The sequence below is a fragment of the Oryza brachyantha genome, chromosome 5 (assembly GCF_000231095.2).
Source record: "Oryza brachyantha chromosome 5, ObraRS2, whole genome shotgun sequence".
Lineage (NCBI taxonomy): Eukaryota > Viridiplantae > Streptophyta > Magnoliopsida > Poales > Poaceae > Oryza > Oryza brachyantha.
Window position 1 is genome coordinate 15,169,638 of NC_023167.2, and position 69,146 is coordinate 15,238,783.

General features: G+C 44.3%; 9 protein-coding genes and 1 long non-coding RNA gene across 11 annotated transcripts in view; 4 read left to right on the plus strand and 6 right to left on the minus strand.

Moving 5' to 3' along the window:
• The first annotated feature begins 2,852 nt into the window (after window positions 1–2,852).
• On the plus strand, window positions 2,853–7,261 carry LOC102719113 (ammonium transporter 2 member 1). Its single transcript, XM_006654465.3, has 3 exons — window positions 2,853–3,614; window positions 5,703–5,988; window positions 6,474–7,261. Exons 1-3 carry the CDS (start codon window positions 2,988–2,990, stop codon window positions 7,019–7,021), a joined length of 1,461 nt encoding a protein of 486 aa, XP_006654528.2. The 5' UTR covers window positions 2,853–2,987; the 3' UTR covers window positions 7,022–7,261.
• Window positions 7,262–7,315: 54 nt separating this feature from the next.
• LOC102719388 (UPF0098 protein CPn_0877/CP_0992/CPj0877/CpB0906) lies at window positions 7,316–8,162 on the minus strand. Its single transcript, XM_040524677.1, has 2 exons — window positions 7,620–8,162; window positions 7,316–7,510 (listed from the first exon to the last, which is right to left on the minus strand). Exons 1-2 carry the CDS (start codon window positions 8,046–8,048, stop codon window positions 7,436–7,438), a joined length of 504 nt encoding a protein of 167 aa, XP_040380611.1. The 5' UTR covers window positions 8,049–8,162; the 3' UTR covers window positions 7,316–7,435.
• A 7,294-nt stretch (window positions 8,163–15,456) lies between these two features.
• On the plus strand, window positions 15,457–17,019 carry LOC121054500 (RING-H2 finger protein ATL66-like). The gene has a single exon (XM_040524425.1). It carries the CDS (start codon window positions 15,807–15,809, stop codon window positions 16,362–16,364), a length of 558 nt encoding a protein of 185 aa, XP_040380359.1. The 5' UTR covers window positions 15,457–15,806; the 3' UTR covers window positions 16,365–17,019.
• An 8,705-nt stretch (window positions 17,020–25,724) lies between these two features.
• Window positions 25,725–28,424, plus strand: LOC102719675 (pyruvate decarboxylase 1). Of its 2 annotated transcripts, none has more exons than XM_015837143.2 (6): window positions 25,725–26,381; window positions 26,469–26,632; window positions 26,726–27,376; window positions 27,480–27,597; window positions 27,696–27,884; window positions 27,995–28,424. In XM_015837143.2, exons 1-6 carry the CDS (start codon window positions 25,857–25,859, stop codon window positions 28,163–28,165), a joined length of 1,818 nt encoding a protein of 605 aa, XP_015692629.2. In that variant the 5' UTR covers window positions 25,725–25,856; the 3' UTR covers window positions 28,166–28,424. The 2 variants fall into 2 exon arrangements, with proteins under 2 accessions (XP_015692629.2, XP_040380158.1); XM_040524224.1 differs by having other exon boundaries at window positions 25,732–26,381; window positions 27,462–27,597.
• A 2,484-nt stretch (window positions 28,425–30,908) lies between these two features.
• Window positions 30,909–33,898, minus strand: LOC102719958 (protein trichome birefringence-like 28). Its single transcript, XM_006654467.3, has 3 exons — window positions 32,765–33,898; window positions 32,520–32,675; window positions 30,909–31,708 (listed from the first exon to the last, which is right to left on the minus strand). Exons 1-3 carry the CDS (start codon window positions 33,715–33,717, stop codon window positions 31,318–31,320), a joined length of 1,500 nt encoding a protein of 499 aa, XP_006654530.2. The 5' UTR covers window positions 33,718–33,898; the 3' UTR covers window positions 30,909–31,317.
• A 4,234-nt stretch (window positions 33,899–38,132) lies between these two features.
• On the plus strand, window positions 38,133–40,374 carry LOC102717994. Its single transcript, XM_040524517.1, has one exon. The coding sequence runs from the start codon at window positions 38,382–38,384 to the stop codon at window positions 40,053–40,055; it is 1,674 nt and encodes a 557-aa protein (XP_040380451.1). The 5' UTR covers window positions 38,133–38,381; the 3' UTR covers window positions 40,056–40,374.
• Window positions 40,375–42,009: 1,635 nt separating this feature from the next.
• Window positions 42,010–46,128, minus strand: LOC102720238 (sorting and assembly machinery component 50 homolog A-like). The gene is made up of 4 exons (XM_040524688.1): window positions 45,609–46,128; window positions 43,248–43,730; window positions 42,563–43,075; window positions 42,010–42,477 (listed from the first exon to the last, which is right to left on the minus strand). Exons 1-4 carry the CDS (start codon window positions 46,092–46,094, stop codon window positions 42,394–42,396), a joined length of 1,566 nt encoding a protein of 521 aa, XP_040380622.1. The 5' UTR covers window positions 46,095–46,128; the 3' UTR covers window positions 42,010–42,393.
• A 6,864-nt stretch (window positions 46,129–52,992) lies between these two features.
• Window positions 52,993–57,919, minus strand: LOC102720522 (protein MALE DISCOVERER 2-like). The gene is made up of 9 exons (XM_006654469.3): window positions 57,240–57,919; window positions 57,005–57,140; window positions 56,308–56,379; window positions 55,559–55,702; window positions 55,371–55,475; window positions 54,297–54,724; window positions 53,926–54,116; window positions 53,703–53,835; window positions 52,993–53,575 (listed from the first exon to the last, which is right to left on the minus strand). The coding sequence occupies exons 1-9, from the start codon at window positions 57,325–57,327 to the stop codon at window positions 53,013–53,015; spliced, it is 1,860 nt and encodes a 619-aa protein (XP_006654532.1). The 5' UTR covers window positions 57,328–57,919; the 3' UTR covers window positions 52,993–53,012.
• A 4,797-nt stretch (window positions 57,920–62,716) lies between these two features.
• Window positions 62,717–64,092, minus strand: LOC121054470 (uncharacterized protein At5g39865-like). The gene has a single exon (XM_040524314.1). It carries the CDS (start codon window positions 63,917–63,919, stop codon window positions 63,158–63,160), a length of 762 nt encoding a protein of 253 aa, XP_040380248.1. The 5' UTR covers window positions 63,920–64,092; the 3' UTR covers window positions 62,717–63,157.
• A 4,273-nt stretch (window positions 64,093–68,365) lies between these two features.
• LOC107304216 overlaps window positions 68,366–69,146 on the minus strand; it is a 3,033-nt gene continuing 2,252 nt past the window's right edge. The window contains exons 2-3 of the long non-coding RNA XR_001550245.2: window positions 68,887–68,944; window positions 68,366–68,808 (exon numbers count right to left, since the gene is read on the minus strand). This is a non-coding gene — a long non-coding RNA (uncharacterized LOC107304216). The remainder of the gene's footprint in view (window positions 68,809–68,886; window positions 68,945–69,146) is intronic.

A 69,146-nucleotide genomic window follows, 5' to 3' on the forward strand; every position in this document is an offset into this window, starting at 1 on the left:
GTCTCTTGATCGGTACAAGGCTCGTTGGGTTCTTCGGGGTTTCACTCAACGCCCTGGCCTCGATTATGATGAGACATTCAGTCCAGTTGTCAAGCCAGCGACAGTTCGAGTTATCCTCTCTCTGGCTCTCTCTCAGGACTGGCCCATCCATCAGTTAGATGTGAAGAATGCATTCTTACATGGCACCCTCACCGAGACAGTGTACTGTGTGCAGCCCTCTGGTTTTGTGGACTCCTCTCGCCCAGATCTTGTTTGTCGGCTCAACAAATCTTTGTATGGACTGAAGCAGGCACCTCGTGCATGGCACCACAGGTTCGCTTCATATCTCTCCTCCATTGGTTTTGTTGAAACCAAGTCAGACAGCTCCTTATTCATTTGTCGTCGCGGGTCCAACACTGCCTACTTGCTGCTCTATGTGGATGACATCGTCCTCACTGCCTCCTCTACTGAGTTCCTTCGTCATATTATTGGGGCTCTTCAGCATGAGTTTGCTATGACAGACATGGGTCAGCTTCATCATTTTTTGGGCATTTCTGTTACACGCTCTGCAAATGGACTGTTTCTTTCCCAGCGGCAGTACACTCAGGACATTTTGGAGCGCGCCGGGATGAGTGCGTGCAAGCCTTGCAGCACGCCTGTTGATCTCCACTCCAAACTATCTGCAGATGGACCCCCTGTTGGTGATGCCACTCAGTACCGCAGTCTAGCAGGAGCTCTTCAGTACCTGACGTTTACACGTCCGGACATTGCCTTTGCAGTTCAGCAGATTTGTCTCTATATGCATGATCCCAGGGAGCCCCACCTCGCTGCTCTGAAGCGCATCCTGAGGTATCTGCAAGGCACCACGGATTTTGGCTTAACCATGCGCCGTTCCCCCCCTTCGGAGTTAGTTGTCTACACGGATGCCGACTGGGCTGGTTGTCCCGATACTCGACGGTCGACTTCTGGCTATGCAGTATTCCTTGGAGATAACCTGGTGTCATGGTCCTCCAAGCGACAGCACACGGTCTCACGGTCCAGCGCAGAGGCCGAGTATCGTGCTGTAGCAAATGGTGTCGCTGAAGCTACTTGGCTACGACAGTTGCTTCTTGAGCTCCAGCACCCTCCTCGCCGTGCCACTTTGGTCTATTGTGATAACATCAGTGCTGTATATCTCTCCAGTAATCCTGTGCAGCATCAGCGTACAAAGCATGTTGAGATTGATCTCCACTTCGTTCGAGAGAAGGTCGCCCTCGGTCACGTTCGAGTTCTTCATGTCCCTACGACATCACAGTACGCCGACGTCTTCACCAAGGGCCTCCCTACTTCTTTGTTCCAGGAGTTTCGGTCCAGTCTATGTATTAGTGATGCTTCAGATTAGACTGAGGGGGAGTGTTAGCATGATGTAATTAGGCCTTGATCTGTGGATGTGATTGCGCTATTTGCGGTAGGCTTGCATGCCACCCATGCGCGTATATATGTACTCCTGTACCCACACTTGGAATACGATCAATCATTCACACACTTTCAAAATAGTCTGATGAATATGTAATTTTTTAGGCTACGGCTAATGAGCCACAGAAATATAAACGAAGCATCCAAAATAGGTTATGGGTAAATTTTAATTTAAGAAACAATCATTTAAAGATAGTGCTATAAAATAGAGATACCTCAAAAATTAACTCCAACATTAAATTTTAAATTATACAACGAGAGGCTAAGCTATAAAAAGAACTGGGCTAGATGAGGTTCTAGTATAAAATTGCACTATCTCACCCCATATTTCCACTTCTTCGTATGCTTATAAGCTAAAATTTTAAATTTTTAACCTTAAATTTAGAATAAATTTTAGATTTTTTCATCAAAGTGGCATTGGCTTTTAGATCACTAAGAATATATATAAAAAATTTTTATTCACAAATTATTTTTTGTTTGGAAATATGTCTTTTGGCTTTTTTCACGAAAAAACCAAACAATCGCCCCATTTGACATCTTAAATCTAGCTATGAATTGTTTTACATAAATGAGTAAAATTTCTTGTAGTCCGCACATATAGTTCGTTTGAAAATAGAATTTGCATGTATTTTACAACTATATTTTCTATTTCTTAAAAAATAATTATATTATGTATATATTTCTGACCGCCATATCTATACTGAATTACTGATCTAGACCACTGCGATGAATGGCATAAATATTTTTGTTTTCTAGAGAACAAACATAGACACATATTGGCCTATTGTAGGGTAGCCCACTCCCATGAAAAAAAATGGATTCCTCTAATGAACCTCCCTATTTTAAACATGTCATCTGCCTCTATCTTTTAATATCTGCTCTATGAGTTTGTTTCGTGCGCATCATTTACACTGTACTTTTATAACACAAGAGGAAATTAATTTTTTCAGAATAACTAGAGCTCAAAATCAAATTGCAAGTAGTATGATACCCAAAGTCTGATACAGGTAGGGTGGTGATACTACTGAATCTACACACATCTATTCTCCACAAAGAAGCCAATCAGGGGTTGGACTTAGGAATCTCTTCAACGACCATCATTAAAAAGACAAAGCGGGCATAATAAACAAAAACCGAACTCAAGTCACGCAACATCACTACCACCGCTCCCCCTTCCCATGGGCCATCCCATCATCTCATTCTCGCGAGAAATGGCCGCCGCCGGCGTTGACTCGGGCGGGGATTGGGCTCCCCCTCCCCTCGCCATCTCATTGGCCGTTTCGTGGCCATCATGAACTCGAGCGCCCGTACCAATTATTAGCCGGTTTAACCTGTACGATGATTGAATCACGCAAAAAAAAAAATGTAGCGCTTCAAGTACGCGATGTTGTGAAGCCGGTGGTGGTGGCAACCGATATAAATGGCGGCTCGAATCGTCTCGCTCTCAAACGCGCGGGCGCGCCACTTGTAGTTGTTGTTCGCGTCTCCTCTCGTGCGGCACCGTGAGTAGTGATTCGTCCGTGCGGGCGCGGGAAGGGGAGGGGAGGGAGGGGATGGCGACGGCGGCGGGCGCGTACTCGGCGAGCCTGCCGGCGGTGCCGGAGTGGCTGAACAAGGGGGACAACGCGTGGCAGCTGACGGCAGCGACGCTGGTGGGGATCCAGTCCATGCCGGGGCTGGTGGTGCTGTACGGCAGCATCGTGAAGAAGAAGTGGGCGGTGAACTCGGCGTTCATGGCGCTGTACGCCTACGCGTCGTCGCTGCTGGTGTGGGTGCTGGTCGGGTTCCGCATGGCGTTCGGCGACCAGCTGCTGCCGTTCTGGGGGAAGGCCGGGGTGGCGCTGACCCAGAGCTACCTCGTCGGCCAGGCCACGCTGCCGGCCACCGCGCACGGCACCATCCCGCGCACCGAGCCCCTCTACCCGGAGGCGACGCTGGTGCTGTTCCAGTTCGAGTTCGCCGCCATCACGCTGGTGCTCCTCGCCGGCTCCGTCCTCGGCCGCATGAACATCAAGGCCTGGATGGCCTTCACCCCGCTCTGGCTCCTCCTCTCCTACACCGTCGGCGCCTTCAGCCTCTGGGGCGGCGGCTTCCTCTACCGCTGGGGCGTCATCGACTACTCCGGCGGCTACGTCATCCACCTCTCCTCCGGCATCGCCGGCTTCACCGCCGCCTACTGGGTACGTACGTCCTCCCTACCTTCATCCTCCTGTCCCTCAATTGGATCACATGTCCTTGTCGGAATCGTGACGTCACCCACCCCCGGCTGTGATCCGGCGACTTCACTGTTTTTTTCCGGCGTCTCGGGTTTGGCCAACGCGGGTTAGGTACGAGTACTAACCCTGTACCATTTGTTTGACCCATCATTCCATCAATCTCATGGGAATGCAACCCACTACGCATGACTCCATGACAGAACCCTCGATAGAATTTAGGCTGCGTTTAGTTGCCAATAAATTTTGGGAAACATGTCACATCGACGTTTATGGTCATATATTTAAAGTATTAAATGTAGTCTAATTATAAAACAAATTTTAGATTCTGTTTGAAAACTGCGAGACGAATTTTTTGAGTCTAATTAATCTGTCATTAGCAAATATTGAATATTGTAGCACTTATGGCTAATCATGTACTAATTAGGCTTATGATTTCCTTCTTAACTATGTAATTAATTTTAATGTTCATGTATATTTAATAATTTATTTAGGTGTCTAAAAATTTGATGTGATGTTTTTAAGAAAAGTTTTTGGGAACTAAACGGGACCTTAGTACCACCACAATGTCTCCACCTGACCTGAAATTACTGCACATTTTCAAAGTCCCCTCGGAAGAAAAAGCGAATCAATGCATCGGTAAAGTATTTTCATTGCTTGATAGATATCCAATTCTCTCTTATATGTCATCTTATTAAAAAAAACCATGATAGAATAATATGTGATATAACACTTCACAAACATATATATTCAAATTCGATTTCAACGAATTATAACAAATTTATTATGAATGTTCATATACTAGTTTTAGTTTAATTTTTTACAGCTTATCGAAGTTGAATTTAGACTTGTACGTCTCTGAAGTGATATATCTCATATTAATCGATCTTATTATTTTTTAAAAAAATAAAGACTATTTATTTCGCATGCAAGAAATGAGTGAACTGCCAAGCAAAGGATAAAATCCCATCTCCCAATACATCAGCCAGTTGTAGTAGATATTTTTCTGGTACCCTCTGAGAAGACGCTCACATGATCTTCTCCGGTTTTTTTAAGTTGGCGTCCTTAACTTTTTAACTTTTTAACTTTTGGATCCAAAAGTCAATTGTGTCAGTTAAAAACAAAGGATGTATTATGGTTCTTTCATCATAATGGTCAATAAAATATTTTATGCTTTTTATAGCATTTGCAAAGGATAAAATCAATCACTGTAAAGTTAAAAATATGTTCTAGGAAGGTAAGATAATAAAACATCTATATATTTTTCTAAAAAATACATCATTTAGCCGTTTGAAAGCATGTGCGTAAAAACCGAGAAAAAAATATAAGAAAAAGCTAAGAACACAGCCATAGCTTATCGCTGATAGGCAGATAGCTGCACCAATAAAAGGGCAACAACACCTTTAACCACATGGAATGTGTGAACATTGGACCGTGTCCATTTTGCTTCGGCTTGTGGGCGGCGTGCTGAATGGTGATGGCTGCCGCTGCCAGCGGCGCCCGGAAGAAGACTTCGCGCGCGCGCGCTCCGTTTTTTCTTTCTTTCTTGCGGTTGCTGTGGCGTTTGAGGTCGCAATCGTCTGTGCCACTTTGCAACAGCAAGAAGATACACGCGAGTTTTAAGAGACGATGTGGTTCCACACCGGGAAATTCAGACGAGCATTGGCGGGAAATTTAATATCACGTCGTCGATAGTAACTGCACGCTAAAATATCTGGCGATATTGCTTCTTGTGTTATCCAACCTGTGTGGCTCATGGTTTTGGTCAAAAATAGAGAGAACGGCAAGCTAAATGGGATTGTTTATAATTTTCATTTTGTGAATCGTAGCTGAATTTTTCAAGGACTGTAGTGCGAGAAATTTTCACGAGTTTTTTTTAGTAAACAAAATTTTGGTATATTTAAAATGTTTTTCTAATAATAAATGATACAAGCCTTGTGTACAAAATCGAATAGAATCTGGAAAAGGAATCAACGAGTTTCATGTGTAAGATGGTGGGATAGATTAGATGCATGCACGCGAAAGGCTGATCACCAATCGACGTGTGGCTGGCAGGTGGGGCCAAGGCTGAAGAGCGACCGTGAGCGATTCTCGCCGAACAACATCCTGCTGATGATCGCCGGCGGCGGGCTGCTGTGGATGGGGTGGGCCGGGTTCAACGGCGGGGCGCCGTACGCCGCCAACATCGCGGCGTCGGTGGCCGTGCTCAACACCAACGTCTGCGCCGCCACCAGCCTCCTCATGTGGACCTGCCTCGACGTCATCTTCTTCCGCAAGCCGTCCGTTATCGGCGCTGTGCAGGGCATGATGACCGGCCTCGTCTGCATCACCCCTGGCGCAGGTACACCACGAAAATCACCTCATAGCCCTAATCCCCGTACGTTGCAATTACTCCGCTGACAAACGAACGATATCATTCATCTTTTCAAATCATATTTTAACTTTAAATTTAAATATTTTTAAGTTGTTTTATTATAGTTTATTTTTTACATCGCTAAGTTTTTTTCTCATTTGAAAATATATCGTTTGGTCAATTCTTGCCAAAAGATGACCTTGAAAGTGTGGCATAAAATGCATAAAATGCTATGTCCGTTTTGAGAAAAACGGATGATTCGATAATTCGCCAATATTAGAATCGATGCTCATTTTTGCCTGTTCAGGTAATGTCTTATTTTGCCAATTTTGCACGTAGTAATTTGCAGGTTACGATTTTTCTTACTTTTATCATTTCGCATGTGGCAATTTGGTAAGTTTCATTTCCAAGTTGAATTTTGCTTATTTTTGCCAATTAGTATGCAAGTCACATTTGCAATTTTGCATGCACAGGGCTGGTGCAAACCTGGGCAGCCGTCGTCATGGGCGTGTTCGCCGGCAGCGTGCCGTGGTTCACCATGATGATCCTGCACAAGAAGTCGGAGCTGCTGATGAAGGTGGACGACACGCTCGCCGTGTTCCACACCCACGCCGTGGCGGGGCTCCTCGGCGGCATCCTGACGGGCCTCCTGGCCACCCCGGAGCTCTTCTCCCTCGAGTCCTCGGTGCAGGGCCTCCGCGGCACGTTCTACGGCGGCGGCATCGGGCAGATCGGCAAGCAGCTGGGCGGCGCGGCGTTCGTCATCGCGTGGAACCTCGTGGTCACCACGGCCATCCTGCTCGGCATCGGCGTGTTCATCCCGCTGCGGATGCCCGACGAGCAGCTCATGATCGGCGACGACGCGGCGCACGGCGAGGAGGCCTACGCGCTGTGGGGCGACGGCGAGAAGTTCGACGCGACGCGGCACGACCTCTCGAGGGGCGGCGCCGGGGAGAGGGACGGCCCCGCCGGCGAGCGGCTCGCCGGCCTAGGGGCCAGGGGCGTCACCATCCAGCTCTAGGCAACGTTGCCATGTTTGGACGTGTTGGGTGTTGTAGGAGTAGTGTCATACTTTGGTTGACCCCAAAGGTGCCATCTTTGAGAGCCCGTGAGAGACCACTGTAGTATACTAATACATGGATGCTGTAATGGTGTGATCCGATCGAGATCGAGTTCGTTTTTCCAACACAGATAAAGGCCGACGTGCCCATTTTCGATCGAATCTGCCAGGCCGTGCTTGCTGCGTGCAACCATTCTTTGATTATAATTAGTACGCGACGTGTCCATGTTACAACCACCACAGAGATGCATGCTGAATACAACAAGAACCCATGTGACTCGGTTTTATTGGATCAAACTTACAAGTTTTCAGATGGTACTAGCTCTGCAAAACACACGCTTGTCACGGGGGTGTCAGAATGCAGAGAGCTCGCGTCTAGAAGACGGCCGTGAGCTCGGCTTCTCCAAGGACGTGCCCCTGGATGGCATCCATGAGCTTGTCCTTGGTCACCTGCAAGCGATCAAGAAAAGCACAGTTAGTAAAAATTACTAATCATTATTAATCAGCACCGGTAATCGCGAGAAGGTGACCGACTCTGCTCTGATGTGGAATCACTTGCCTTGTTGCCGAGGCGCACCTCGTCGTCGAGGGCGTAGAGCTTGAACTGGATGCGGTGGCCGCGGGAGGGCGGGATGGGGCCGCGCCAGCCGGGCTGCTTCCAGTCGTTGACGCCCTCCTGGATGCCGCCGAACTCGCGGCCGGAGGCGCCCTCCTTGCCGGAGAAACCCTCGGGAAGGCCCTTGACGGAGGGCGGGATGTTGGCGACGACCCAGTGCGTCCACGGCACGATGGGGCCCTCCGGGTCGGGCGCGTCGATGTCCTGCACGACGAGCGCCAGCGACCGCGCCCCGTCGGGCACCCTGTACCACTCCAGCGGCGGCGAGATGTCCTTCTTCGCGCCCTGCCCCTCCAGCGTATAGTGCCGCGGCAGCCGCCCGTCGTGCGCCGCGATCGGGTGCGACACCAGCCTCAGGCTCTCCTGCGCCATCGCCGCGCGCTGCTGCGCCCCCTGTCTCCCTGATCTGCTCTGATTCGAACAACGCTCGTACGTGTGTTTGCTCGCACTCGTGCGGGCGTTCTTGCGGCTGTGTCTCTCGTTGGTGCGGCGGGAAATGGATGACGATGACGACGAGGTTGCCGCGACGTGCGTGGGCGCGTTTAATAGAGAGAGCCAGAGCCCGCGGCGCGGCGGACGCGTGGCGCGGGAGGTGCATGGGGTACGTGGAGGTCGGCGCCGGACGGCCGGAGTCGTGTCGCGTTTTCCAGAGACGGGGAAAGGGCCGGTCGGCCGCGTGACGAAGTTTCCAGAGCCATGCAGGTTTAGCGATAAGCACCACTTCGATCTGCCCTCGTTAATCGTCCCGATTTTGTTCTTCTTGCTCTGTCCAGAACTCCAGATGTCTCGCGGCCGGTTGCCGCGCGCGTTTTCGGGCGGAGGAAAGCGACGCACGTTTGGATTTCTCATAAAAACGGCGCTTTGAGCCTTTGATCCATAGTTGGGCTTCGCTGATTAGAGAGGCCTATGCACTCCATGTCTCGTTCGGATTGGCCTCATGCCGATGCATGCATGTAAATTGGCCGTGATTTTAATTAACTTGATAGCCTTTTAATATCGGCCCATTAATGGCTTTGGACCGCGATTTTAGTCTAAAATTTTCGGCCTATATACACGTGGATGTGCTGAATTTCCGGACCATCCAAAAGAGGGCTCAGCGAACCAAGTTGGGCTCGGCCTGGCCAAGACTATGCAATGGAAGTATGCAACACGGCTCTAAGGCCAGTCTTTCTAAGCTTGGAATTTTTTATTTTTATACTTTTTTAAAAAAGTTCAGAATAGATTTTTATAAATTAGCAAATCTAGCCTCCCAACACCTAGCTAGTGGGTGAGAAATATAAAATACATACTAGCTAGCGTACGATATCCTACGTAACAAACAACGAGAGAGGGAAGGGGACGACCGTTGGACAAATGGTGTGATTTTTGTAGGATGGCCCCTTGTCGCCCAATAGCTGGGCATTTTATCCCCTGGTCCTGCAAAGTCGCCAAGCCATGGGGCTTAGAGCAAATATAATAGCAGGTTATAAGCCGACTAAATGCTGAGGTAGTGGAGAGATGTGAGGAGAGAGAGGAGAAGTGAGCTGTAAGCTTATAGCCAGCTCTAGCACAAGAACCAAGAAACACTGAGAGAGACAAGTGGGTATGTATTAATTATGGAGAGCTAACTACTATATAAATGGCTGAGAGAAGGCTAAAAAAATCTTATACCAAGTTTGCTGGCTATATTATTAGACTTACTCTTATGGGCTTGTCATTTTACACGTGCACCCGTCCTGTCCTATCATGTGTTTTAAGACCGAGCAGATGTTACTCGCAAAACAACCAGGGAGGCCAAGAGATGGGTGGAGGGCTTTATCTCTCTAGTGGAGAGGTGAGACATTGCATTTCTTTATTTGATTATATTTTCTATTCACCTAGGAGTGCAGATGAGCTAATCATACAAAATATGAGCTGAAACGGATGAAGTACGTGGGCCGTAGAATTTTTTAAAGTTCTATCTAGTGGGTTTTGGAAGCTTGTCGCCTTAAAAACATAATCTTACAAGTGGAATTTCATAATTTTGATTTTGCGGAGAGAGACGAATGTAATTTTTTTAGACGTCCGAGGATATAAATTTGTCCAATTCCAAATCCGTGCGAGAAAATTATCTCTATTTTAAGGAAGTGCACTCAAATCAATTTTTTTTTTTTTTGCATCTCGGACAAATTTGCAGACAGTCCCTTGCTCAGACATAAAATGTCCAAACAGTGAGCATCAAGGGGACTGCAAGATGGCCATGCCCCTAACACCTCTCACCCAGCTCCCAACTTTGCAAGCAGCACTATGCCAAGAGATAAAACGCCTAGAGTGGTACAAGGCCGCCTGCAAATGTGTGTCACCTCCGTCTAACGGGCGACGTCCCATCCCCTATCGTCGATTAACATGTCGGATTCCACGTCCAGACAATGGATGTTATTTGACGCCCATATCTGGATATCAGGGTTTCCAAAATTTTTTACCAAAAACATAACATCGAATATTTGAACACCTAACTAGAGCATTAAATATATATGAAAATTAAAACTAATAACATGGTTATGAGGGAAATCGTGAGACGAATCTTTTGAGCCTAATTAGTGCATGATTAGCCATAAGTGCTATAGTACAAACATGTGTTAATGAGAGATTAATTAGACTCAAAAGATTCATCTCGCGGTTTTCAGGTGGAATCTAAAATTTATTTTGTAATTAGACTACGTATAATACTCTAAATATATGACAATATGTACCGATGTGATCCATATCCTAAAAATTTTTAGGAAATAAACGGGCCCTAGGTGTCTAGATTTGTGATTCCTTGGTTGGCTGCATTGTGGGCGTACTGAGCACACTGATTGGCTCCACTGTTCCTCCGCAGTCCTCCGCACTACACTGTGACACTATCTGCACGCCATATGATCAAACAGTGATTCAATCATGAGCTGATTAGCGATTACTGGCTAGTTGCATTCATCATTGAATATATCATTCAATGGTCAGTTCCTCGTTAACGACGGTGCCACTTTAGTCATATCCGCTAGAATTTGCGTAGAATAAGTATACGTAACCGGTTATAACTTAGATTTCGAGTGTAACGTGTGTTAGGAGCATTAATAAAGTCGAACGATGTATTAGTCTCTTTCTTAAACTAAGAGACGTAACTGACTAAATAATAATTATAGTATAGGTAAAGCTACGACTAATGGGTGATGATCGGACACTGACACTATAATATGCTACTGTCTCTATTTCATACCGTAAGACTTAATTTTTAGTCTTTTTTAAATTTATCAATTGATTAGTGTATATAATTTATATATATCTAGATTTATTAGTATCCATATAAATTTAATCAACGCTAAAAAGTCTTATATTGTGAAAAGAAGATAGTAGATTAGGAGAGAGCTCATTGTCTCTACGATCTACTACAGGTTGAACCTCGTTAACCAATATTAGTCATTTGGTATCACCCGCTATATTTTGGATCCTCTATCTATCTGTGTTTTCGTGTTTTTAGTGGATCTCGGTTCGATTTTATAACAATGCTCCGAACACGGCTAAAAAACGATGCAGTCAGGCGACAGGCCCAGGACTCGCCGCTTTCGGCGGTTCGGCCCCCGCCGCAATATTTTCATGAGCTAACAAACAGCGACGGATCGATCAAAACGTACGTACGAGCGGGCCGGCATCACCACCACCAGCTCCATTCCTCGGGGCTCGACGAGAGGCGCATGCACGCGACCCGTCAGATCGACGCACAAAATCTGCTAACCCCATCGTGCAACAGTGGTCACACGAAACCAGAGCCGCTTTAGCATCAGACTCGCACTCGCCGGCCACAAGTAGCCAAGTAGTTTACCCTCTTTTTTCCGGATATGTTAGTACCTTAACCCGTGCATGCATCTCCTCTCGTCGATTCTGCTTGGACAGCTGAATGTGGGCATGCACTTGTGGCACCGCACGTCTTACGTCTACTCAGTACTCACCATCATCAGCTGCGAGACTATCGAGCCAAGCTAGCACTAGCAATTATATGGTCCATCGTCCATCCAATCGCATGACAACGTACGTTTCTAAACTCACACGGTTACTGATAGGACTGTGCTTAGAGCTAGGTAAGCCAACAGCTACTGGCAAGTACGAGAACAGCGAGTAGAATGTACTAGCCATGACGGGAACCGTACCAGAGAGGATGAGAGTGATCAGGCGACTGATAGTGCGATGCTGGTGAAGAAGATATGGCACTTTTTTGCAGTTTTTGCCCGGTGTTGGATCACCTGCTTTTTTTTTCCGCCCACAGCTAGCTAAGGTCGCACTTTGCCAGATGCAACCTGGGCAGGGCAACCCCATATGCGCCTTTACCCAAGCACCCGTCCTAAGCTAAGTAGCTCGCGTAATGTACACTACTACTAGCCCTACTAGGGTGCAACTGCAACTACACTGCACTGCACTAGACGTAAGCCCAAGAAAGGAAGAAAGCCGGAAGGCGATAGAAAGCACGGAAAGTAGGTTGGCCTTCGTCTCCTTCCTCCTCCGGGATATTTTTTTTCAGAAATGGTGATAGATGATGGAGCTAGCTAACCTCAAGTGATCAGACACACGGCTTTCCGGCTTTAATTCAGTCATGCCCCTTTTTGGAGCTGCTAGCTAGCCTAGCCATCTGTTGCTCCGCTTTGTGCGTAGCAGTCATTGTTAAGCGTTAACAATTTATTAGGAAAAGGGGGACATGATAGATTAGATTGGGGATTAAAAGGGTGGTGCGATATATATGCAGCTAGTGATATGTTTGATCGGCCACTCAAGCCGACGGGCCGGGGTCCATGCAGCAGTAAGCTTTTCTCAATGCTCATCAGCCTTATCTCGAATTCGCGACCAATCGATCGAGCTCAAAGCGAGCCGTGACTCGTGGCCGCGAGCGTTTCTACCCTTGATCCCCCGCGCGCGATCGGGCCGCGGGATCGGGTTGGGTTGCACGTAACGTCGCACCACGGTCCATGTGTGTTGTTGGCTCCGTGTCTCCGCGGCCAGGCACAGTGCACATCAGAAGAGAGGCGCCAAACGGAACAATTACTACCGGTCTTTTCTCTGTTTGTCTTTTCTTTTTTTTTTCTCCTTTTGATCTGTAAGAATAAAAAGAGCTGATCTTCTTTCCAGCGGATCATTTTTTTTTCACCTTTACTATTCATCAAATCTCAATTGACTGATACATGACAATGTCCGGACCATCATCCTACATCCAAGTATCTAACCGAGGGTAAAGGAGGGAGATGGTGATGCTCACCGGTGATCTCCTCAGTGGGCGCGTTCGTAGGAGGCTCACTAGGCTAATCTCTCCCTCTTATTTCGTATGCACACTTTTCAAACTGCTAAATGATATCTTTTTTATTAAAAAAGTTTATATGAAAGTTATTTAAAAAATCATATTATTCCATTTTTGAGGCTTAAAATAGATAATACTTAATTAATCATATGCTAATGATGTTTCTCGTTTTGCATGCGGCGATTAGCTACATCCGGACCTGCCTTTGCGAACCACCCTAGTGAGCTTCGGTGAAGGCGATACCAAACTACGACATACTTCAATGAATTAGGGCTTTGGTTTTGGACAGATGGTAGAGCGAGAATGAGCGTGAGTTGGTGACTTTAGGGGGATATGCAAGGTGATGGAAGATCAATGGTGGACAAAGAAGGCAGGCAGAAGGCTAGGTGCGGGAAGGTACCGAAGACGATGTCACGTTGGTGTCATCGATGTTAGAGGGCTATGTGTTGGTTTGAGAGAACAGTGGTAGCGATAGGCACAACAAGATAGACAATAGGGGATCGGGTATATAACATAAATCTTGTGACAATATTGTATATTTAAAAGTGACTAATTTTTTTAAAGAAAATTTATAAAGATAGGTGAATAGGAGGCCCATTTTCCTCTTTTTGATCCATCATATGATCTAACTTTATAAGAAAGCCCACCTTTTAAGTGTTACTCCCTCCCTCTAGGCCGCGTTCGACCAGGCGTGCAAGTTAACTTAACTCGCCTGTTTTTTATGTGTACGCTTCTCGAACTATTAAAAGGTGTATATTTTGTAAAAACTTTCTATAGAAAAGTTTTTTAAAAAACATATTAATCTATTTTATATTTTTTTAATAATTAATAATTAATTACTATGTACTAATATATTACTATGTTTTCTGTATCGGGGTAAGTTAACTTAGACTCCCGTGGGCGAACGCGATCCTAATCTCATAACTATTGTCATTTCGAAAAGAATATGGTTAAATGTTTAAACATTTGACTATTAATAAATTTTTTTACAACACTAGGACAATATGTATATATGGGTCATAAAGAATAATTTAATAAAAGTAAAACTTTCTATATATATTAATAGAAAATTATTGTTAAAAATAGATCGTGTCATTATAAAAAACGACCAGAATTATCAAATTAAATGGAGTATCTAGTACTAATTATTTGTCTATTGAAACAAGATGCACGGCATATATAGACATATAGCCAAGAAGGGCATGCCTATTGTCAATTTGTCATGCTCGAGTTTTTTTTCCGAGGACGCTCGACTTTATTAGCATTCGGCTCAACCTCCGGTTGTAAAAAAAAAAAAGCTCATACTAACTCAAGTGTCCACTAGCTTGTACCAGCAGCTGTTATAGTCAGATAGTACATGAAGACAAGCACGCTCGAATCAGATTTTCCTGCGTGGAAAGTCGTCTACCAAATGCAATAATATATGGAGCAGTACACGCCAACTTATGTACATAAATAATTTGAATCTTCGCTCGAATACGACATACCCCGGCGACTTGCGACTCAATAATATTCCTACTGCAAGCCAGCAACGTGCCAACGACATCGCATGGTCAAAAGCGATCGACCCCGGAGTCTTTCCAACGACTCGTCGCGAAAACGACCGGATCGCGTCGGAGCCCCGCGAGCCAGGCGCGCGCATGCATCCGCTCGGAGGGCGGGTCCAACGTGCGCGCGAACTGTCTATTAAACCACACGAAAGCGAGTTTTTATACTCCATCTGTTAAAAAAAAAACGAATTTTTCAGTTTTCGTGTCTAACGTTTGACCATTTGTTTTATTTAAAAAATTATCAAGAAATTAAAAAAAATTAGTCACACGTAAAGTACTATTTATGATTTATCATATAATAAAAACAAAAATATCAATCGCAAAAAAAATTTGAATAAGACGAAAAGTCAAAAATTGAAGGTAAAAAGTGAAAAATTGGTTTATTTTGGGACGGAAGGAGTATGTAATTGTTTATAATTTATATTTTTTATATAAAAATTTTATCTTTATGTTAGAAATTTTATCTAAATAATTTTTTACATAGAAATAAACTTATAAAGCATATAAAGTATGTAAGTAAAATTATCTATATGAAAAATATTATACACTGAGAAATTATCTATATATATATATATATACACTGAGTAAAAATATCTATACACTAAGTATATATATATAAGGTGTAGAAACACTTTCATATCTTGTTTGAACGGGTTAATTTATAAGTAAAGTCCGGGTCAAATGAAAAATAATTTATAAATATATGTTCGTAGCAATTAAAAGTTAATACAGGAAAATAAAATTCGATTAAAAATATTAAAATTAACTATAAATTTAAGATTAAAAATTAAAATTTATAATTTATAAACATAAACGAGATGCTCTTTTCGCTGCTGGGCGGCACAAGCTAGCTGGGCGCGTGAGGGCGAATCGGCTTTAGCAACCTTATAAAAAGGACGGCCTGGCGCTTCGAATTTTGTTTAAAAACCCGCACGACACCCATCGCGTTTCACATTCCAGTAGACCACCCCTCCCCTCCATCCCTCCCCTCTCGCGATCGCTGCCTGCCTGTCTCTCGGTGCTCGCGCGCGCGCGCGCGGGCGGCCGCTCGCCACACCACACGCCACCACCGCGCCCGGGCACGCAGCCCACTTGCGCGCAGACGCGCCGAAGCTTCTTCGTCCCCATCGCGACGTACGGCTACTTACAATTGCCTCCACCCACACTCCTCCGGCCGGGCTCCGGTCAATCCTCCTCCCATGCGCCCCCGGCTCCCCGCCACATATAACGTGCTGCCCGGCCGGCGTGCGTGTGCATAGCTAGCTAGAGCTCGCTCTCTGCTGGCTGCGGAAGGAAGCAATGGCCGCGCAGGAGGGGGCCGCGGGGACGAACCAGGTGATGCGGTGGCGGTACGGGGACGTCGGCGACAGCAACTTCACGGTGCACGGCCGCGCCGTGTACCTGCTGGTCGGGCTGCTCTTCGCCGTCGTGGTGTTCGTCGCCCTCTGCCTCTACCTCCGCTGGGCGTGCCACCGGTACACGCCGGACCCGGAGGCCTCCTCCTCCTCCTCGTCGGCAGGCGCGGCGGGGGCCGCGGCGGCACCGATGCCTGGACTCGACGCCGAGGCTATCGGGGGCCTTCCGGTGACGCTGTACCTCCCGCGCGACTCCTCGACGGCACCCGCGGGGAAGGGCGGCGACGACGACGACGACGAGCAGGCGGCTCAGTGCTCGATATGCATCAGCGCGCTTGTGGTCGGCGAGAAGGTGAAGACCCTCCCGCCATGCGGTCACTGCTTTCACCCGGACTGCGTCGACGCCTGGCTCCGCTCCCAGCCCAGCTGCCCGCTCTGCCGGAGCCTCCTCCTCGCCGCCGCCAAATCCGACGTCAACGGAGGCGTCGACTCCCCCGTGTGAAAACGGAAAACGCAACACCGCAACCAGCCAACGCCAAGCGGCCGGCTCCGATCCGTCACCGCCACTGACGAGGCGGCCCCACCTGTAAGCTTGCCGCCACCTGCATCCTAGCTTGACCGCTTCAGAAAGATCTCGCGATCAGTTTGAGTGGGTCGCAATTAAAAAACGCCTGGCTAACCACCAATGCGTCACGGCGAGGTGTGCCCTGTTGTGTGGAAGGAAGGTCGCCGGAAATGGAGCCCTCACCGTCGTTCTTTAGTCGCCGGCGTGGGGTCTCACCTCGTCGCCGGGCACTTTAATTACTAGCTTATCGTTCAAGTCTCCAGGGGGAATTTGGAGTGCTGTAGGCTGTACATACCTTTTTGAGTATTTAAAACCGGAGAAAAGACGCAATGTATGCGGTGGTAGTTCAGGTGGAATCTCTGAAGCTTAATTAACAGCACTACTGCATTAAACCACTGACACGAGCACGCAAACTCACCTTTGCTGTACATACTGTAATCTACTGTCCTGATTGCATATATACCCGTAGCAACAGGGAATTTTCTGCAGGACAGAAAAATATTAATTTGGGACTAGATTGATGGAGTTATCACGAACAGTGGTGCCATGGCCGAGCTGCCACTATGTGATATTATAAGTGACTTGATTTAGTTTTCACGCTTGCAATCCTGATGTCGTCCACCATCTCCGTTTCGATCCAACTGGGGAGACATTCGCTCTCATCCTGAAGAAGAGCACGAACGCGGTAGCAGCAACTTGCAAGCTTAGCAGCAAAGTCGATCGATCCAAGATATTCTCCAGACAAAAAGTGATAAATCAACATAACAAATTGAACAGGTGCTGCACTGCAGTATCCTTTCTCTGCTCCATAGTGCAGCGGTTTAGTTTTAAATTCAGTTTAAAGGGGATGTTTGAAAGGGAGATCGACGCGACAGGATTGGGTTTGTTGCTAATCAAATCATCAGCTTGTGATCGGTTGTCTCCCAGGTGCAACAAGGTTAGCTACTGGGCCAATGCTTTTGATCGTTTGATGAACCAGTGCAAGTGTGCCACAAGTAGCTGACGCTGACGGCCGGCGCCTGTCCTTCCCGCGAGCAAGAAGTAGGTTGATGATGGCAAACTAGGGACTGTTGGAGACATGGGCCCGGAAGATCGGGCGGCTCCGTCGCCAATTCTCCATGTTCCTGCATGGTCTTCTGCCGGCGCCATCCCACCATTTATAGCCCAATCTTTTTGATGGAGCGGCGAAAGCCGAGCTGCCAGCTTAACTGATCAGGATATGCGTTATATCTCTAGGGCCAATCTCAATGCATAATTTTATTTTATAGTTATCAAGACCATTAATTAGGTAACCGAGTCAGATGTCTCTCATCTCGTGAAACTCTCTCATTAATGACTTTGCCAAGTGATCAATTTTACTAACGTGGTACCCTATTTAATATGCATGACACCCCATGAAACATGCATTGAGACTGGTCTAATACTTAAAAACAAGCATCCCTGTTTTTTATGCTTATAAATTAAAATTTGAATTTTTAGTCTTAATTTAGAGTTGTTTTTGGGGTCTTTTAATAATAGTTTATTTTTTATTCTTTAATTTTAAATTACTAAGAACACATATATAAAATTTTATTTATAGATTATTTTATTCGCAATTACGTTGTACCTTTTTTCTTTAAAAAAGCAAAAATATGGCCCTCGGAACATTTGTCCACTCTCTCTCCTCACGCATAACGCGCTGACTCCCTCAAAAAGTAAACCACCCATCTTTCCGAACCCCTATATTTTCGCGTATGTTTATATTTATATGTTATATTTTGAATTTTTTTGGTCTTTAATTGAGGTAGGAATGATTTTTGGGTCTAGGAAAAGAGGTGTGAGGTGAGATGGGCCTTGAAAGACCTTGAAAGAGAGGGGTATATAATAAGTTATATTAAGGGGTGTACATATTAGTCTTGCCATATATATATATATATGAAAATTATATAATTGTTTTTAATGAAAATGGAACTAATTTTGATTGGCTCAAAAGAATGAAAACGGGTGGTTGGATTATTCATATCATTATTGACCATCCTCTCTCATTGCGCTCTGAGTGATTAGTAGTGGTACGTGGGCCTCGTCTACCGGAAAAAGGTACTCCGTATACCAGCCTAGTCGGCTCAATTGTCCATATATTCGTCTAAACGCAGTTATAAGTTAGCCCAAGCTTGAAACCTTGAATTTTATTAGACCAAGGCCCATTTAGTGTGGGTCTCTCAGATATTCAACTTTTGCACATCAGTTGTCAAAAAAAAACTTTTGCACATCGTTTAGCCCATTGTGGCCTGCTGGCGTCCCACCACCAGCAGCTACTGCACTGTTTTTGCAGCACATTTTATGGCAAGAACTGTAGATGCAATGTGGACATGAAGTGGAAAATTGTAAGAAGTTTCCTCCAACGGATGTAGCATCATCTACCATTGGCGAGCACTTTCTCTTCTCTTATACGATTACAACGGTCATCAATTACAGAAAAACATAGTTGTGGTTTCTTAGTTAGAATAAAGGTGTGTAAGGGTTGCTAACGGCAAAAAAGAGTAAAGGATGACAATAAAAGTATAGTGGTCAGGTAGTGTTGTCACCGAAGTTATAAAGATTAAAGGAGTGTAATGAAAAAGCTAAGTAGCGGTAGCATAGTCACACACTTAAGCCTTGTTCGGTTAATCCCCAAGAAGAAGGGATTGGAGAGAATTAAGGGGGAATAATTCCATACCACAATAGGTGTTGAATAAATCCCTTCGTAATTCCCTTAAATCTCCTTGTAATTGAGATTAATTGAACAAAGCCTTAGGGAGGAGGAGTGGCAGGGGGAGGAAAGGTAAGTAGGAAAGCTCTTGTGCACTAAACGCAGTGTTGATAAGACAGGGGAAGGTATCATATGGGATGGGAAGGAGAATGGTGTTATTATGGGTGAGACTATGGAAAAGCACGTAGTAGGAAAAAAACAATTTATGTTTACTATAGAAGCACAAATCTTGATACGATTTGGGCTATGCAACGGTGATCGAAATTTTGAATGTTTTTAGTCCATGAACAAATTGGCAGTGCCATTAGCCTATAGCTTAGAAATGTGATCTAAAGCATGTTTCCTCCATATCAAAATATAAACAATTATGTGGTTTGAATCTTGTACTAAAATATAAGCATTTCAGCACTATTTGCAGTATTACTTGTCTCACCAATCATTTCCCATTTAGAATTCTTTCCATTTTATCTTTACTTACGCTTTCACATCCATTCATTCCTCATTTGTTAAGGATAACATAGTTTTTTTGTCAGCCTTAAACTCTAAACAACCTAAGAATACTTACATCTTGGTACTGAGGTAGTAAATAACACCGGTGATGTGGTTTTGAAAAAAGGGAGGAAATAAGTGTTCATGAAATTTAGAGGCATCAATTCTTATGCGTTATGTCTAGCATTAATAAAGATAATTTTAATATCTTAAATCGCAAAAAAATCAAATATCTAAGAACGTCGTTGAATATTTTTAAGATTACAGGTGGCCAAATAGGCGCACCGGCAAAGCCCATTAGGCCCACATGCTGAGGTTGGAGCCCAAACATAACCCAATGAGGAGCTGGCCGTGTTGGCTCAATATGGGCATGCTTAGGGATGGTAATGGATTAAAGCCTTTGGTTATTCCATAATCCTAATTAATCTTTAGAAACTTTTAGCTTATAAAAAACTATAAAATTTTAACCCATCCATTTTAAACCCAATCCTTAAATTTTCTAGGTTAAAAAGTTAAACTCATTACCACCCGTAAGCATGCTAGAGGTCCATCTAATTTGAAATGTGTGGCAAGAAAAATGCCATAAAGAGGCCATAAAGAGGGAAAGGGAAAAGTACGGGGAAGTTAGTATAAAGATGTTGGAGAAATAGGAATGAATAATAAGATAAAATAATATGGGGAAATGTGGATCGACTAGATCATGCTTGTGCTTAGCTCATGCAACACCGTGATTTTATCGAGTAGGAGTCCGACCAAGAATTTTTTAGATTTTTAAATTTTATTTATTAAGTAATTTATAAATTTGATTTTATTATTCGAAAAATGACAGATCTAACCTCCTGCCGCCCTAATCCCGACTCCTTGCTCGCCGTCTGTCACATGACCTTTCTGCCCTCTAAGAGAGAGGTAGGAGGTTATATTTTTAAATTCTGAAAACAAAAATATATTTTTGTAAATTATTTATTAAATAAAGTAAAAATTAAAAAATTCGCTCCACGCCTACAGGCTGGTCCATTTTGGCCATCAACAGTACTTGAGATCTGTACCTGAGCTTATTGCTCTATTTTTAAAGATATCTTTCATGGCACCCCTCTTATCAGCAGAAAGCGACAGGAAAACAGTGGATAAAGGGCTTTACTTTGGCGGCACTTGGCCATAAAAAAGACACTTCTCTTAAAGGATTTACCTTGCATGTAGCTTACTCCAGGACAACCTAATCTTGGAGTGGCACGAATATTAATTACCGGCATGATGGATATTATGGTGCTGAAATATAGAAACAACAGTATTTTTTGTCATACTGTCAATATTGTTGAAAAAGTATCTACTTAAATTCTTTTTTACAAAACACGGTAAAAATGCACGCACTTACGCTCAACTCTATAAACACAGACTGAATTGAATTATCTTGAGATTAATCAAAACATCTGTATCATCTCACTGCTCAACCTAAGTTCTGCTGATTAGCTAGATCAATAAGAGACGAATTGTACTTCTGTATTTGAGTTACCACACCGTAGCTGAAATACCTAGCTGTAACTAACTAAAAATTCGAAATGTAACTGCCTTACAACTTACAAGGAGTTGCAAACAGTAAAACAAGTTATAAGCTGACTAAGGTCCTGTTTGTTTCGGCTTAAGATTATTATAATCTAGATTATTAAGTCAGATTACTATAAGCTAGATTGTCATAATCTATAGTAGAATAAGCTGTGAGTTGTTTCTTTTCTAAATTATTAGAGCCTGGATTATTGGGTTGCAAGTCTAAAGAGGGAGTGGAGTGGCATGGTGGGTAATTTTTCACCTAATAATCTGGAAAAAGCTCATATAAATAAGCTTATCAGATTATAATAAGTTAGACTATAGATTATAATAAGCTACTTCAATAAGTTATCTATATAAATAAGCTTATCAGATTATAATAAGTTAGACTATAGATTATAATAAGCTACTTCAATAAGTTATCTATTTCTTTCAGCTTTATCTCAATAATCTAAATTATAATAATCTCAAGCTAAAGGAAACAGGTCCTAAATACTCAGATGAAGGAGAGACAGGAGAAGAGAGAGGACAAACGGATTATAAACTTATAACAGCTTCGACAATGAACCATGTATTAATTATAAAGAACTAACTAATATATGAGTGAGTTAAATATCCTTCGACAAGTGAATCATATATTGTTATAGCCGGCTTGTTATTAGCTATGTTATATCCTCCGTGTATTTTTGCTCTAACTGCAGCGCAGGCAGAAGTTGGCTAGTTTTGTATAGTGCGGAAAGCGGAAAGATCACCGAAAATAGCGGTGCTAGCGGGGATATTTTTGGCCAGAGTGACCTCACTGCTGGTGCATGCTGGCTACTAGTAATTGACTTACCGTCTTACCTCTCTTTTCACAATCACCGCACGTTTTTGCTGCGGCGCTACCCGATACAGTTCCAATCCGTGGCCCCCCGTCGCCATTCAGCGCGCGACACGCCCCATCTCCGCGAAAAAACAAAAAGACGCGATCCGACCCCACGCCGCCGCCGACGCCGCCGCTTCCGTCTTGGCTGGCTGGGCGCGCCCGCGCGAAGGCAATGGCACCACACACAAGTTTTGACTCCCTGACGTCGGCACGGCGCGCGCGCGCGGGCGGGAGGTCAGCAACTCAGGCAGCGCAGCACCGGTTGGACTGAACCACCTCTGCGCCGCCATGTTGGCATGTTGCGCCGAGAGACGCAGCCTCGAAGGAAGATTCTCTCGCTGATTCTGTGTTCTCCCTGATGTCCTAGTCCACAGAATTCGCCTCTTTTTCTGTCGGCTGCTTGGTTCGGTCCCTGATTTCCTTCGCCGGCAGGACGTCCAATGGCGCGGTTGCTTCCTGCAGATCCCGCCATGCCACCACCGGCACGCACTGTTCACTGCTCACACACATGGGATTTGGACGCGTACCCATGGAACGCCGAATACGTAGTTATATTATCTTATGCTAGAACCAAACCTAACAGTAGCATAATTCAAATCACGTACGATTGCTTGTTGTTTTGATAGGTATTTTGGTTGTTGTAACGAAGAATCCGTGGGTCACAACTTGGATTCCGGAGTTACTTTTTTTTTCCTCCTCGGAAAGGCAGGCGTGCGCACCTGATGGCCAACAGCGAGAGGAATACTGTATGCAATCGTTTGGCTTCTTTCCCTTTTGGTACTACTTGCAGATCAAATTATTCACCACTATTAGAATCTCGCGACAAAGCCTCGAGAATATCCCGTCGTGCTTGTAAGAGTGAACCAAACCGAGTAACCAAAACCTTGATGGTTTGTTTAGGAATGAGATCAAATACACGTAGTGCTACAACTGCACAATAAGTATTGCATATAGTCTAGACCAACTATACTTTGATTTAATGGTTTAGATTTGTTGCTATAAAATAATATTTTTCTCTATGCTAAATGATTGCTGCAGTAATTTATTGGTCTGGATCATTCATTTCTCATCGTATAGAGTTAGTGCAACTGCTTAAGTTACTGTTACACTAGCAACGGGATCCTCGTCCGTTAGTTTAACGTCGTGCTTGGAGGGACGACAGCGACACCCTCGTCGACCGGCCGCTTCTCACTTTCTCTCACTAAGCGTCACGTCAACTTTAAATTAGTACTGCCGCTACTGATCACTGAGGTAAACACAAGAGCTTCATCTCTTCGTAATACCGTATGAGAAAGGGATAATTAATCAAGGCAGGACGCACGCACGCACGCACGCGATTAACGTTGCAAAGGCACCACCACGCAAGTGCGTACGACGCGCTCGCGAGTAAAACATGGTGCCAACGCGCGGTGGAAGAAAGCCGTCAAGCGTGGACGATGGACGGCGTGCCGGCCGGCACGGTGTGCGCGTCGCTGTTGCATGCACGGAGATAGCTAGCCCGACTGCCGGCCCGAGGCGGTGGAGCAACGGGGGTAGGCAGGGGAAACACCAAGAGGACAGATCAATCTGCCTACCTACAAATAGTTTTTTACACACGAATATATGTACATCCGTTGTTTGTATACCATCTAAATAGTCATCAAAATAATATGAAAAAATTTAATAAGATAGTTTAATATGAGTTATATTACTCACCAATATGCAAGTTTAAATTCAATTTCTATAAGTTATAGCAAAAATAACAAAAACAATTATGAACATGCGTATACCTAGTTTTAGTTTTGTTTGTTTTTTTTGCTATAATCTATAGAAGTTAGAATTTAAACTTGTATTTTTGTGGAGTGATATAACTCATATTAATATCTTATCTAATTTTTTTCATATTTTTTGATAACTATTTAAATAGTATATAAGCAACGAGTGTGTATATACCCGTGTGCTAAAAAACTTTCAGGTAGGCAGATCGATCTGTCCTCTTGGTGGGGGAGCGGACGAGCAGAGCTAAGCTAGTAGGAGCGTAGCCGGCGACGGCGCCGCGTGCAGGTGCACTGTGCACAGCTGCACATGCGCGGGCGGCCGGGCGCGGCGGTGCCCGGTGTACGAAGTGAAAACCAGGGGAGCCGAAAAATATGAGCCAGGGGGCGGGGCGGGGCGGGGCGCAGCGGCGCAACCACAAGTCTGGGCCCCGGCTGGTCGGTTAGACTCAATACACACAGCAGTGGGTTGGGTTCATCCTCTGCTGCAATAGTGCATTGGTACACGAATCGAATAGCACGTGTGACTTATGCACTAGGGAGCAATGTATATAGGGGTGTGAAAAATAAATGATGGGTCTAGGACGTAGATACTGCCAATAAACTTGGGGCTTTTACAAATTTGTTATTAGTTTTTCCTAAATTACAAGAATGTTACTAGAATGATAATTCTAGTGATACTTTTTTAATTTTTTAATGACAATTTTACGATAACGTTTCAAACCAGTGATAAATTTACACAAATTTACAATTGTCTCAATAAACTATTATAGTCCTAAATGTAATTATTTCTAAAGATGAATACTAATATTAAGCAAGTACGTGAAAACGAACGGAACAAGATTATTGGTTAAGAGGAACTAGGTTGCGTTCGGCTCTCTCTTTACTAACACTAGATTAGCTTATTTTTTACGCACGTTTACCGAACTGCTAAACAATGTATGTTTATAAAAAAATTTCATAACAATGTATGTTTATAAAAAAATTCCATAGAAAAGTTGCTTTAAAAATCATATTAATATATTTTATATTTTTAATAATTAATAATTAGTTAATCATGTATTAATTTATTACTACGTTTTCCGCGCCAGATAACTAACGCACATCCTCCTTCAAACGAACACGGGCCCTAGTTGACGAAATTAAATGAAGAATGTTTGTAATGAGGTGCTAAATATTAATAGTTTCATTTTGAAACACATGTTAAGGGGTAGAAATAGTTTTATTTTGAAACAGATAGAGCACTTCAGTTTTGGCATATGAACTATTGATTTTTAAAAGCAATATGAATTATTGAATAACAAGCAAGAAAATGAATTGGAGCGTACACACGTCGCGTAGCGGTGTAGGGTGTTGCTTTGTTTGTTAAATGAAAAACCGGTGCCTTTTTCCCAGTTGCTCAAGAACACCTATCTTCTGCTCGGTTAAAAAACGAGTCTTTTACGTAGAGTGGTAATACTGTAGTATATCACCGTCCAAAAAAGTATATGCATACGTATATACCAGACTAATAGAGTCATCAGGTCTAGTTAGAAGGGCATTCTCCTTGAAGTCTCACTAATAAAATGTTCAATTCACTTCAAATCGACAACAAGGGTTTAATTTGCTTTGGTTATTTACATTGAGAGTAGTACGTCCACATCGCATATCTTGCAAGTACGATTTGTTAATGAAAAGATGGGAGTCTGATTAGATGAATGCACCATTCAGTCCATTCTAGACCGGAGGATCCAGACCGGTTGACGGTATACACCAAAACACGACGCACAAGGTTTGTCCAAACCACGGCGACGGAGCACGCGAAACAAGCCAGCTAATCTGACGATTGCCACCCATCCACCACAATTCTGCATGCTGCAACGGGCAAACTGGTTTTTTTTTTCTCCCACTTCTATATAAAGCCCCATCATGCTCACCACCAGCTTGTCACAACCAAAAACCTCGTACAATTTCAGCTAAGCATCAGGCAACACAGTGTCACAGTCTAACACAAGTCAAGCGTTCTCATCGAGTCAAACCGCCTCACGACTGCCACCTCGTTTGCGCGCGCCATGGAGCTTGCCCTGGTTGGCAACCCCGTGAACGGCTCGGCGAAGCCGTCGTGCAACTCCGTCGGCTCGCTGCCCGTCCCCAGCTCCAACGCCGTCATCCACTCGCCGGTGACCAGCGCGGCGGGCGCCACGCTCGGCAGGCACCTCGCCAGGCGCCTCGTGCAGATCGGCGCCACCGACGTGTTCGCCGTCCCCGGGGACTTCAACCTCACCCTGCTCGACTACCTCATCGCCGAGCCCGGGCTGAAGCTCATCGGCTGCTGCAACGAGCTCAACGCCGGGTACGCGGCCGATGGCTACGCCAGGGCCCGCGGCGTCGGCGCGTGCGCCGTCACGTTCACCGTCGGCGGGCTCAGCGTGCTCAACGCCATCGCCGGCGCCTACAGCGAGAACCTCCCCGTGATCTGCATCGTCGGGGGGCCCAACTCCAACGACTACGGCACCAACCGCATCCTGCACCACACCATCGGCCTGCCGGACTTCTCCCAGGAGCTCCGCTGCTTCCAGACCATCACCTGCTACCAGGTGCGCGCACTGAGCCCTGCCTTCCGTCTTGCTTTTGCGCATTTCGTCGAACAGCTTACCTGAACAGAGTGCGTTGCACGCATGCAGGCCGTCATTAACAACCTCGACGACGCGCACGAGCAGATCGACACCGCCATCGCGACGGCACTACGGGAGAGCAAGCCCGTGTACATCAGCGTGGGCTGCAACCTGGCAGGCCTCTCCCACCCAACGTTTAGCCGCGAGCCAGTGCCCCTGTTCATCTCACCAAGGTAACGATCGACTCAAAAACGCATGCATGTTCTGTCAACAAAAGAAGAAATTTTCCTCCAATAGTTTCTCATTGTTTATGTCTTCTCAATTAGGTTGAGCAACAAGGCGAACTTGGAGTACGCCGTCGAGGCAGCGGCGGACTTCCTGAACAAGGCGGTGAAGCCGGTGATGGTCGGCGGGCCAAAGATCCGGGTGGCCAAGGCGAAGAAGGCGTTCGCCGGCGTCGCGGAGTCGAGCGGGTACCCGTTCGCGGTCATGCCGTCCGCCAAGGGTCTGGTGCCGGAGCACCACCCGCGGTTCATCGGCACGTACTGGGGCGCCGTGAGCACCTCCTTCTGTGCCGAGATCGTCGAGTCCGCCGACGCCTACCTCTTCGCCGGCCCGATCTTCAACGACTACAGCTCCGTCGGCTACTCCCTCCTGCTCAAGCGGGAGAAGGCCGTCATCGTGCAGCCCGACCGCGTGGTGGTCGGCAACGGCCCGGCGTTCGGCTGCATCCTCATGACGGAGTTCCTCGACGCGCTCGCCAAGCGCCTCGAGCACAACACGACGGCGTACGACAACTACCGCCGCATCTTCATCCCCGACCGCGAGCCGCCCAACGGCCAGCCCGACGAGCCGCTCAGGGTCAACATCCTCTTCAAGTACATCAAGGAGATGTTGTCCGGCGACACCGCCGTCATCGCCGAGACCGGCGACTCGTGGTTCAACTGCCAGAAGCTCAGGCTCCCCGAGGGCTGCGGGTAAGCGCCGAAACACCGGTCACCTCCTCGTCCATCCGCCATATCCATGCTTCACCCACGGCTTCCCAAAATTCAATAACGCAAGGCTGGTCATTCCAAACAGGTACGAGTTCCAGATGCAGTACGGCTCGATCGGGTGGTCCGTCGGCGCGACGCTCGGCTACGCACAGGCGGCGCAGGACAAGCGCGTCATCTCCTGCATCGGCGACGGAAGCTTCCAGGTGCGTCCTCTGCTTGCTACTATCCCCTCCTCAGTTTCTCGCCAATGGCGGCGGCGGCGGCGGCTGTGCTGATGTACGTGCGTGCGCGGGGCACACAGATGACGGCGCAGGACGTGTCGACGATGCTGCGGTGCGGGCAGAAGAGCATCATCTTCCTCATCAACAACGGCGGGTACACCATCGAGGTGGAGATCCACGACGGCCCGTACAACGTCATCAAGAACTGGGACTACACCGGCCTCATCGACGCCATCCACAACTCCGACGGCAACTGCTGGACAAAGAAGGTTAAATTCAGACACCACTACCGCTAGTTACTAAACACGGCTAAACGCCGATTGGACTGGTCGATCGATCGTGACATCTCAAACCGTTCTTGCCGCTGTTTTCGCTACAGGTCCGGACTGAGGAGGAGCTGAGAGAGGCGCTCGCGACGGCGACGGGCGACAAGAAAGACTGCCTCTGCTTCATCGAGGTGATCGTGCACAAGGATGACACGAGCAAAGAGCTTCTCGAGTGGGGATCCAGGGTCTCGGCTGCCAACAGCAGGCCGCCGAATCCCCAGTGATCTTTGCCATCGCGCAACTCGAATGAATGTGATGGTCTGCCAAATGTCCGAGATATTTACTGCTTATTATCGTCTGTTAATTAATTGGTCGATGCGTCTGCATCGTGTCAAATCTACTTAGCAAAGAGGTTGAATTAGTACATGTCGACGGGGGCTACCTGTCCTATGATTATGCTTGTTATTCAAATGCTTGGAATTAATGTTTTGTAAACATGTAATGTATTGCGATGCAATAACATGGATGGTTACAAGGAGAAGAGAAACACACGTCTCAACAATTTACCAGACCAGCGTAGATCAGACTGCATTTTGTATTCAACAGACTAACATCAGACTAGGCGTGGAGGCCGAAAGCTCACAGGGCCGAAAATCGACCATACTTCCCTGTGTTCTTGTAGCCCATGATCGGGGCCCACGAAAGCAGCAGAGTCGCAGAGAGCAATGCACAGCCCGCTCGAATAGAGAACATTTTAGAACATCAATATTCTTTACCGTCTCTCCGTCTAGCTCTCCAGACCAAAATTCAGTAATTTTATCAAAACAACATTCTCCAATAGACACAGACTTGTCATCTACTTTCTACTTACTCTCGTAACGAGTGTATTTCTGAATTCAAATTTGCCTCATAAAAGATTATTTATGGAGTAATTATTGTCACATCATTCACCTCGTATTCAAATATATATCTCTCTTACCCTGATCTACCGCTAATTCCATACAATCTTATTATTTAATGATGAATATTGGAGTCATTTTTACTCATAAATAATTTGTACATACAGTACTATAAATACACTTATATTAGGTATGAGGGAGTAACTTACAAAGTCAAATGGCAGGTCAAATACTTCCATCGGCTAGACAAATCTACCAAGCCATAAACAATGGACCTCATACATTTTCTCTCTCTCTCCTCTCTTCCTTCTCTCTCCTCCAGAATCCACTGTCAGCCTTGCTTTGACACTAGCTCTTGTGCATGCGGCGATGGCAAACGACCCTCATGGTGCACCGTCGACGGAGAGAGGCAACGCCCTACCCACGCCCCCTCTCTATCACTGACCCTTGCCACAACAGCATGCCCAGCCCAACGCACTAGCCAACACGACCAGCCACACCGTTGCATAGACCCCCCCCCCCCCCCCCCCCCCCCCCCCCCCCCCCCCCCCCCCCCCCCCCGCCGTTACTGAGCTCTACCTTCCTCCTCTATCTTAACCCTTTTATGGTTGGCGGGGTTGAGCCTTCTGATCAGGCTCGTCATCTACCTTCCATCGTCGCTAGGCTGTCCTAGCCTCCTCTTCGCCGTATCAATTTGGCTCACGTGACTAATCTATCAGTTTATCTATTTTAGTCTACTTTAATCCATAAAAACTAAAAAATGAGGGACTAAAGGGATTAAAACTGTACTCCCACCATATTTTTATGTATGACACTGTTGACTTTTAGAATCACGTTTGACCATTCGTCTTATTCAAAATTTATATCCAAATATGCAAAATTATAATGCATAATAATAAATCATATTATAATAAATATTTTTATGTATGACACTGTTGACTTTTAGAATCACGTTTGACCATTCGTCTTATTCAAAATTTATATCCAAATATGCAAAATTATAATGCATAATTAAAATTTCTATAATAATAAATCATATTATAATAAAATAATTAATAATTATATATATTTTTTGAATAAGACGAATGGTCAAACATGGACCTAAAAGTCAACGGTGTCATATAAAAAATATGAAGGGAGTATTAGTCTATTAGTTCCTTCGAGAGGTACTTATTATGACTAAAATTTTCTTTCACACCTGCCCCACACAGTAGAACCTATCTCCTCGCACTTTTAGCCTCTCAAAACAAACAGTAGGGACTAATGATTTTAGTCCAGAGACTAATTTTTAGTCTTAGAACTAAAGAACCAAATACCACCTAAGGTTGTTGTCTTCAACGCCTTCGGTCAGTAGGGTGGGTGCGTGGGTGGAGAGAGAAGAGGGTGGAAGGGGGGAAATCTAAGGAAGGAGGAACACGTATATAGAGACTTATTCATGGAACTGGGTGGAAAGAGAAGAGGGTGGAAGGGGGAAATCTAGGAGGAACATGTATATAGAGACTTATATATGGAACTGGGTGGAGAGAGAAGAGGGTGGAAGGGGGAAATTTGAGGGAGGAGGAACCCGTATATAGACTTACACATAGAACTTACTGTTAGATTGAAGAGTGTAGTAGATGTATCGTTAGAGTGAATGGTAAATTTTACTCTCTTGTTTCTGTAAATTGGTCAAATATACACTTAGAGTGAATACAATAAGTGATGTAAACTACCACTAAAAATTGACATGTCATATTTATGCTTACATGAGAAGAGAGGAAATAAAAGAGAAGAAAAGTGTGCTACAGATTTCTAACCAGTTACGGCACAAGCTCCAATACACTAAGCGTGTATAAGAGGTGAACATATATTGATGATAGCGTATATATTTCTGTGCAACTATTATATAAGTTAGTTCTATGCTGGCTATTAATAACATGGAAAGATTTTGGATTAGTAGTTAGCTTTTTATTGACCTTGCTATTAAAGAGTGCGATTTGGAGAGACAATTGAAGATACTCTTAGTATTAGATGCTGTAAAGTATAGACCAGATCAAACACACGCAAGATATAATAGGAAAATCTAAAGAAATGAGTATATATTTCGAGTATTGCCTCTATAAAATTTGTAATGTAATCGATGTACAAGTTTGAGAAAAAAATCTGAAAATGTGTCACGTATTACAGGAAATAAGCTGTGTGCTAAACTACATCTTGGTTGAGTTGGTTGCCGTGTGTCGCTGTCATATTTTTTTCTGCCCTCCTGTTTACGGTGCGGCGCGCAATCACGCCACGTCGCAACGCCACTTGAAAGTTGAACCATGTAACTACTACTGCATCTTCTCCCCGCTTAACTCGTGCCACACAATCCGCCGATCCGGTCAAGAATGTCGCGTCACATGGCCATCAAACTCGCCAACAACCACCTCCTTTCCTCGCAGTCGCAGCTGATAAAATACACTTGAAAAGCAACAAAAGCGCACGGCAAGGCAACCCATCAACAAACAAACAAAAAAAACAAACAGTCGATCTCTCTAGCTTTGCACACGTATGGTCGGTCACGCCACCACGAGCCCGGCCGCCGGCGCCGGCGGCGGCGGCGGCCTGGAGAGGATCCGGGCGTAGAGCATGAGGTTCCAGACGTCGGGCACGCCGGGGAGGCACCAGTGGATGCAGTCGGCGTACGTGGCCGGGTCGGCCTGCTGCTCCGGCGTCAGCACGCTGCCCTGCCGGATGGTGTGCACCGACGTGTGCCCGTCCTTGCGGAGCTCCGACATGGCCGTCACGTCCACGAACGTGACGGGGACGCGCCCCACGGCGCGGGACGCGTTCGCCGCCGCGCGGAACATGTCCCAGTCCGTGCCCAGCCACAGCGGGCCGCGCCAGTTCCGCACCGGCGCCGTCTCCTTCGCGCACCGCACCCCGCCCGGGTTTCCCCACGCCTCCGGGCTGCTCATTTTACACACGTCACATGTGGATCAGCCAATTGAAAACGAGACATACAAATGTATCAAGTTTTTGGTCGTCAGTAAAAGTGAATTTATTTGCTGAGATTTATATATACTTTAGTATGGAACATGTTTCAGGCGTACACCGTGCTAAAAGTCAACGCCTGGGATTCGGTGTGAGCTGATACATAAATTTTTGTAGAGTTCGAAGTATTCTGGCATACAGAAAATCCATCTACTAACTAACTTGGGGAGTATTTAAAACTCGTGATATTCTAGCATATATTGTGATGTGTGTGTGGTTCAATCGTGCAAGTAACCATGTGATGATGCAGTGCAGAGCACAGAACTAGTGAACTACACACATGTGGAGCTTTCATCCTAGTTTCCAAAACTAATATGTAACATGCTCGTCACGCTAGCCGTTGAAAGCTACCTCATTTGTTGATTTGTCACTCCGGTTGGCGCCAAGTCGCTTATGTGACGCACGTTATGGAATGGCTAAAGTCTACAGAGAAACTAGGAGAAACAAACATGTCAATCCAGAATACATCCTAAATATGCAATGCCAATGTGGGCATCCCATGGACCACGTCCACGTAATGCTTTTCTTAAGGGATGTTTCTTACACCCCTAAAAAAATTACAAAAAAAAAAGAGAATCATGTAAGTGAGTGAGTGATCAACTCAAAATCGAGTGCATTTTTTTCGCTCTATTAATGTTACGTTATTGGTTAAATTGTGCTAGGAACACGAATTAGCTGCACGGGAGATTATGTACTAATTATGTATATTTAGGTAGGATTTGTTCACCTGATGTGAAGAGGGGACAGGCTCATGAAGAACACGGACGTGCGCGCCGGGTCGACGTTGTCGTTCACCCATGTCGCCCATGTGTCGAGCACTCTCCTGTACGCCTCGATCCGACCCACCTCGTCGTACTCATCCCACGTCTTCCCCGTTGGCCTCCTGACCATGGCAATGGCGGATTTGTAACTTGGTTTGACCATGGCGGGAAGGGCGAGAGAGACAGAGAGCGAGCTAGTGATCGAGCTTACATGACTTTCATGTTGAGCGTGTTCATCCACCAGATGTACGTGTTGAAGACGAGGTAGTCGACGCCGAGCCAGTCGCCGGCGTGGGCGGCGATCGCCTCGGGCTTGATGACGCGGTCCCGGATGCTGTGCGCCTTGGGGTCGTCGGAGTTGGACTCGACGAGGAAGGGCGCCCAGTAGAACTCCACCGTCGCGTTGTACTCCCAGGCGTGGAGGACGACGCGCTGGCCGTCCCACCAGGTCACGTAGCTCTTCCCCGGCGACAGCGCCGGCCGCACCAGGCACACCATGGACTCCCACTGGTTGCGGTTCAGCGAGTCGCCGACGAACATGAGGCGCTTCCCGCGGAGCCGCTCCATGAAGAGCCTCGCGTCGAAGGCGAGGGGGAGGTCGCAGTCCCTCGGCTGCCACCGCCACTTCTGGTAGCCGTCGTCACGCCGCCCGTTCCGCGTGCACGTCACCTGCGCCGTCAGGTACTCGCACGCCTCCTCGCGGTACAGCGGGTAGGTCGCGTTGTCGAACACCCACTTGCCCTTGGACAGGTCGCACGTCTCGGGGACGTTCAGCTCGGCTCCGGCGGCGACCGGCGACGCCATGACCTTCTTCCTCGCCGCCTTGGTCGCCTTCTTCCTCGGCCTCCTCCTCGCGCTGACCTTCCGGTGCCTCTCCGTCACGCTGTGGTGCTTCTCCGGCTTGCCGCCGTGACCACGCAAGACGGGCTTGCTGACAGATGGCTCCTCCCGCAGGGCGAGCCCGGCTCCGGCGGATGATCCCGCGGTCGGCAACGACGGCGACCTTGCCGTCGTCAGATACAGGACTTCGTCGCGGAACATGAGGAAGACGGAGGCGACGAAGAAGACACCGGCGACGTAGACGGGCAGCCGGCCGCTCCTCCGGAGGGACGCCGCCGCGCGCCTCGCGCCCAGCACCGGGTTGCGCCGGCCGGGGAGGCCCATGGCGCCGGCGCGCGTGTCGTCGTGTATGGTTTCGGTCCGTGTCGTGGTAAACTCGGTGGCTTGCTCGCTGGGGTGTTAGCCTTCTGGGGTTTGTTGAGAGGAGGCTGTCGTACAACTGGATGCGTAAAGACATAGAGATAGTACTGCTCTACTGGAGACTTTTGTACAAAGGCAATACTTTAGTGTGTGTAGTAGCTGCATTTGCAACACTCTGTGTTGAACTATAAAACATTGTTCTCTGCATTCGCACAGGAAACAATTAATTGGACCTGTCTCGAGAATAATTCTACGGCAACTTATAATTAAACAGCTATAAGGACATACAACAATTTAGACAAAAAAAACCAAACGATAACAGCTAAGGTTGAACAATAAAATACGATGAAAAAAACTTCAAAGTGAACTCAAAGTTTAAGGTTGAAAACTGAGATTTTTCTTATAAGCATAATCAAAAACGAAAATATGAGACTATATATACATATATGTATAGTTAAATAGAACAATAGTATAATATATTATATATTTGACCATAAGTAAACTTTTTAATGAGATTAAGATTTTACACCACTGGTAGCACGCCCCACGCCGTCGCCCACTCAGAGGAAGTACAATAGCAGGCTATAAGCCAGCTATAAACATATTTTAAAGAGGTGTAAGAGTGGAGAGAGAAGAGTAGTAAGCTACTAATTTGTAACCAGTTGCAGTACGGTCCATGTATTAATGCTTTGTAGGTAAATATTATACGAATTGACTATTAGATTAACTATAGATGATTTAGAGCTACAAATTGGCTATACTATTGAACTTGCTCTTACAGCGAGGTGTGCAATAGGGAATCAATCATCGCCTGTTTTTGGAGTATGAGTCACGGCCGACGTCTCACAAGATGATGGTAAGGGCACGTACAAAAGTGTCTAATTGTCGTCTCTATCACTGCATGCTCGCTCACGTAAAAGAGAGATGATAGGAGAGAGAAAAGTAATTGTTTTGCATGAGTCAGCAAAACATCGACTCTTGATGCATACAACGAGGAGACATCCAGGAAATCTGTTTTGTACTTATGCTGACTCTAATCAGAGAAGTTGATCAGATGGAATGCGAACGGAGAATTAATTAGCCCGTAATTATCAAGAGTTAGCTTGAAAGACTGTTTTTTGTACAAGGAGTTTTTTTAGTAACATGACTTGAGATAGAGCTCATGAACATGCCATAATACTCTTCTTCCATATTAATAGATACATGTATTAAGTAATTATCACCGTGACACCGTGGAAGTATTGAGACGGCTTCAAGATTACGTACCCTAAGGCCAATGATATATGGCTTTGGGAATAATTGAATGGAATCTTCCACAGAATGTAGATCAGAATCTTGTAGCACTTTAAGTATATGCAATTATATTTCGGCATGGTCGAACCAATGGACCTGAGAGGCCGAGTCCCAGGACTACGTCAAAAGCAATACTTTTGCCGTGCTGGAGACTGCAGAGAGGTATGCAATGTCATTATCAAATGACCTGGGGGTGGGACTGTGGGAGATGGACAATTCTAAAGCGCTGCACAATAATGCGATGTACAAAACGCAATCTGAACCTACAATGCGAAGAACATCGATCATGTCTTTTCACTTATACCTATGTTTTTAAGTCAAAATTTAAATTTTAAACTTAAATTTAAAGTAAAATTTAGGATTTTCATCATAATTTATTCTTCGGGCTTAGTTTTTAAATCATAAAAAATATGTATATAAAAATTTATTCATAAATTATTTTTTATTTATAAATATGTCGTTTGAAGATCACCCTTAGGAAACTAGAGAAAAAAAATTCAGCAAATGGGGTCCAATAATTTAAGGTAAACACACTTACGTTGGTGTGATAGTTAACACACTGCTATTCGATTTCTGATGGATGGAATTACAACCACAACTCCATCGTCAAATGGAGGAGTTAGCCGCGGTGCTAGAGGCTTATGTAACTCTTATTCCTCCGTTAGAAGAGGGCGGAGAAGTCGCTCTATCTTTTCATTTATGTTTATACATTTATAAACAAAAATTTAAATTTTTAATTATAATTTAAAGTTAATTTTTGGTTTTCACCGAAGTTTATTTTCAACATTAAATTTTATATTGTCAAGAATATATATATATATTCATAAATTATTATTATTTTTACATATGCTGTTTGTTCTTTTCCATTAAACACCCAAAGAATCACCCCCATATGGAGCATATTTAGGAGAATTTGTCTACATCAGATAATCTCGCAGAGCAACCCATTGGTTTTGGGCCATGCTACAAAGATATGATGAAGATAACAAACTTATTCTTGCTGCTGCAGGTAGAAATTAATTAAAAGACTTATTTTCACAGTTCATCTAAATTTGATCATCAATATTACATTTAGATGATCATCTAAAATAGATTATATCTTCATATTAGTTATCAATCTAACAGAACATTCATATTACATCTACTATATATATTTTATTAATATTTTACAACCATCTCTTATTATGTTATTCTTTCTCTCTCTCCTATTGAGATTGAATGTTCAGATATGAAGTGAGGGGAGAAACTTCAAATATAAAGTTTTTTCAATATGAATGATGCTCTATTTTTGAAGGATAGATGAAGTATCTGTTGGAGTAACTTTTTCCCACATACTATATTTTTAAGACGGAGGATGAGATAAAGTATTTAATAAGAATGTTCTTAGCCATGCAAATTTTTATTAGATTTGGATAGAGTTTAATAAGTTATTCTATAGATAGTTATCCATGATCTGGATCAAATACTACGGGCCGGCGAACGAGACACAAAGATCAATGGTTAGATGTAGACAAGAGGTTACCCATGTTTAGGCTCTCAGTATGCGAGATAACACCATACTCATACTTGGTGATTGTATTCATTGGTGAACAGATCAGTAATGAAATAGCTGATATGAATATGACGTGTCCCTTGAGGGGTACATAGTGTGAGACATAGAGACCTAATTTAACAATGTTGTAGATAGAAACCAAACGGTAAATTTGCAAATAAAAATTAATTTATGAATAAAACTTACACACACATATATATAACCTCAAAAAAATAAACTCTAAATTTAAGATTAAAAATTTAAATTTTGATTTATAAGCACAAGCAAAAGCTAAATTTAAGATTAAAAATTCAAATTCTGTACAATCTTAAGCAACAACTTTGACATCCATAACATGTTTAAAGCTGTCAGGTTCCATCATATGCTGATTGTGTCAACTGTGCTTCTGATCCAAGAGAAGATACGGGAACCGCTGGGGAGTCAAGTGAATTAATTTCTACTATGTTGCACTTCTATTCTCAGACAATGCAAACCACCTTGAAATCATATGTACCCAAAGACGGGATCTTATTGCCAGCCGTGCTTCAAATACATGCAAATACGGTTGATTAGACAGCAGATTATATGCCTCCTCTTATGTGCTACTCATAATTGGCACATGTCACGTATACAGTTTGGTATGGCAGATTGGCAGTTGGGAGCTGGATGGAAGGAGTGATCGGGCATGTTCACCCGCTCTGATCGGTATGATTTTGCGCACATGCCTGTGGTTCTGAAATTCTGATCGGTGGTATGATTTTACGCACATGCCTGTCGTTTGCTGGGCTGCCTGCCTGCACCATCTGCAAACCGGTAGATCGAAAGAGAAAGCTGCGGAGAGCTCTTGATGGGCCGCTGAGTTGGGCCGTTGCCAGATCATGGTGTGGGCCTTTGGCCCACGAAACATATTACTGTATTTTTTTTTACCCCAACTCCTCCGACCTTGCAGGAGTAGGTAGTCCAAAAATTTAAATTTACCGCTGGTTTAAAATATTATTATAAAACTATTATTAAGAAGTAATAAAAATATCATTGGCATTCTTACAGTTTAGAAAAAACCATTAATAAATTCACAAAACCCCAAAAAGTTTAACGCACAAACCTTCCGCACCGTTATCTCACACAAACACACACATATATCTTTTAATGTGTTATTTATACGTTCTCTAATATAATAGTTTAATTAGATGCTTTTAAGACTTTATATGTTATAAAATTATTTAGTGTATAAATTTTTATATAAAAAGACAAAACTTTATACACACACGAAATTATAAAATATTTTTATATACAAAATTTTCTAGTATAAGTTCGTGTGGGTTAAAGCTTGCGCAAACGATTCGTCCAGCAAAACCCACGCGCAGGCGGCCGGTAATAATTGAGTCGCCTCGTCGGGACAGCATTTTTACCGTTTCCGGCGGTGGGGGCGGGTGCGCGCTGTCTTCCCGCAGCGACAAAACCTCGTCGCGTGCTTCCCCGTTCCCCTTGAGGCCTCCTCTCTCTCTTCTTCCTCGGCCGAATTCTGCCCGTTCTTTCTTCCTCCTCCCCCCTTTCGCCTTCCTTTCCTGATTCCCCCCACCCCCACCTCCTCCTCACCGCCGCTGACTCCCACCGCGACCGCCTCCTGCGCCGCGGTACCGGAGGAGGCCGGCGCCTGGAGGAGGGGACTGGGCTGCAGCCCGCCTTACTGCGCACGCCGCGCGCCGCGGCGGGGGCATGGTGGTGAGGCGGGAGGAGGGGAGCTTCGCGGGGAGCCGGGGGTGCTAAGGGGGAGGGGGGTGGATAGGCGCGCGTGGCCCGACGGATGGCGGCGGATGATGCCGCGCGGAGCAGCAGGAGGATGGATCTGAACCTCTACCTCGGCCTCCCACGCGCCCCGCGCCTGCGCCGCCCCGATCTCGGTTCCGACCTCGCGCTCGGCACCCCGATGCTCTCCTCGTCGCCTTCCTCGTCGGCGGCCTCGGCCGACGCGCCGCCGCTGGAGGCGGAGCCGCTCCACCCGCCGTACTCGCCTTCCCGGACCGAGCTGGTGCGCCCGCCGACCCCTCTGCCCGAGCCGTACGACCCGTCGGCTCCCGAGGCGCATCCGCCCTACGTGCCGCCTCCCATGCCGGCCCCGGACGCAATTCCTGAGCTCGCTGACGACCTTGAGTTCGGCTTCTCTCACCCGCCGCTCCTGCTGCGGCCCAGCGAGCTAATTGGGTGGGTAGACCGGCCGTCGTCGTCGACGGCCTCCTCTTCCTTCCGCCCGGAGCGTGTAGTCGAACGCTACCATCCCGTGATCTGCCTGAATGGCCGCCAGGGTCGCTGCCTCCGTCCAAGACGGTTCAGGTCAGACCTTCCGCCTCTCGGCTCAGAGGCCCCTGCCCCGGAGAGCGGTGCTGCGGCGCAAGCACCACAAGAGCCTATGCATGATACCGTGGAAGAGAACAAGGTGGTCGCTGATGGTGCTATTGTAGGTGCCTCAGAGGAGGAGCCAGCCGAACGTGGCAAGAGCGTTGCAATGTTTGAGTGCAACATCTGCTTCGAGATGGCTTCCGAACCTGTGGTCACTTCCTGCGGACATCTCTTCTGCTGGCCTTGTTTGTACCAATGGTTGCATGTTCACTCAACTCACAAGGAGTGCCCTGTCTGCAAAGGTGAGGTCACTGAAGGGAACATCACCCCTATTTACGGGAGAGGGAATTCGAGTTCTGATGTGGAGAAGAAAGTTGCCGAGGATGGAAATGTATCAGGCCCTACAATCCCACCAAGACCACATGGCAATCGGCTCGAGAGCTTCCGGCAGAAATTCCACCATTTGCGTCCAATTTCTAGAAGGCTCGGCGAGGCACATGGGATATTGTCTTCTTGGAGGCGCATTCTTGATCAGCAGATTATGAACAGTGTGAGTAGGTTCGAAGGGCCTCCTGAATCGACTGTCCAGGAAATGATTGATCATGCTCATCATGCTAGTCGTTTAGGTCGAATTACAACTAGAATGAGGGCAAGGAGGTTGCAGAGGGATGCAGAAAATTCTACATTTGTTGCTTCTGCTGCTGCAGAGAGTGTGCTGCCTGGAAACAATTCATCAGACCTTCCCAGGCTTAGTTCAAGTCCGTTTTCCTCAGAAAGAATTGATTTATTGCAACACTTTGTTGACCTTGCGGGCACGGAAAGATTAGCAACTGCTGTGAGTGACCTTAGAAGAATAGTTAGGCCAAGCCAATATGGAGCATCAACTTCATCAAATCCGTCAAATCCCGATCTGCCGATTGATGGAAGTCATGTTGCTGCAGCATTAGCTGCAGATCAAGCTTCTAATTCAAGCACCATGGCTGTAATTCAGGAGGATGCTGCTTTTACTGAAAGCACAGGAGAACCAAGTAATGCAGGCTCTTCAAGGTCCCTAAGGAGGAGGGGAAGAAATGACGCCTTAGGTTCTTTGGATGTGGATGGTGGGGGCCTACATCGGAACAAGAGAAGGCGACTGAACTGAGACTCTCAGGTTGCTGCACTCGTCCAATTTTCTTGCTTTGCTGTTCTCAGTTAGCCCTTTGCTCTCATGGGGGACGTATCTTCTGGTTGTGATATACAATTCTCTCTTCTGCTTGTTTATTAGGTGCTACTGAGTTCATTGCAAATTTAGTTCCTTCCGAGCCCCGACCTGTTTAATTTATACACTGAGGAAACAGAGGGATTGTAAATTGTCATCAGGTGAATTTACTTGATTGTAAATTGCCTGTGCAAATGTACTAAATAGAATTGATCTTGAAGTCATAAATAATACATTGACACCTGAATCCCATTTGTGGATAGCGTCTGATCTGATTGAACAAATAAAACTGAGCTGATATTGAGTCAAAGTGATCCAAATGAATGTTGAGTAAGCGGATTTCATCCATGATATAATACTTTCCACTCTTAGATGTTTCACATTTGTTATGTTGTTTCATTGCCTTAATGGTTACAACTCTGAATTAGCAAGACTGGATACCACTGAAGAATTACATAAGATACAACGTGTGGTCATCGCTGCACATTCTGCAAGTTGTTAAAACTAGAAAACTACTGCTGGACAAAACCAGTAACTTGCTATTCTTATGCACATAATATTCAAGCCTGATACCCTGATGGAGGAGTTGATCATTCTGCTCTGTTGAATAGTCGGCGTAGTATCCACAAAAGGGAGCAAAATATTCGTCATTGGATGAGTCTAGTCATACAATGAACCTTCAAAGGTTTGTCCTGACTTTGATAGATCCTGTGTAGCTCGTGCTCACTTTCCTTGTACTACATGCCATCTGATTAGGAATATGAGCATACTGACATACTATGATGTTTGAGTCCCATCCGGCTTCCCTGTAAAACCATTCTTCTCCTCAACAGGCCTATTCGGTTCGGAGGAATTTTATAATTTTAGAGAATTCAACTATTTCCTGTAAAAATCATGCGTTCCGAGAAAGACCTAAGTATAGTGATCTACTCCTGGGACAATGTATCTACTGCTGCATTTCTCAGTCCATTTCTGTGCAAAAGTCATATGATCGCGGTTGGGTTGTTTCGCGAGACACCTGACATGACATGGCCACCAACCATCCCACCTGTTGGCCAGACAGATCGTCCGCGATCTGTCACCCGTCAGCCTTTTCTGTTGCGAGCTGCCTGCTTTTTGCCGCCACCTGCTGCTGGATCTTCCTGCTTCGACAAGAGTTCATGGGGCGGAGGCCGTCAGTCAGGCAGGCAGCGCCACCGAACTTACTGATGGCCTTGCCGGTGCCGAACTACCCCGCGCGAATGTGCGATGGCTGCTGCAGAACAGCGTCTGTTTGGGCCTCTGCTCTGTGCCGTCTCAGCTCGTCAGCTGTGAGGCTTTAAGGCTGTAATTGCTGTAGCGTCCTACTAGCGTGTCGTTTTGGCTCTGCTGGATTGTAACTCTGAAGTGATCACTGTGTGTAGCACAGCTCTTCTGTGATCTGTCTGTTTTTCCTTTTGGGTTTGGATATGCCTTGATTTTTGTTGTGCAATCAAAGTTTTCTAGGCGAAATTCGAATCAAACTTCGCAGGCGCAGGGATACCCGGTCTCCCCGTTCAATTGATTGCATCGTGAACAATAACATCTGAACTGTCCAACGATGGACTAAATCCAAAACGCATGCCACCGAGCTGCTGCTAGATGGACGGCCCCGTCGAGCTCTGACGAGTGACGCATACCAATACGCAATCCAACCGCGTCCGGCGATGGGTCGTTTGTGTCGTGAAGGTGTAGCCCAATGGAACCAAGGGAGTTCAAGAGGATGCCCGATTGCCCACCTTGATACTTCTAGCTAGCAAGGAGCAAGTGTGCAAAGTTTTCAGAAAGGATCGCTGCTACTGTACAGTGTACACGCATGTAGCATGTAGAATGTACATTTAGGCAGATATTCTGATTTTGGCTAGTATACGAGGCTAATGTTTAAGAATTGTAACGGTTCCCATGCGTGCCGGGTGTTCAGGAAGACTGCCAAATGGAGCAGATAAATGAATGGACGATCCAAATTTTCTTTGGTGTAAACACTTTCCCCAAAACTTTATTGCCTCCAATTTGCAGCATCTGTATTCAGTTATACAAACCCTGTTGTTGATACTGCGTGCAAAAAAAGGGGAAGGGAACACTTCTGAGAAGTGCAAAATGCCGAATTGTATGAGATGCTCCAGGCTCCTCATGCTGGTAAGAGAGTGTCACAAGTGAAGTCATGTAATGCAAATATGCTCATCGGATAGTTGAATTTCCCGGAAAAGAACAGAAGGGGGGAGTAGCAGGAGAAGCTACTTCAGCTGCAAAGTATTTCAGATCACTACAGGGGTGAGGAGAAGCTGAACTGTATTCCCGTTTTCCCAGAGTCATGCTCAGCCTGCTTCAAAATGTAACAGTAGTTCACCTGGATAAAATAATAGCAGATATCAGTTTTGATGCAGTCAAAATTGGCATTTAAAAAAGACACAAGAAATAAAGTAGAGCAGTACCTCAACACGGAAAAGTTTGGTAGGCAAAATAATTCCAACACCAGCAGAGCTCCTAAATGTCCGCCCGAAATCAGAAAATGAGAACTTCTTAAACTCACCCTCCGACAGTTTTGCAAGGTTCCCAGCGGTTACAAATGCATGACCATGTATTCCAGCATCTCTAAATAACTTCAGAGGCAAATCAAATGAAAGGTCAGCAAAGGCAGAGACAGCAAGATCACCACCCAAGTAATCCCTCCCTGGTGAGGCAGCAGATCCATCGTCGGATTCACTAGGGACAAGCCTTCGTGGTTCTGTTGGACCAATTCCTCTTGTTCTGAAACCCAACAAGGATGACAGCCCACTCAAGCTGCAAACTGGAGAAGAATGACCTCCGAGGTAAAATCTATCAGGCACGGATGAAGATAGATTCATAAATCCTCTCCCTATTGGAAGGATGGCGCCCACTCCAAGGCCAACATTGAGAGCAGTATTGTAGAATCCCAAAGGTACAGCACCACGGACATCAAACTCCTGAAGTAAAGAAAGCAGGACATATTTGTGAGAAGAGACAGTAAGTGTATTCTCACCAGTTTCATCATGCATGGATTGTGGGAACCAAACAAAAAATGGGTATAAAAGCAATAGAAACATCAGTGTAACCCAAATTGAAATGATGAAAATGGATAGGGAGCTGGAAAAGAACCTGGCGGAAAAAACGCAACCCTTTGCTATCCCATAGACCACCAACTTGAGAACTTGAGAGAAATGTGTATCCTTTTGTTGGCCTGAGATGCGAATTCCTTTGATCAATCTTGTATGTATATTTCAAAGCAGAGAGAAGATTGTGCCCTAATTGCCTCCTTATAGACTTCGATGAGACTTGTGATGGATCAGTTAAGGTACGCCATGTCAGGTTGTAAGATAAATCATGTTGCATGGTTGAGAGCAAACCAAATGAAAGGCCAAGCAAGCGTTCCTTGTAAGATGAGAACTTTAGCCAATCTTGGGATGATAATGAGGCCCGAGCCATCAAGGGTGTTGGTATTGATTTAAATCTTGGCAGGGACACTCCAATGCCAACTTCAGATGTCTGATCCCAACCGTATGCACCTGAAGCATCCCAGATGTCGCCATAGCCAAACAGATTCTTCAACTTAAGTGAGCCTTCAAGTGACCAAGATCTTGCCTACAAAAGTAGTGTGCATAGAGTCATGCATCAGGTGCAGAAACAACAGAGCTGAATGAAGAACACATCATTCAGTAATTAAATGTTATAATGATTCTGTTCCTATTCTATCCATACAAGAAGTCTTGTAAGCATCATTACCTGCAAATTTGTATCCATGCTAAATTATTGTATTCGGTACAGGACAAAAGTTTAATTACTTCAAAAGAATTAGTTGCATCTTGGACAAAACAATAATTTTCTTTAATAAGTTTACTTGATCATCAGAAATCAATGCATCTTATAACCTCTTCTCTCTCTTTTTTTTTGGCTTCAATTGAAGCACAGTGGAATCTATGGTCCATATTGCAATTGCAGTTTTTTTTTTAGGAACTGGAAGAACTAGTCATGCGAGAAGAATGGCAGTACAAACAAGCAAAACACTAATATTTGCAAATACACTTTACAAGTCAATTAATCAATACTCAACTGCAACTCCTATGCTGAACTCGAACAAGTGAACTCACAGCTTGATTAGGCAGAACATTTGCCCTCTCAATCAGAGAAAACTTCCTTGGCATTAGTCAGTTGTACTAGCCTATTGGGGATTTGGGGTTAGAGGAAATTCCCCAGGTAGCATGAATAAACTGGAAAATCACATCAGTGGGACCATAAGCCACATAACAGTGACACGTCCATGTTAATAGACCATTTTTCAACTTATCTTTGAAGTGTCATTGGTAAAATTTGCTCTGTTCAAATAAATATAAACCAAAATGTTGCAATGGCTTATAAATAAGTCTGAATATCAGTTGGCAGCACAAGTTCCCTACAAAACAGATAAACATAATCTCTGGATCTCTATCAGCTAACTAAGATTTAGTAGTTGACTGGTGCTGATTGCAGTAGAGCAATTTGATGGGTAACGTGTAGCAAGCTATTAGTAGGGTGAACAAACATAACTTCTCACGGAAGATCAGCTCTGTTTCTAGTAGCTATATTTTTGTGCACCAACTCAGAGGGTTCCTAACCGACCAGGTCTAAACATCTAGTGGTATGAATAAGTAAATTTTCAAGTAGACCCAAATATAGGTAACAAGTGACCAGCTTCAATGCTCAAATCTTTCTATTCATGTGAAGTAGTTAAAGATTGTATGTGATATACCCAGTAAACACCAGGAAAGGTGAGGGAGACTAATGCAACTGAGGAGTACAATATGACCGTATGTACAGAGATTAACAGATAAGCTAATTAACTCATATAAGCTGCAAATATTACTGGCTGGTATGGGTATCCAAATGGACTTCCATTCTCATGCTCAGTATTGGTCATAGCATGATAATAGATACCAGCCGAAGCACGCTTATTTTCTTCTGTAAAGAGCACAGTTTGCAAATCCAAATATAACACGTGTATGAAAATATGAGTCCTTGGTTAGTGTTTATCTATACAGTAATATCATAAATCAATCTGGGTGATACAATCAGTTCAACAGGCCAGGTACCTATTCACAGTAGCTTTCCTAGCATACTTACTCGGATAATAGGTACACTTATGGAGTCTTAAATATCAGTTAGCACGATGCATCCAACTTGCAGGAAGTTCGAACTCATGATAGAACACAATAAACCATTTGCGAAAGGCCAACATGAATAAATCACTACCAAGCATGAGTTGCAGATCACAAGCATTTGTTTGTAGCTAGCTATACTGACAATTGGATGGCCGTGAAGGTGTTCAATCCAGAAATATTTATAAGAACGCCTAAATACAAATCTGCATCCCAATCCAGACCTCGTAATATCAATGATCAATCAACTACTGCTTAAGTTTTTAAGTAAAGGCAATTTGGACATCTAATGCAATCACCGAATAATCCAACCGGTAGTAGATCTCACCTCAGGCTTGGAGTATATTCCTGCATTTCCCGTGATAGGGTTGGCAGCCTCGACGACCTCGATGACGATGTTGGTGGTGCCCGGCAGCTCGGGCGGGCCAGCGTCGAGGGTGATGTTGACGGAGTCGAACACGTCGAGCCGCCGCAGCCGGGCGCTGGCGATGCTGGCGTTCCGCAGCAGGTCTTGCACGGTGGCAGCGGCGCGGAGGAGCTCCGCGACCTCCGCCTCGATGAGCTCCTCCTTCGTCTTGGCGTTGCCCTTGATGATCACGTCGTGGACGCGGATGCCCACGGGGTCCGACGACAGCCGGCTGAACACGGCCTTCACCTTCTTCCGCTCCGCCGCCACGGCGGCCGGCCCGTCAAGCTCCTCCTCCTCCTCCTCCTCATCCTCTTCCTCCTCCTCGTACTCCTCCTCCGCACTGGCTTCCGCCGCGGGCTCCCGGGGCTCCGCGTCCTTAGGGTTTTGGTCGGCGGCGGCCGCCATGGTAGTGGGCTAGCTAGTGGCTTTGTGGGGGTTTGTGGAAGGGAAGCAAGGGGAGTTTCAGGGAGAAGGGGAACGTTTCGTGCTTAGCAAGATGGACAGGCTGCATCGTGATTTTGAGCCCAGTTAACCCGGAAGAACTAATGCTAGATGGGCCCATTGGGCTTTAATGGGCCCGATTGTGATCACTACACAACAAGGCCCATAAGCTTAAAAAAGAATTGTACTAGTCTGTAATGGATTTCACAAGAGTAAAAAGTTGTCCATACATTTTGGTGGTCATCGGTGTGTTTTCGAGGGAAAAAAATGAAACAACATATTTATAAATAAAAATATTTTATGAATAAAATTGTTATTTACGTGTTTTTCGTGATCTAAAAACAAAGGCTGCAAATTAAACTATAATTAAAACCCTAAAATCAACTCCAAAATTAAGGTTGAATATTCAAAATTTTGCTTATAAATATAAGCAAAAGTGAAAAAATAATGAAGTATTGGAGGTGGGTATTAATAAGAAAAATAGAAAAAAAAAATCACCCATAACTACATGAACTATCCATGTGAATTAAAATATTTTATCTCTCTCCTCTTTCTCTTCCCGTGAGACCAGAATAGTTAGATGTGATTTTTTTTTGTTAGGTGTAGATCTTAGTCTATGTCCATATATATCTTATTTATTATGAAAATTATAACAATAAAAGACTACTTAAGTGAGTCTTATATATAGACTACTCAGTCTATATACATTGGGGACGTACTAATATTCATATTCCACTGACTACTGCTATTAGTATGTTTCTATCAATGAATTTAACCACATGTCACCCAAATTTCCACAAGTGAAAGGTAAACACCAAGGCTTCACTGAAATAAGCCAATAATCAAGGAAACATGAACCATTGGGTTAGGGAGAGGACAAAATAAGGAGGAGAAACCATAAACTTAGATCAAATGTTTGAAATAATAGACCCCTCCAACCAAACAGAGGGAACAGAAGGCTCCTGGAGCACCCAATGTCCACACACCAGGCAGAAAGAAAATCACACAGGACTAAAAATCCTTCGTTCGTCCGAAGGACTTTGTCAGTCTCATGTAATTTTCTTCTCATAAGGCATGGGTGCATAGGATCCAAGGAAGATAATGGTAGTGGAACTGTGGGAGGTGGGAAGCTCCAAATGTTTGTAACACAGGGCACACTCGCTGACTTGCTTCAAGCTCTCCAAGCTGGAGTGCAAGCCGACTTAATGAAAATTCCTAGTAATTAATCTGGTCTGAATAAAATTCATTATAGGGTGGAACCATGAGAGTATATTTCACTACTCATCTCAAATAAAAATAATCGGATATCACCGATTTTGGGTATTACTATCTCCGTCCCTAAATATTTGACGCTGTTGATTTTTTTATAAATGTTTGACTATTGTCTTATTTAAAACTTTTTGTCAAATATGTAAAGTTATATATTCATGAAAGTATATTTAACAATAAATGAAATGATATAAAATAATTAATAATTGTGTAATTTTTTTTGAATAAGACGAATAGTCAAACGTGTATAAAAAAGTCAACGTCATCAAACATTTAGGGAAAGAGGGAGTATTACTTAATAATTCTGACTAACTCCTAATCAAGCCAATAAAACTATACAATTAATTGTTCTTCTCTAAATGCCACTAGAATGAGCTAGGTAAGCAACAAAATATAGAGCCGTCCGAGCGGGAATAGAGTAAACAAATCATACCCTTCCGGTCAGCACATGACATTGCGCCCATGGTCTTCAAAAATAAATTGCAGACGGCTTGAGCCAAGTTTGGAAGAAAAAAAACCTGCAAAATTGTCTTATAATCTAAAAAAATAGTATAAATTGTATCGGATTATGTCCCTATGCTTAAATTAGCATCGGGCACGGTAATAGTTATACTACATTTATTCCAAATATAAGCTTTTCTAAGTGATTTAATATGACTTAATGTTAGGAAGAAAAGCCTATGATGTGCCTCAACTCTCAATAAAGATGATTGGATAGGGATGAGAGGATAAGTGACGATAAAATGGAAAGAATTATGAATGAGAAGTTAATGATATGACAAATAATACTGTGAATATACCAGAAATGCTTGTACCGTGGAACAAGATTAAAATTTTAGAAACACTTATACTTTGAACCGAAGGGAGTAGCATTTAAATAAATTGTGCATGGAAAAAAGCAACTTTGAGGACAAATTCATAATGATACATAGTTGTTGGTTCAATCTAAAAATAAGAAAATTCATTGTGTACCATTGGCTTTGGCCCAATTCAATGATATTTCACTTACTTTGTTCAGTTCTACAATATGCCATCAACTTTCTCAACTTCTCTGATGTACCATCGTCGCTCAGATAGCCTCCATAAGTAATGTTTATTTTTGTTCTAATGATGGAAATATCCCTAGGTAAAAAACTTCCAAAATTTGGGGAAAATTGAAATATCAAATTATAAGTTTTCATACAAATTTTGGGTGTATTATATTCTTGTGCCTAAAATCCAAAATTTTGAAATTTTTTTTGTAAAAATTCGGAAGTTTTTATCCTATGCTATTTTATTCAGGTACTAATGGAGGCTAACTGAATAGTAATGTTAAATCGTAAAAGTTAAACAAATGTTAATGATATATTATAAAATTGAACCAAGTTTATGGTAAATGATGGAAGTAGAACAAGGTAAGTGGTACGGTAGATTCTCTCTTACAAAAGACCAAAAACATACTCGCTTCGTCCCCAAAAAACCAACCTTTTGGTTCTATGTTGAGCATTTGACCATTCATCCTATTTAAAAAATTTAGTCACACATAAAGTAATATTCATGTTTTATCATCTAATAAAAATAAAATTATTAATCATAAAATTTTTTTAAATAAGATAAATAGTCAAATATTGTATCTAAAAACTGAAAAATTATTTGTTTTGGAGCGAGGGAGTAGATCGTTTTGAAAGAAGGTACACCAACGAAAAATAAGAGGAGAATAGGTGGGTCACGCAGCGTCGGAGCAGGGACTGACATTACCTCGAAGATAGCGCAAATAATACTAAAGTTACGTAGATTTAGTTTAACACGTGAATGTAAAGTTTACGATAGATAGTCTATTACATCAAAACAAATCTACTCCGTCGGTAAAAAAAACCAATTTTTCGGTTTTCGTGTCCAATGTTTGACCATCCAGTCTTATTTAAAGAATTTTCAGAAAATTAGAAAAAAATTAGTCACACGTAAAATACTATTTATGATTTATCATCCAATAAAAACAAAAATATCAATTGCAAAATTTTTTTAATAAAACGAACAGTCAAAAATTATAGGTAAAAAATGAAAAAATTGGTTTATTTTGGGACGGAGGGAGTATTGGTTTTTTAACTAGAGTATGTTATTCTCTAAGATATTAAGTAAACTAAGCGAAATAATATAAACCACGAATATATTGGTAACAATCTTCGTGCATCTAATACAATTTATATTTTTCTATATGTGTAGCACATGAACTATATACTAGTTATATTAGCGATGGACATCGATTCTTTGAGGTGCGAGCCATCGTTGGATCACAAGAATCACGGCAGAAACGCAGCAAAGATACAATAAGATCGAGAAAGAACCCGAGGTTGAGAGTTCACACACTGATGTCAGGGAGAAGCACCGGCATAGCTTCAGCCTTCAGATTCAGATTCTCAAATCATTATTTGCATTAACCGACTAGTTAGGAGTACGATTTATTCAACGGCCCCACAGTTCTCTGCTCTGCAACAAGTTCCATCAGGCGAGAACATGATCGAGCATTCAAGCATCTGAAAATTCAAGGCCTAAAATAATGGCGTCCCTCCCCCGCCGCTAATCTTCACCGTTTAGTTTTAAAAAGTTTTTCCAAAAACATCATGAGCATTAAACATAGATAAAATAAAAAACTAATTGCATAGTTATGGGAGAAATCTCGAGACGAATTTTTTAAACCCAATTAGTTCATGATTAGCCATAAGTGCTACAATAACCAGTATGTGCTAATGATGACTTAATAGGCTCAAAAGATTCGTCTCGTGTTTCCAGCCGAGCCGTGAAATTCGTTTTTTTTATTCATATCCGAAAACTACTTTCGACATCCAGCCAAACGTCCGATATAACATATCTTCTAAAATTTTTTGGGAACTAAATGAGGCCTATGCAAGATGGTGCTTCCGAAAAATGCCTCTGCTACCAGCAGTTGCATTTAACACCACCTCCCTGGGAATCAACCCTTGGAAAATAGTACCGCTGCTGCTGAATTGCCCTTCGTTTCGAGCAGGGCAGAGCGCAGATCAAGCGCGGTCAACGTCAGATACTCTGACTTACTACCGAATTAGCCATGATAGTTAGGGTATGCTGCATGCTAGCTCATGAAATTTGTGGGTGCCAAGAACACGGAGTGGCTCGCCGGCTAGGTACCAACGTACCATATCTGACTTTGGAAACTGTACTGTACAAGGCGAGGCACAAAATTTTAATTCGATCATAGAAGTTTTTAGACTTTTGGCCTCCTTATACGCCACAGAGGCACAGAGTACTTGCAATGAAGCAAGTATCTACGGGGAAACAAGAAAATTTGATACGATCCACGCCAAATTTAACCAAATTTGAGGATGAGGGACGTCGTGTTTGTGCTCATTAACCTAGATTCTCTGGTTTTCGCACGTGCATCTTTTAAATGGCTAAATAGTGTACTTTTGCTAAAATTTTCTATAGAGAATGCTTTTAAAATTATATTAATTATTTTTAAATTTTTAAGTTAATAATTAATTAATGATACGTCAGTCTACTTGTATGTTTTCCGCTTCGGTTACTAACCTAACCAGGTTAGAACGGCCGGAGTTGCACTCGCCACCTTTTGGTAACCTCAATTGTGGCCTATAAACACCGTCACGGGAGTTTGAGCGCCCCCCGCCGGCCCGCCCCGCCCCGCCGACGGCCGACCCAACGTCCAACCACTCGCGTCCCCCTTTGCGGTGTCGCCGTTTCCCTCGCGGCGCCAATGCCCGCGCGCTCGCGACCCGCACCAACCGCCGCGTCATCACGCGGTCTCGGTGTTTTATACGCCTCCCATGCTGGTGCACGCGCCGCGGCGCCAGTACGTGGCGGCGGTGGCACCAGCTGCCCGCCGAGCTAGCCGGGCGGCTCGGGCTCGTGGGGAGGGGAGCATGGAGATCGCGACGGCGAGGAGGAGCGGGTACGAGTACGAGGAGGACAGCAGCAGGAGGCGGCGGCGGGGGCGGCAGCGGAAGGTGAGTGACGGGCACGTGGTGGCGCAGCTGCTCGACTCGCCGCTCCCGACGCCGCGGCGGTCTTGCTGCGGGTCGTCGGCGGGCACCCCGAGCGGTGTCGTGCGGTGCGGCTCGCCTGGAGGTGGGGAGGCGCCGTCGTCGCCGCAGCGCACGCACGTGCCGTTCTCGTGGGAGAGCTCCCCCGGCGTGCCCAAGGTCGACGCGTGCCGCGGGATGGTGCGGGAGGTGCTGCCACCGAGGCCGCCGCCGGGGCGGGGCGCTGGCGGCGGCGGCAGCCCGGCTCACGCCCACGCCAGGGCCTACTTCGGGAACGCCATCGAGACGACGAGCAGCGATGACGACGACGCGGACGACACGTTCTCCGACGCGCTCGACAGGATATCGGCTTCCGACCGGTTCGCGGCGTTCTCCGCCCGGCTGAGCTCCATCGACGGCGCCGGGTCGCTGCGCTTACCGAGCTTCATCATGGATCGCTTCCTCCCGGCCGCCAACGCCATCGCCACCACGTCCGCGGACATGCACCCGAAGAAAACCCCTCGCGGCAGCGCCCGCTGCTCTAAGCAAGACGAGGAGGCGACGGCCGCGGCCAGACGCCGGGCACAGTCACTGCGCCGCGCTTCCGGCCGCGAGCAACCCGCGCGCCATGTCCCCGCTCTCCACCGCGAGGAGAGGGAGACGCCGCCGCGACAGAGCAGGGACGTCGTCGACGAGGAGGAGGAGGAGGCGGAAAGCGACGAGATGTCCCCGAGGGCGTGCGGGTTCATGTTGTTCCTCCCCTGGAGCGTCAAGCCGGTGCTCTGCGGGTTCCCGCGGAGCCCGGCGCGTCGTAGCCGCGCGCCGCGCGCCGACGCGTCCACCGCCGCCGCCTCCTCCCCTCCACACCGCAGCGTCACGCTAGGCAACGCCCTGGAGAAGGAGAAAGCGAAGGACGGCAAGCTTCGCAGCGGCGACCTGTCGCGCTGGTCGTCGGAGAAGAGCGGCAGCGGCAGGGAGTGGTCGAGCCCAGGATGGGGCACGGCGATTCTCGGCACGAGCAAGCGATACTGCGCCGACGCGAGGAAGGCTCTGAGCAGGCTGGCCCGTTCAGCGACGGACGGCCGTGGTGGCAGCCCGAGGGTTAGCAGCAGGGAGAGGAGGAGCGGCAGGCCGGCGGATGCCTCGCCGCTGCACTCGACGTCCGGGGAGATCCCGCCGCTGACACCGCCGTCCGAGTCATGGCTCAGTCACGCGCGCGGGAACGGCATCGTGAGCAACAAAAGATAACATTTTGTCAGTAACATATACTAATTTCTTATATGAATAAACTAAATGAAAGCCATATCATCTTCAGACTTCAGGTATCTCTGAGTAGACAGTACTGTTCAAACAAATCTGTCCAGTTGAGGATTTCTGTGTAAAAACTAGAAAAATGTATTCACTTGTGACACAACTGTTAGTGGACTTGAGAGATTAATTACTCTGTGTTTCATGGACAAAAGAATGAAAGAATGGTGTGGGATGTGTGCAGGCATATCTGTACATTGTATTGCCTGCCTAAAACGAGTCCTCCTAAACGACTGTACAATTTTCTGTGATAATCTTATAGAGTGGGTTCTATTGCAGAGTTGCTGCAAGACGGTCGCACAGTGAGCTGGATTTATGATGTGATGATCTCAAGCTCAGCCCACCACAACGGGCTGTTTCTTGGAATCGCCTGATCTTCAGAGATCCCAGTGATCTCTTGCATCCGTGAGGTTACCTCTGCCACCGTTGGCCTCTCACTGGGATCATCACTTAAGCACAATTTCACCAGCTCTGTGAGTGCTCTGACATGCTCCTCAGGGACTGATTTTAGTGTTGGGTCAACCATGTCCATCAAGGGTTTTTCACCAATGAGGTATCTGTGTGCCCAGAGAATTAGAAGGCCATAGTCATCAGAATATGGACGCCTGCCAGAGATTGTCTCAAGCAGAAGCAAAGCAAACTTGTGAACTTTGTTGTGCTCGTCCGAAGCGTCAGATTTTACTTCTTCTTTTTTACCACCCCAAAAACTGATGTCAGAAACCTTTGCAGCATTGTCTTCAGTCAAGTATATGCATGAAGTGCTTAGCCCTGTCAGTGGTACAGGAGGATTCTGCTGTTGCATGTAGTTCAGACAGTATATCACTCCCATTGCTACCCGTAAGCGTGACTGCCAATTCAATTGTTCTGCTTCTTTAACTGCAACAGCAATGTTTTAATGGAGATCATGAATAGCTGCTAATAGCATGACACATCTTGGTGTGAAGAATAATAAACTAATGTGGAGGGTTTTTTTTTTGTGTGGGGAAAAAGGCGAAATTCTTACCATGCAAGTGCTCAAATAGTGTTCCATTTGGAACATATTCAAACACCATCATCCGAGTGAATGGTTCTTCATCTTCACAGTAACCCACAAGGTTCATGAAATTCTTATGGCTCACTTTTGACAACACATCAACCTAGGGAAACAATGCATATGAACTATACATGTTAGGAAGTAAACATCTTAAGTATGCGAAGGGAAATTATACAGAAAAACCATCACAAACCATATTCTTGAATTGTGTTTCAGCTATGGCGGTCCATCCACATGTGTAAGTTACCACCGTAGACACGACAGCTATTTCTGCCCCACCCGGCAGAGTTCCTTTATACAATGTGTATCCAGGTAGCGTGTCAATGACATTGCTGAAACCTTCACAGGCTGTTTCAAGCTCTGACCGTCTGTATGAAGTTATGCCTGCAAACCAGCTGTTAGATGTTGATTCTAAATGCTACTGTGTGCATCCAAAGAAGAGTGCAATATAGCACAACTCAAGAACATGCCAAACTCATCAAAAAACAATTCAATATGTAAAATTGTCTAATAATAAAACCAAGATGAGTACAAATCCATTAGAATAACAAATAAATAACCAACCTCCGATGGTAGTGTTCTGTAATTGCCCGCTCGCAGTTGGAGAAAAGGGCACCACAGTACCAGTCTTCCTGCGGCGGTACCAGAGGAAGAATGCTGCTGACAAGGCCACAACAACCAAACAAGCCATTACTCCAATGGATGCATATATTGCTGAAGAATGTCTGCTCTTGCTCTCTTTGCTTGGAGCCTGGTTAGTAGTGGCGGATACAGGAGGAGCAGGGGATGGAATGGGTTCAGGAGGGCGTTGTGGCTGTGGAGGTCTCGGTTGAAGAGGCTCTCTGTTGTGGAGAGGTGGCATTGATGGATTGGGGGGATTCCAGATCATTCCTGAAAACGGAGAAGGTCCAGAACCAAGCAGCACCCTGGCCTTTTGGGAATATTTTTGTTTCCTTGCTAGCAGTCTTTCTATCATGGAATTCTCCTCATTCCTACAAGTGGGATAAGTGACTGTTAGGGTAAAAAAATGCTCCTGGGTTAGCATCGTTTCCATCAACCAATAACCATCACTTGACAAAAACACAGTTTCCCTTATTAAACTGCCTAAAAGATGTCCTTACTAACCAAGTAATGGTACGTCATGTCATAGATGATAGAGCAAAGTATTGAATCCAGAGATGTGTTGTAAAATTATACCCTCCATCAGAAAATATTAAAACCGGTCTTCATAACTACTGTTGTTCGGGTAAAAGGAACATTTAGTATTTACACAAGCCACTCGTTAATTGGTGTACTTGACATAATGAGAGAAAAACAACTCAGAATTCATTAGGAAAGGTTTTAGTGTAAAAGTTAATTTTGCAGAGCTCAAGTCTTGACAATTCACAGCAGATAACCTGCTCTGAAAATTTTCAGTTGTACACATAATTTGGTCAGCTTAAGATATCCTAGAACATACACAACATAGAAGAGTTTAGAACAATACATAAAAGTTAAATTAAAAATGAGATTGATGCAATTATCAGGGAAGGTGTCCCAATTCTGGTTTGACTTTATTTGCTGACATAACTTGAATCCAAATATTGCACAAATCACAAGTATATTTCAGATATGTAAGCAGAAGCATGAAAGACAAACCTTGCAGTAGATGCCTTATCTTGATGAACCCGCAACTCGCATAGTCTGGTGAGCTCATGTAAGTGCAATGGCAAGCCACCAGAAAGGTTGTTCCCCTTAAGAAAGCTGCAAACAAGTAGTGATGATGAGATCAAGTAGCAAAGTTCAACTGAGATAAATAAAAAGATGTACTCAATTTTATCACGTACAGAAATTCTAGGGGTAAAATGCTTCTTAAATCTGATGGAAATGGTCCACTGAAATTATTGTATCCCAGATCCAACACCTTCAACTCTTGTAAATCTCCTATCTCTGTGGGGATGATGCCATAGAAAGAGTTGTTGTGAAGAATACTGCATAAAACATAAACAAATTAGAACAGTATGTAGGTGAAACAACATTTCACAAATAACACCCCACATCCGCGCATAATTTGCAGGATACATTTCTGATTCCACTACCAATATATAAATAATTGTCAGGGGCACACTCTACTGATGAGCTAATAGGCCGTTGCATGGGTCTGTTACAGCAAAAGTGAGAAAAACTCCACCCCCTTTCATTTTGTCATCCCCATGTTGCCAGCCTCCAAGATCATTTGCTACACAGACTTGCACATTCAAAGTTTGTCGATATAGGTCCAAGGAGAAACACATGTTTTGTGATGCTCATAAAGAATAACTGACATACAAAAATGGTATGCCAGAATTGACAACTGAGAAAACTAAGGTAAATTAGCATCACCATCAAGAGATCAGCTTGAATAAAAATTTTCAATTTCGTTGCTCAGTATAGTATAGCTAGGTTTATGGAGAGAAAGTGGTTATAATCTATTGGTAGTTTTGAAGTAAAAAAGTGGTTTTAAACTTCTAATCTAGTTGTAGTTCCGAAACGCCAAATAATGCATATGATCGTTAAAAGTAAAAATTTCCCAGAAGAAAGTAGAGAATATGCTTACAGAGAATGCATAAAGGCAAGTTTCCCAATCTCCTGCGGTAGCATGCCCTTCAGACCAAGATTCGGTAAGTTCCTACAGCAGTTGCACACTCAAATTTAAGGGAAAATATCGACATAGACATCAACCAGAACTTACGGATATACTCCGTATACAATCATGACAAAATAAGTGCTGATAGATACTCTATCCCAAAGCCTGAATCATAGTTGACTCACTCATAGTGATGTTAACTCAAAATTAAAAAAGTTAAGTTGCATAAGATGCATATCCAGACAGTGTCTACAGCCCCCTGAATATATACACTTGTGCAGATCAACGAAATGTCAACAGGAACAATGCAACTGATGCTCCAGCTCCACTGATGATATATGAAGAACCCTATAAGACCAAAAAAAATTGTACATCCAAAGAATTCGATAGATGACACCTAAATACACACATTATGCCAATCATGATTCTCGAGAACCTGCTAGAATGCTTCCTATAGACACTTAAAGCAGCAAACATTGGGATAGCAATATCTCATCATTTGACCTAAACGACTAAATTTAATTGCTTTTTTACACCACAAATATTTTTTTGATAAATTACACCACAAATATTGTAATGGTTTTTAGACAATTCATGTCTTAAGAATTCGTAGAAACCATTTCTTTGTGTGTACTTGTGTTCTTCTGTGTACAAGTGAACAACTTACAGGGCCATAACTCGTCCATCACCCGAGCACTCCACACCGAACCAAGAACAGGGGCTCGCGTTCCCTTCGTCCCAATCCAACAGAGCATCAAACGGGTCAGCAACTATCATCTCTTTAAACCTCAGAAGAGCGACACCTGCAATCCATCAGAGAAAACCCCTAAAGCGAGTCAAGAAAAGGGTTGGACAAGAAAAAAAAATAACCCAAAGAAGATTTGTAAATCACAGTCTGGTACCTTCATGATTCAGAGACGCACACAGCTCGAACGCCATGAAGAACCAGAAGAAGAATATCACCGGATTCCTCCTCCTCCGAGTCCCCATCCCTCAGAAACTTCACAAGAACACAACCCGAAATCACCAAGCACCAAGGCCCTCTGACCTCGCGTCCTACATCCAAGAAACTACGCCCAAAAAAAATCCTCTCTTTCCGATCTTTCCTCCACCCTTGAGCGAAGCGGATTAAGCGGAAATCCAAGGAGAAACGAAACAAGGCGTCGAATTTGCCGCCAAGAACGAATCAAGAAGCGGGAAACCACAACCCAAAATCGCTACTCCTCCAAGAAGTCTACTCCTCCCTAACCTTGTCGATAGATCAGAACGATTCCGAAGGAAAGAGACGAGACGACTAGCAGCACCAGTGCTCGCGAACTAGCAGAAAACTGAAGGCGAAGAAAGTGACGATGTATGCGGCCGTGTGGTGTGAATCGGCGTGGCGGTGCGACGCGTTATCCGGCGTGGCGTCGAGGCGCACGCGAGGAGCTGGGTGGACACGTTCCGTTCGAGAGGCGGCGTCAATTCCTTCCGCTTGAAAGCTCTACGAAAAGAAAAATTGGTTCTTTTCTGCTGGGGAAGTCTAGAAAATTAATCGTGCATATCCAATCCAATTGTGGTAAATTGACTTGGTCTGTTCTTGATTTTTTTTTTTTTTTGCATCGAGCGATTCAGGCCCTCACTGGTCAATGGTTGTTGGCATGTTCCGTACGACTGTGGCAACCGGCATGTGCAAACGGCCAAAGAGCATCATTTGCCGGGAAACTCACCGAAATTAATGTTGCGGCAATCTTTTTCTTGTTTGGCGTCCTAAACATACCAATGCCGTTTTTTTTTTAAACTGCGTAGATTGACTTATATAAACTTTACACTAGTATTTTAGATATAATTCATTTTCATGAATTACATTTATGATGTTATATTTCCATAGAATATACACACAAGAAATAAACAACATTTCGTGAAATGCGCAGTTTGAACTTCCAACTTACCATAATGTATGTATATTTGCAATGGGCTAATAGGATGGGTCACGAAGGATTTTTATGAATTTGTTTCTGGATTATTGGGAGTTAGTAGTTGCACCTTGCACATGAGAGGAAGGAGGAGGGCAGATGATTGACATGGTCATCTTTTGGGTTTAAAAAAAAAGACAAATGGTATCATTTACAAATAGAAAATAATTTACGAAAAACTTTTATATACGTGTTCATAGTGATCTAAAAGTCCAAATCAGAAAATAAGCTACAATGAAAAAAAATCTCAAAATCAACTCCAAATTTAAGATTGAAAAATTAATTTTTTTACCTATAAGTATAAGCAAAAGTCAAAAGATAGAAATGTCAGTTTTTTTAAGATGTAGAAACGCACTTATCAATATTTATGGAGTAAAATTAAGATACATGCAACAATTTTGTGAAATTTATCAATATGTTACAATTTTGGCTAGTTCTTTTAGAGAACTATAAATAAAATGATGTTATCATAAAGCAGCAACTTTATTTGTCTAGCTAATTTTGAGGCTTACTTATACACATGCAATATTCATATCAGTGTAGGTTGAGCCCATATCTCAGAGACATATGGGGGTGTGAAATTACAATTTGTGATAACAATGTTTAAAATTGTTACAGTTTTGCAAAATACCCGGTTAAAGTTAGAGCAAAGTAATAATATTAATGAAATAACCACAACTTTTGAAATTTATTCTTACCTCAATGAATACCTTATTCAGAATAAATTTTATAAAACAACATATACATTGACTAAACTACCACGAATATACATATTTAAGACATTGTGTCATATTAATTTTATCCCAAAACTATAGCTTTTACAACTCTAAAATAAAAATAGTGTTATGGATCTAAACTCTAAAATACATAGTTTTGGAGTAATTTAATTACTAGATGTAGTTTCATGATGCCTCATCTTAAATATGTACTTTAATCGCAAATTGGAGTACTATATTTGTAGTTTCATAATACATAGTCTTAAATGTGTTGTTTTACGATAGTTTGATAAAATTATCCCTAACAGGCAAATTTACTCTTATTTAAATACAAAGCACTGGAAACCAACTGTTTAGCATATGATTTTATCTTTATAATTTGTGATTTGAGGTACACTTGGTATTAGGTATTCGTTTCGTCCCAAAATATAACTACTTCTAGAGCTGTGTACGGAGATTAAGAAAGTAGGTGTAAATGATTGAAGAAATGTCGTGGTTGGTTAAGAGAATGTAGATAACAAATAAATAAATAAAGAATTATTGTGATTGCTTACGATGAGGAGGCAAATGTAGAAATGGCTTTATGTTGGGATAAAGTATACATGATAAAAATAGCTTCATTATCGAACGGAGGGAGTAATAAAGAAACCAAAGTTGCATGATAATTACCTCATAAGAACTAGTCAAAAATAGAAGATAAGTTAGAGGAAAGAAAAGATAAAGTGACTATCATTTCTGCAACCATCTAAATATTATTTCACGTTGGTTTGCTAGCCCAACTGACGGTCGTGCCAAAAAAAACTGTGATTTTTCATTGGACATGTCAGAAACGTCATGATTACCTATTCTTAAAGCAATTCTAGGCGCCTTGCTAAGTCTTTCTCTCCATTTGATTATGGGGCTATTGCATAACTGACTCTATTTTGAGAGCCAACTACGCATTTGACCTAATTTTTTTCACTTTGTAGATTTGACCCCGTTTTTCAAAAATAAAGGCGTCGACTGACCATAGTCCATTAAGTAAACTTAACAGTCTTATTTTCCTTCTTTTTCCTCCAATAACTTACCGCTTTCACCAAACTCGTTGACGCTAGCGAAGTAGTGCCTCGATTAAGGTGACCTCTAGCTAGTAGCATGCAAGGTAGGGCCTTGGTCATTGCGCTCGATGAGGAGGCAATGATAAAGTCGAGGAGGTGTGGTGGCGCTAGAGAGGTTATAGTTAAAGGCTATGGTAATGATGACGGTAGAATGGATGGTGACCCCTACTGGAGTCGGCGGTGGCAAGGATTGACGAGGAAAGATGCAATAACGATAGATCGGGGAGGAGGAGAAGCAATGACAAATAGACATATCATACCAGGGCAGGAGTGATACATCGTAAGGCTAGATTAGTAGGGGGTGTGGGAATTCCTTGCCTTGGATACGAGAGGTGGCAACCAAACAATGCAGTTGTTGTTTGGATTCCTCTTATGTGAGATAGAGGCAAGAGATAGATTGTCTCTGAGCTAAGGCCTAGACTGACCTAGGACTAACTTGGCTCAAGTAGGTCTATCTTGATGAGAAGTTAGCCAAGCCCATGGACATCCAGCTCTATGCCTAGTGTCAATTATTTGAGGACAAAAGATGAACATGTGCTTAAGTTTATTTTTAAATATACAAGCGCAAGGGATGGAATTAACCTGCCATGTGACACTAAGGAGTCTAATGTCAATGATTTAAGAACAAATGTGACGCTGGTGGAGAGAATCAAATGTATGCTATTGAGTAGTGCATCAACGTCTCTTATCTACAATATGCACAAACTCTAAAATGACACTAGGAAGTAGCTTAGTATCTATAGTTTAATACTAATAAGGAGCCTAGTGTTAGAGAAAAAAAGGATGGAGCTTAGCGTAAATATTGAAGGCAATACTAAGATGAACTATCTTTCATGGCGATGTACCGCGAACATTATTTTTTATAATCTATAAATAAATTTATGTTTTTCATAAAAGAATAGTAGTAAGGGACAAGTTATCATAACATATGAAACTAAGGAGTCTAGTGTCAATGAATTGGGAATAGGGACACATTTGCGAAGGATCAAATGCGGACAATTGAGTAGTGCATCAACATCTCTCATCTACAATTAATAGGCGCAAACTATAAAGCGACACTAGGAACAAGCCTAGTATCAATAATTTAGGACTAGGAATGAATGAGCTTAATGTCAATGATTTAAGACTAAGAAGGAACTTAATGTCAATGATTTAAAAAAAAGGTAAAAGGAAGATGAACATGTCTAGGGAGAATTGAATCCGGATCATTTAGTAGCATACAAACTGCGTTAAAGGGGGATGATACAAACATAATGAGTAAGTTCAGAGGTGGACAATGCCCTGTTTCAGCAGAAGAGCCACGGGTGGGTTAGAATCGGATTAAATTGACATCATAAGTTCACCATCTTGACTGTAGTTCCTTTTCCCAGGTGGTAAGAGGCATCAAGAACTGAATTGTCTTTGCAAACAAACTTTGTGAAGTGAGGTAATCTTTGGACATCACATCAAATCTTTTTCCTGCCCCGTTAGTTCCTAAAAAGTTTTTTCAAAAACATCACATCGAATCTTTAGACACCTAAATGGAACATTAAATATTGATAAAAATAAAAACTAATTGCACAGTTAGGGAAAAAATTACGAGATGAATCTTTTAAACCTAATTAGTCCATTATTAGCCATAAGTGCCACAGTAACCCATATGTGCTGATGGTGAATTAATTAGACTCAAAAGATTCATCTTGCGGTTTCCAGGCGAGCTATGAAATTTGTTTTTTTACTTGTGTCCAAAAATCCTTTTCAATATCTGATCAGACGTCTCCCATGACACCTTCTCTTAAAAATTTTTGGAAACTAAACAAGCCCAGAGTAAGTAAATTGGTTGGTAACATAGCTCAGGAGTGTGCAAGTGTAATACAGCCGTAGCAGACACCAGCAGCACCGGATTGCTCCTACCGCTGGGATCTAGCCAAATAAAGCCGCGGCGGATGAGATCATCCACACCGGGAGACAGCAGACAGGAAAAGCGAAAAAAGGAGCAGAGCAGGACACTAGTCATTCCGCCAGTGCTCTCTGCTTTCCCTCACGTGATCACCAGCACTCCCCTCACCTTCATCACTCACTCATCCCCAGTCACTACCAGCTCGCGACCGGAAACGCGACGTTGGGATGCCTGTCGAATTTTCCGGGATCCAGCCGCGGCGGTGGCGATCCAAAAACATGGGCGAAACCGCCGAATCCCTCTCGCCTCGGTCGGTCCGGGCCTCCGGGGATGCCGCGACCGCCGACCGCATAACAACTCCCAACGTTTTCTTTTTTTCATCCTCCGCACGCACGCGCGCGCGCCCGCGCGGCCCAGCCAGCCAGCCAAAAAAAAAAACTCACTCTGACCGTGCGCCGCGTCGCCCATCGCGCATGCCGCCGCGTGGTTCCGGCTTCCGGGCGCCACGAGCGTGGCGTAGCGCGGTTGGCCGACAAGCCCACCGAACCGAACAGTCGCACTCTCGCCGCGCTCCCAGATCGCACAAAAGTTCGATGATGTAACGCCGAATCCCACACTACACGACTTGTCCATGGGATAGATTGCAAGCAGGAGCAGCCGCCGACGGGCTCTTTCCTCACGCCACCTGCACCGGTCACCGGTGCACCCCCACGCGTATAGCGTGCCGTATCCATTGGCACCGGCTCCGGACGCAGTGAGGCAGGGATCCCATGGCTCGAAGACTTGAAATATACTAGTAGTATACTGCGTACGAAGTCAGACAACCAGATGTATAAACTGTGATGTAATGGCTGCAAGGTTGACGATTAACCAAGAGCAGAAACCAAAGATTAATCTCTTGTAAAAACTAAGTTGTAATCCAAGGCTGGAGGGCAGCTAAATTGAACTCCACAGCCTCATCTGTAACTGACTAATAGGAGTGAAACGGTACTCCACTGCTCACTAATCACTAACGAGAGTAATGACTAATGCTAGAGTAATTGACAGGTCAATGTCACACGGATGGGTGGGCGATCTTGATCTCTCCCCATTGTTTGATGAGAAGAAAGTTTGAAGTCGAAATGGGTTGAATGGTTGGAGGGGAGCCACCGCCACACGGATCTTGGATCTGGATCAGGTGGTCGGGAAGCTGCAGTCCGGGCACCGGACGAGACCGTTCTCGTTGCAGATGGCGCAGGCGCGGAAGCCGCCGCCGCCCTTGTGGCTGTACCGCTTGTGGCTCCCGTCGCAGCTGCCGCACAGCACGTAGCGCTCGCCGGCGCAGCGCCCGCAGGTGGTGGGGGCCGGGGACGCGGCCGCGATGATGCTGCGGAGCTCGCCGGACTCGTGGAGGCGGCGGACCTCCTCGGCGCCGCCGAGGTGACGGCCGTTGACGAACACCTGGGGGAGGGTCACGCGGTGGCCACGGTGGGGGAGCAGCGCGGCGAGCTCGGGGAGGAAGGCCGGGTCCATGGAGAGGTCGCGCTCGTCGACGGCGGCGTGGAGCCCCCGCAGGATGGCGCGCACGGCGCGGCAGTCCTCGTAGGTGCCGCGGACGACGCGGAGGGAGGTGAAGTAGAGCACCACCCGCGCCCCCTCGCACCCGGGGACGGCCGCGTGCGCCTGCTGCCCCGCCGACTGGAGGCTCCGGAGGACGCGCAGCGCGCAGGCGGCGACGCGGACGCGGTGGAAGACGCGCGGCGGCGGGGAGGGGAACGGCGCGGCGTGCGGCGGGTGGGCCCCCTCCGGCACGAGCAGGGACTGGAGATCCTTGAGGGAGGGGGACGAGAAGGACAGGCGCTTGGAGGCGGCGACGAGCGCGGTGGAGCTGGAGTCGGCGGCGGCGGCGGCGGACTTGGTCTTGGACGAGCGCGTCCTCACCCAGGACGGCCACATGGGGGCCGGGCGCGGCGGCGGTGGCGAGACGAGACTGGAGGGGGAGGGAGGAGGAAGACGGCGGAGTGGGGTTTCTCCGCTTCGCTTTGCGTACTCGCGGTGTTCGCCTTGCCGGTTTTTGTGGCTGCGGGAAGGCCTGGGTTTTACGGCGCTATCGTACGGTGGCTCGTGAAATTTCAGCCCAAGCCGCATGCGAACAAAACTGTTGCCAGGGTTGCACTACTTATATTCTTTCCATGTAAATTAGAAATTGTAATAGAATAAGTTTCTCTTAAATTATACTTTTGTGCGTATTTTGCTTAAGCTAAAATTTATATTCATATTTAAGAACATCAATAAATAATTTGATTTTATACAAGTAATTTCTGCGGATCTTAACGAGATTCTATTCGTTTATTAGATCGTATTCATGGTTGTTATTTAATTGCTTGATACGTCTAAATATAAATATATAACTTTTATACATATAAGTTAGGTAAAACTATTATCATGTTTGAGATATTTCGCTTTAACGTCGTTGTCGTTTATATAAGTCTACTCTTCAGTGAGGATTATTGATTTCTAGAGTATGCTCCATCGATCGTTATCCAAGTGATCGTAGATAGAAACTTGGGGTATATATATATATATGTATAACCATATCATAATTATTTATTCATGTCTATCCAATATAGCTAAAATCCGTTGGCATGTTTTAACGAGGGTATCTCATTACGATTTAGTTTCCATATCTTGGTGCGTAATTATATCATATTTATCCATTGGATAACCGAAGGCATATGACACTCCACTATCTATACTGTTTTGCGATATTGTGACTGCTTAAATATGTTATTTTTTAGGTTCTATAATTTTTTTAATCTAATTACCTGTCCAATATAACTAAAATTCATTGTCATGTTTGACAAGAAACTTCTAAATTGCTTGTGTGTGATGTTGCTTGGCTCAAGCCTAGCCTTGAGCGACCACTTGCTAATAATTATATTGTGTTAATTGTCTAGAGAACAACAACAAAATGAGAAGTGCATGTAGTATGATGGTGGTGAAGTTACAGGTTCACCCATTAGGATTTAAACCATGGTGTCAACAAAGGAGCATACTCAAATATGCTTCTATAGATTTAGTGAGGTTAAGATTTGTCATAAGTCCTAGGCTGCCTTCGACGTGGGGAACAAGGGGTTCGTTATCCGACACGGAAAACGTAGTAATAGATTAATACATGATTAATTAATTATTAATTATTAAAAAATATAAAAAAGATTAATATGATTTTTAAAGCAACTTTCCTATAGAAAATTTTCGCAAAAATACATCATTTAACAGTTCAGGAAGCGTGTGCGGGAAAAACGAGAGAATCTAGGATAAGATAAGTTACAGCCGAACGCGGCCTTAAGTCTTTTTTGTAATCTTAAGACGCTCATTCCATTTGAGCATGTGTTAAAGTACATCTTTATGCATATGTACATGTATGTGCATGTGGGTCTTCAGTCTAAAAATGGATTACTTGGGTCTGCTCTACCTACATGGAAAGAAAACAATATTGATTCAATATTTTGTTGCTTATGGGTCATTTTTGTGGAATATGGATATCTCACGACCAGGGTATGTAAAACCGCGATAATTGTAATGGTTATCATGATAATCATGTGTGACTTGGGTAAAGCAATGGTAGGGTTTGCCAAATTTCGTAAGATTTTGATTTTTTCTAAAAAAAAGTTGGTAAAGAATCTAAAAAAAATTTGTGGTGATAGTTCTTGGTTTTAGAAACTTGTGGTGAATAATTTCTTTCAAAAATAACACATGTATAAGGGAATTATGGTTCGAAAGCAGGTTGTATTTGAATGAATGAGTAAAAACTAGAGATGTCACAACTGTTCACCCTGGCCATTCTTTTAACTAGTCAAGAAAACCACGTTTACCAGGAGATATACATAAAAAAAATGCACGATTATAGGTGGATTCTTATTATTATCGGTATGTATATATCACGATTACCGATATTGGTTGTGCCACCATGACTATTGGTTAATGTATCGCACAATTTTCATACCTAAACCTCTGAGACTCCATTGAATTTTTTGGATTCAAATTTGAGCATTTGTTGTGTGATTATCGGTGATAATCTCCATATCGCTAGGGTGACGGTCTCGGCCTAGGAAACGGTTTTGCAAATCCTGCTCACTACCTCACGAGGGCCTGAAAATAAAAAGTCTATATTACATCCCTAGAACTATAGTTCCAATCTACTTTTACTGTCTCAACCACAAAACAGGTATAAAACCACCCTCAAATTATCAATGAGGTTTTAGCTCGAGCTCCCATCCGATGAGTCCCACACAAGCTCAAGCTTGACCTTGCATTCTCACACGTGAAAGACAACAGTTGCCGATAGACCCCACCACTCTTCCGGGGCTAAACATTCTAACTCCTCCTGAAAGAGCACCATTGGTGTGCTTCAGAAGAATATCCTGGAGAGCTCCATTAGCGCGTTCATACTCTTAATCTTTCTCCTATTTTCTCTTTTCTTCGTTGTCCTTCCAATCTTTCTCCTCTTTAGTGAGCCCATGTCACAATCTACGTGAATTGACATAAGCCTCCCAGTCTGGCACCGCCCATCTTCTTCATCATCTGTGTCCATGTCCACCACACAACCTCCTTGTTCTCTCTATCACCACATCGTTTCCACCATTAACAACCCAATACTAGGTACAAAGTCTGCATATTCCCTCCCCCTCCCTCGTCTACTCTTCTCTGCAGGTGAGGTCCATGTATCTCAATCTCCGTGCTCATCGATGGGGTAGCAACAATGTTGTGAATAGTAGGTATGGAAGATTGGAGAGCACACTGATCGTTGCAAAGCATTATCAGTATAGGCATCAAGGCGAGAAGTCATACAGAGAAGAAGAGTTGGGCTAAGAGAAGGAGAAAGAAAGGTGAGAGATAAGAAAGAAGGAAGAAAGGTGGACCCACTATTTTTTCATGTCATTGATACATAGGCCCTATTGTTTTCATTACTTTTCATTGGTGCAATTTTCATTTCATTGGTGCAATTTTCATGTAAGTCAACACTAGTGGATCAAATCAATATGCTATGTCAGACAAAACCATTGTCAAAACTCCTCAAGGAGGCAAAATGAGTCGATGTTGACAGATGAGGGTGGTGACGTATCCGGTTTTGCATATAAGAGAGTAAGGGCTTGTTTAGTTTGTAAAATTTTTTTGCAAAAACATCACATCAAATTTTTAGACACATTTGAAGTATTAAACGTAGTCTAATTATAAAACAAATTTCAGATTTCGCCTGAAAACCATGAGATAAATCTTTTGAGTCTAATTAATACGTCATTAGCATATATTGGTTACTGTAGCATTTATGGCTAATCATGTTCTAATTAGGCTCAAGATTCGTCAGACGATTTTTCCCATAACTGTGTAATTAGTTTTAATGTTTATGTATATTTAATGTTTAATTTAGGTGTCTAAAAATTTGATGTGATGTTTTTGGAAAAAGTTTTTGGAAACTAAACAGGGCCTAAAATCAGATTTGGGCTATACTGCAGGGACACAAAATGGACTTTTTTCGCCTAAAAATGATATCACGGAGCACAGACCCACAGGCACACTCGGATTGGCCCAGTATATGCAAACAAAGCCCCTACACCGTTTGTCACGCACTTTCCCTTCTGCCCCTAATATGCGGATAGGCCCATGCCAGAAGCAAAGCCGCGAAGGCCGGCCCACCTCCCAACATGTGTTTTTCTCTTGGGTTCGTCTACTGCGCAGTTGACTGAAATTTTTAGATCTGTCAGTCAAAGTCAAATCTGTGGATCGTTGGACGGAAATCCAACGGCACCAATGCAAACAAAGAAAATATAGCCTTTGGACACAAAAGGAGATAGTGGGCCGTTCACACCCAAAAAAGGATTGATTTTCGAGTCAGCTTAATGGGCTGCGGATCTATTTTGCTTTGAGGCTGTTTGTGTTTTGGGCAGGGTTTCTAAGCTTTTTGGGCTTTGCGACTATTTGTATGGTTTACACGTTTGGGCTGGTAGGCAAACTGCGGCCCATAAAGCTTGTTTTGGGCCTTGTACTCGCCTCAGGAGCATACCACACATTTTTTCGTATACGTATAATTGTTGCATTTGTTCTCCTTTTAATTTTTTTATTCAAGCCTAGACACACGTCACGATTTACTGAAAGCAAAAAAAGTCACGATTTACTGAAAGCAAAAAAAATGAATAGCTTCACATATTAATTGTTGATGATCTCACTTGAATTTTTTAGAACTATAGGGGGCAAACTAGGTTCCATTTTACTAAAACAAAGCAATTCCAGTCCATTTTGTTTCTCCAAATCAACAGTAAAGTCAAGATAGTTTACAGCCTCACACTTATTGAGTTAGCGGGCAGGTAGAATTTCTGTTAAGCTACGAACAAACACATGGAGTAGGCAAAAAACAAGGAATTTCCAGCAATTTGTGCCGCAAAATACAAGGAATTCCTATTATTATGTAGTTGCCTGATACTCCATTTTATACAATATAAGCAGCCATCCGTTTTTACACAATATAAGCAGCCCTCCGTAATCTTCAAAACTTTGAACACAACACTGAATTTTCCATGTCCAATTTGCTGAAAATCAAGTATGTAACCAAAACCAACACAAAATTGAAGAGTGTAACCTGAATTACACATATAAATGACATATTCAGAGCATAGCTCAATCTCATCAAAGAGACACGGTTGATTGGGAGACATAGGCACCTCTCTTGTGAAAACTAGATTTCTTCAACTCCTGTTCCTCTGAATCATCTAAGCCATCAAACTGGACTAGAGCAATCCACTTGCTGTCAAAAATGACAGTGGAGCCGAAGCCTTTGCGGGAACAAACTGGAAGAACCGACACACATTCAATTACACATAGAATAAACATGGGGATCACATATAGCTAGGGGAGTGAAATTCCACCTCTTGTATCTCTTGCTGCTGCAGACTTCTCTAGAGAATTGGCGCAATGGATATTCGCCTGTAGATCACAAGCAAAACAGTCCAAAAAATCAGCAGAAAGAAGAGTAGATGCGAATAGCAGCAAACAACACACACCTGGATTTTGTGCTAACACAAAATGCTTCCCAAAAACATATAAAAACTATTGTTGCACTTAATTTATACTGAAGTTGCAGTTCATTTGTACTAAAGTTGATTATTTGCATATTATGCAATTATAG

Excerpts from the sequence above, each read along its gene's own strand:
- LOC102719113 (XM_006654465.3), top strand. The coding sequence starts at position 2,988 with ATGGCGACGGCGGCGGGCGCGTACTCGGCGAGCCTGCCGGCGGTGCCG. Across the intron at positions 3,615-5,702 it reads GCTTCACCGCCGCCTACTGG|GTGGGGCCAAGGCTGAAGAG; the intron begins GTACGTACGTCC and ends TGTGGCTGGCAG. Across the intron at positions 5,989-6,473 it reads CTGCATCACCCCTGGCGCAG|GGCTGGTGCAAACCTGGGCA; the intron begins GTACACCACGAA and ends TTGCATGCACAG.
- LOC102719388 (XM_040524677.1), bottom strand. The coding sequence starts at position 8,048 with ATGGCGCAGGAGAGCCTGAGGCTGGTGTCGCACCCGATCGCGGCGCAC. Across the intron at positions 7,511-7,619 it reads AGGTGCGCCTCGGCAACAAG|GTGACCAAGGACAAGCTCAT; the intron begins GCAAGTGATTCC and ends GATCGCTTGCAG.
- LOC121054500 (XM_040524425.1), top strand. The coding sequence starts at position 15,807 with ATGGCCGCGCAGGAGGGGGCCGCGGGGACGAACCAGGTGATGCGGTGG.
- LOC102719675 (XM_040524224.1), top strand. The coding sequence starts at position 25,857 with ATGGAGCTTGCCCTGGTTGGCAACCCCGTGAACGGCTCGGCGAAGCCG. Across the intron at positions 26,382-26,468 it reads AGACCATCACCTGCTACCAG|GCCGTCATTAACAACCTCGA; the intron begins GTGCGCGCACTG and ends GCACGCATGCAG. Across the intron at positions 27,598-27,695 it reads TCGGCGACGGAAGCTTCCAG|ATGACGGCGCAGGACGTGTC; the intron begins GTGCGTCCTCTG and ends CGGGGCACACAG.
- LOC102719958 (XM_006654467.3), bottom strand. The coding sequence starts at position 33,717 with ATGGGCCTCCCCGGCCGGCGCAACCCGGTGCTGGGCGCGAGGCGCGCG. Across the intron at positions 32,676-32,764 it reads ACGCTCAACATGAAAGTCAT|GAGGCCAACGGGGAAGACGT; the intron begins GTAAGCTCGATC and ends TGCCATGGTCAG. Across the intron at positions 31,709-32,519 it reads CTGTCCCCTCTTCACATCAG|CCCGGAGGCGTGGGGAAACC; the intron begins GTGAACAAATCC and ends TAAAATGAGCAG.
- LOC102717994 (XM_040524517.1), top strand. The coding sequence starts at position 38,382 with ATGGCGGCGGATGATGCCGCGCGGAGCAGCAGGAGGATGGATCTGAAC.
- LOC102720238 (XM_040524688.1), bottom strand. The coding sequence starts at position 46,094 with ATGGCGGCCGCCGCCGACCAAAACCCTAAGGACGCGGAGCCCCGGGAG. Across the intron at positions 43,731-45,608 it reads GAATATACTCCAAGCCTGAG|GCAAGATCTTGGTCACTTGA; the intron begins GTGAGATCTACT and ends CTACTTTTGTAG. Across the intron at positions 43,076-43,247 it reads GGTTGCGTTTTTTCCGCCAG|GAGTTTGATGTCCGTGGTGC; the intron begins GTTCTTTTCCAG and ends TCTTTACTTCAG.
- LOC102720522 (XM_006654469.3), bottom strand. The coding sequence starts at position 57,327 with ATGGGGACTCGGAGGAGGAGGAATCCGGTGATATTCTTCTTCTGGTTC. Across the intron at positions 54,117-54,296 it reads ACAGAACACTACCATCGGAG|GCATAACTTCATACAGACGG; the intron begins GTTGGTTATTTA and ends GCTGGTTTGCAG. Across the intron at positions 53,576-53,702 it reads ACTATTTGAGCACTTGCATG|TTAAAGAAGCAGAACAATTG; the intron begins GTAAGAATTTCG and ends TTGCTGTTGCAG.
- LOC121054470 (XM_040524314.1), bottom strand. The coding sequence starts at position 63,919 with ATGTGGCCGTCCTGGGTGAGGACGCGCTCGTCCAAGACCAAGTCCGCC.